General features: G+C 42.2%; 2 protein-coding genes across 3 annotated transcripts; both read left to right on the plus strand.

The window, feature by feature from the left end:
* Positions 1–7,914: 7,914 nt before the first annotated feature.
* LOC106592435 (b(0,+)-type amino acid transporter 1) lies at positions 7,915–40,366 on the plus strand. 2 transcript variants are annotated; one of them, XM_045689780.1, is made up of 11 exons: positions 7,917–8,087; positions 11,647–11,794; positions 14,602–14,844; positions 15,369–15,494; positions 18,318–18,417; positions 18,733–18,777; positions 28,006–28,129; positions 28,301–28,404; positions 28,653–28,749; positions 39,536–39,655; positions 40,175–40,366. In XM_045689780.1, the coding sequence occupies exons 2-11, from the start codon at positions 11,686–11,688 to the stop codon at positions 40,355–40,357; spliced, it is 1,251 nt and encodes a 416-aa protein (XP_045545736.1). In that variant the 5' UTR covers positions 7,917–8,087; positions 11,647–11,685; the 3' UTR covers positions 40,358–40,366. The 2 variants fall into 2 exon arrangements, with proteins under 2 accessions (XP_045545737.1, XP_045545736.1); XM_045689781.1 differs by lacking the exons at positions 39,536–39,655; positions 40,175–40,366 and adding an exon at positions 30,123–30,443 and having other exon boundaries at positions 7,915–8,087.
* A 3,554-nt stretch (positions 40,367–43,920) lies between these two features.
* LOC106594384 (acyl-coenzyme A diphosphatase NUDT19-like) lies at positions 43,921–50,134 on the plus strand. The gene is made up of 3 exons (XM_045689782.1): positions 43,921–44,834; positions 45,275–45,482; positions 49,290–50,134. Exons 1-3 carry the CDS (start codon positions 44,040–44,042, stop codon positions 49,502–49,504), a joined length of 1,218 nt encoding a protein of 405 aa, XP_045545738.1. The 5' UTR covers positions 43,921–44,039; the 3' UTR covers positions 49,505–50,134.
* The last annotated feature ends 21,955 nt before the right edge of the window (positions 50,135–72,089 follow it).

Consider the following 72,089-nt stretch of genomic DNA (forward strand, 5'->3'; position numbering starts at 1 on the left):
CGGGGTCCATCTAGATCCAGAGGGCGACAATCTAGAACCAATAGACCTGGCAGGGTCTCTGCCAGGGACGGCCAAGACCCAGGATCCAACCCAGCAGCAAGTCAGAGCAGATGTGCAAGTCGTAGATGGTACCCCCATGTATGATAGGACGATGCCTAATAGTGTCCCCCACTCCATCATGAAAAAGTGTTTGGGGTACAGAGTCTCAAACATAAGGGTTGATGTGGTGGAACAGTTGTTGGTCCCCACCCGGAACCGGAGAACAGTACTGGGCCTAGCTCATGGGCATATTCTGGGGGGGACACCTTGGTATCGATAAAACCCGAGACTGGATTGTGAGGAGGTTTTACTGCCTAGGAATTCAGGCTAAGGTGGCTCGACATTGTGGAGAGTGCCCCGAGTGCCAGTTAACAGCTCCCCGACCAGCTGTTAGAAGCCTGTTAGTGCCACTCCCCATAATCAAAATGCCATTTGAGAGGATAGCGAAGGATATAGTGGGTCCGCTACCCAAATCCGCAATAGGGCACCAATACATTCTGGTCATCCTAAATTATGCCACTCGCTACCCGGAACGCATTCCCCTGCGGACGATGGCTTCCAAAAATATTGCCAAGGAATTAGTGCTCCTGGGATTCCAAAGGAGAGCCTTACTGACCAGGGGACCCCGTTTATGTCCCACCTTATGGCGGACCTTTGTAAGATGTGGCAGGTGAAACAGTTGAGGACATCGGTTTACCATCCGCAGACGGACGGAATAATTGAGAGATTCAACCTCACCCTGAAGTCAATGCTCATGAAGGTAATTGGTAAGGATGGAATGAACTGGGATTGCATGTTGCCGTATCTGATGTTTGCCATTAGACAGGTTCCCCAAGCCTCGCTGGGGTTTTCACCCTTTGAGCTGGTATATGGGAGGCACCCACGGGGAATCTTAGACATCGCCCGAGAAACCTGGGAGCACCAATCCACCTCTTATACTACTGTTATAGAGCACATCACGGCAGTGCAAGACAGGATAGCCACAGTCACGCCCATCGTCAGCGAGCACATGAGGCAAGCACAAGAGCACCACCGGCACACTTATAACCAGTAGGCTACCCTGAGGGAATTTAAACCGGGAGATAAGCTGTTAGTGCTGGTCCCCACATCAGAGTGTAAACTACTAGCCACATGGAAAGGACCGTATCAAGTGCTGGAGAGAATAGAAGTTCATTATCGGATCTGACAACCAGGTCGTCGGCCCCCGGAACAGATCTATCATATTAACCAGTTAAAAGCATGGCGAAAGAGAGAAACACATTGTCACGTACCACATACCCACTCAGGAGGCAGCCGAAGGTCATGTTTCACCTACTCTGTCCCCAGCACAAGTACAGGAAGTAAAGACCCTGGTTCATAAAAACAAAGATGTGTTTCAGGGATACCAGGCCGAACTGAGGTTACGGCTCATGACATTGTTTCCCTACCAGGGAGAAAATTAAGCATGAGGCCGTATCGGGTACCCGAGGCTCGACGAGCCCGCGATTAGAGCAGAGAAAAATGTTGACAGATGGAGTGGTTGAAGAGTCACATAGGGAGTGGTCTAGCCCAATTGTGATGGTCTCCAAGCCTGATGGGTCTTTGCGGTTATGAAATGATTTTCAGAAGGTAAATTAAATCTCCAAGTGTGATACCTACCCCATGCCCCGAGTAGATGAACTGCTGGAGAAAACTGGTAACGCTCGTTACATTACGACCCTGGACCTAGCCAAAGGTTACTGGCAAATTCCCCTGACCCCCAGAGCCAAAGAAAAGACAGCCTTTGCAACCCCTGACGGTTTGTTTCATTACACCGTCATGCCATTCGGCTTACGCAGGGACCCACCTTTCAACGGCTAATGGACCAAGTCCTAAAACCGCACAGAACTTATGCTCAGATGATGTGGGGATCTACAGCCCAGATTGGGAATCTCACTTACCCCAGGGTACAGGCAGCGCTAGACGGCCTTAGAAAGGCAGAGCTCACGGCGAACCCTGCCAAGTGTTACGTGGGGTTAGAGGAAACCAAGTATCTGGGATACACCGTGGGAATAGGGTTAATCAAATCCCAACTGAAGAAGGTTGAGGCAATTAGAGGATGGCCGAGACCAGTAAATAAGAAGCAGGTTCGAGCCTTCCTAGGGTTGACCGGTTACGACCGGAAGTTCATCCCAAATTATGCCACAGTGGCTGCCCCACTCACTGACATGACTAGAGCCAGAGGGCCACACATGGTAAAATGCGATGAAAGGGACACCAAAGCATTTATAACATTACAGGAGGCTCTCTGCTGTAATCCAGTGCTGGTAATACCAGACTTTGAGCGAGAGTTCGTTGTTCAGACGGATGCCTCAGAGGTCGGCTTGGGAGCCGTGCTCTCCCAAGAGGTTGAAGGGGTGGAACTCTCCATCCTGTTTAAGAAACTGGAACCACGGGACGCCAACTACTCAGTCGTTGAGAAAGATTCGCTGGCGGTAAAGTGGGCTCTAGAAAGCATGAAATACTACCTGCTAGGGCGCCACCTCACCTTCATCAGTGACCAAGCCCCACTCACCTGGACGCATAGGGCAAAAGAGAAGAACGCTTGGGTGATGCGGTGGTTTTTGAGTCTCCAACCGTTTTACTTTGATGAAATGGGAAATGTGGATGGGTTATCACGCCTGCATAACTATTTTTCTGCCATAGCCCGACCTCGGGGGTCGAAGCTAGGGGGGAGATGTGTGGCAAAAGAAGGGGGCCGAGTGATAAATGGTAGATATGTGAGGGCAGAACTAATAAACGGGCTCTGCCCTATCACTAAAACGCCCCCCCCCCTGACCAGAACTACAGATCACAAAATGGCCGACCACCAAAAACTCCAATCTCCAGAAGCAAGGGGAACGCTCAGAAGGTGGGGCTGACCCACAGATAAGGGGTCAAGACAAATCAGGAAGAGAGAGAGGAAGGGGCTGGGGGATCTGTGAACCATAGAGGAAGTGACAATATATATCGGTTGGATTTACCGTGTATGACCTGGACTGTTTGGACTTACCTATTGGCATTTGGACCTGGAAGCGCTTCGTGTACCGAACCCTGCTAACATTGACCACGCCTGCGGCCTGTGCAGACCAGGACAGAGAAACCAACATGCAGGTACTGTCCTGTTTGAAAGAACTCTCATTCTGGGGTGGTTTTGGTGACTGTCTCCCGTTTAATTTGTCACAATATATTGAACATTTTATTTAGCCAGGGAGTCATGCTGAGACCACAGTCTCTTTTCCAGATTAACCCTGCCTGAACACGTCACTAAACAATTACACTAAATGATCAAAAGTATGTGGGACACCTGCTCCTCCAACATTTCATTACAAAATCATCAGCATTTAATATAGAGTTGGTCCCCCACTTTGCTGCTATAACAGCCTCCACTCTTCTGGGAAGGCTTTCCACTAGATGTTGGTACATTGCTGCGGGGACTTTCTTCCATTCAGCCACATGAGCATTAGTGAGGTTGAGCGATTAGGCCTGGTTCGCAGTCGGCGTTCCAATTCATTTTTACACACTTCAGCACTGGGCGGTGCCATTCAGTGAGCTTGTGTGGACTACCACTGCATGGCTGAGCCATTATTCCTCCTAGACATTTTCACTTCACAGTAACAGCACATGCAGTTGACCGGGGGCAGTTCTAGCAGGGCAGAAATTTGACGAACTGACTTGTTGGAAAGGTGGCATCCTGAAACGGTGCCACGTTGAAAGTCGCTGAGTTTTTCAGTTCTGGCCATTCTACTGCCAATGTTTGTCTATGGAGATTGTATGGCTGTGTGCCCAATTTTTATACACCTGTCAGCAATGGGTGTGGCTGAAAAAGCTGAATCCACTAATTTGAAGGGGCGTCCACATACTTTTAGCAATAGTGTATCATGAAGAAAAGCTATGTAGGGAATAGGGTGCCATTTGGGATGTCCCTGGTCTTAAGTAGTGCGCTATATAGAGAATAGGGTGCCATTTGGCTCTGGTCAACAGTAGTGCACTATATAGGGAACAGGGTGCCATTTGACTCTGGTCAACAGTAGTGCCCTATATAGAGAATAGGGAGCCATTTTGGGATGCAGCCTGTGAGTTGTTTTCCAGAGCATACCTCATCAGAACCGGACTTATGTGATTTGAGTGATATGTGGTTAAATAGGAATGTTCATATTTCCCTTTCAAGGCGATTTTATACGCATCTCGATTTGTTAGAGGAACAAATCGATGTGATTCGGTTAGTCTCGATACGATGAACAACATTTTTGTTGTTGTTGTTGCATGTACACACATTTTCCATTTTAACATGAATATCTGCTGCTGATTTGGAACTCATGAGCTGGGCCTCTCCTCTGAGCTGGGCCTCTCCTCTGAGCTGGGCCTCTCCTCTGAGCTGGGGCATCTCCTCTGAGCTGGGGCCTCTCCTCTGAGCTGGGGCCTCTCCTCTGAGCTGGGGCCCTCCTCTGAGCTGGGGCCCTCCTCTGAGCTGGGGCCCTCCTCTGAGCTGTATCTGTTTGAGATCGCTTCTCTAAATTGAGTAGTGTGTGTGTGTGTGTGTGTGTGTGTGTGTGTGTGTGGGCACCTAAGCTGAGCCATTGTACAGACATCTACCACCCCACTATCAGATTAGGGGTGGGGGCAATTTGTCCCCCCCAACTCTTAATCTGAAATCACCATTAGCTTTTGGTAACAATTGCCAAAACAAATTTATCGGTTGTCACTCAACTAATAAAGCCAAAAATGTGACAATGGGAAAGCAATTTAACAAGCATCTGAAGGTTGAAGGTGCCACACACAGCCTGTTAGAATATGGATAGGTCTACCTGCTGCCTCTCATTGGCTAGAACAGCTGTCTCCCACACTGTTCACACAGCTGTTATCTGACCGTCATATCCAGGTACAGAACAGTTTGATAGGAGAGGCCACATCACATCAGTCACTACAGATAACAGGTATTTTAGGAATAAAACCATATTTTTATTTGACCTTTTATTTAACTAGGCAGGTCAGTTAAGAACAAATTCTTATTTTACAATGACGGCCTAGGAACAGTGGGTTAAACTGCCTTGTTCAGGGGGCAGAACGACGGATTTGTACCTCGTCAGCTCGGGGATTCGAACTTCCAACCTTTCGATTACTAGTCCAACGCTCTAACCACTAGGCTACCCTGCCGCCTCTACACTCTAACCACTAGGCTACCCTGCCACCTCTACACTCTAACCACTAGGCTACCCTGCAGACCCCACATTCTGACCACTAGTCTACCCTTCCGCCTCTACACTCTAACCACTAGTCTACCCTGCCGCCCCTCCACTCTAACCACCAGGCTACCCTGCCGCTGCTCCACTCTAACCGCCAGGCTACCCTGCCGCCTCTACACTCTAACCGCTAGGCTACCCTGCCGCCTCTACACTCTAACCGCTAGGCTACCCTGCCGCCTCTACACTCTAACCGCTAGGCTACCCTGCCGCCCCATATGAGTCGAAGGGATTTGTAACATTGGAATCGGTTTTTATGAACGATGCTTAATTTGGATCAGTTTGGACTCCCGCTGACAGATGCACTGGGAACTGAAACATTTTGAACCAGGAATGAATTTTATCCTGTAAATCTTTTAATTATATCACTTAAATCATAGGGATGTAATCTGCTGAGAGACGGACGGACGGACATACAGACAGACAAGAGGACGAGTGACTCATTGACACACACTCAGTACTGTATTTACTGTGGCAGAGTCATGAATAGCACCCTATTCCCTATGTAGTGCACTAATGTTGACCTGGTTCCATAGGGCCCTGGTCAAAAGTAGTGCACTGTGTAGTGAATAGGGTTCCATTTAGTACGCAGGACTGTGTTTACTGGCGCCAGCCTGCCTGTTGCTAACCCACAGCCACATAATCAATATACTAAAACAGGATGACTTAATGAGTCTGAACACTGTTCAGGATACAGACCCTCAGTCTTTAGACCAGGGCCCATAGGGAATAGGGTCTGTTAGGATACAGACCCTCAGTCTTTAGACCAGGGCCCATAGGGAATACGGTGTCTGTTAGGATACAGACCCTCAGTCTTTAGACCAGGGCCCATAGGGAATAGGGTGTCTGTTAGGATACAGACCCTCAGTCTTTAGACCAGGGCCCATAGGGGATAGGGTGCCTGTTAGGATACAGACCCTCAGTCTTTAGACCAGGGCCCATAGGGGAATAGGGTGTCTGTTGGGATACAGACTCTCAGTTGTGGCTACGGTTACCAGGACAGATAGTAGGGTGACATCAGACAGTCAGATAGAGAGACAGACAGATGGTAGGGTGACATCCTGATCCTCTCAACCAGCTTCATGAGGTAGTCACCTGGAATGCATTTCAATTAACAGGTGTGCCTTGTTAAAAGTTAATTTGTGTAATTTCTTTCCTTAATGCGTTTGAGCCAATCGGTTGTGTTATGACAAGGTAGGGGTGGTATACAGAAGATAGCCCTGTTTGGTAAAAGACCAAGTCCATATTATGGCAAGAACAGCTCAAATAAGCAAAGAGAAACAACAGTCCATCACTACTTTAAGACATGAAGGTCAGTCAATCCGGAACATTTCAAGAACTTTTCAAGTTTCTTCAAGTGCAGTCGCAAAAACCATCAAGCGCTATGATGAAACTGGCTCTCATGAGGACCGCCACAGGAAAGGAAGACCCAGAGTTACCTCTGCTGCAGAGGATAAGTTCATTAGAGTAACCAGCCTCAGAAATTGATGTCCATATAAATGCTTCACAGAGTTCAAATAACAGACACATCTCAACATCAACTGTTCAGAGGAGACTTTGTGAATCAGGCCTTCATGGTCGAATTGCTGCGAAGAGACCACTACTAAAGGACACCAATAATAAGAAGAGACTTGCTTGGGCCAAGAAACACGAGCAATGGACATTAGACTGGTGGAAATCTGTCCTTTGGTCTGATGAGTCAAAATGTGCGATTTGTTTCCACCGCCATGTCTTTGTGAGACGCAGAGTAGGTGAACGGATGATCTCCACATGTGTGGTTCCCACCGTGAAGCATGGAGGTGTGATGGTGTGGGGTGCTTTGCTGGTGACACTGTCAGTGATTTATTTAGAATTCAAGGCACATTTAACCAGCATGTCTACCACAGCATTCTGCAGCAATACGCCATCCCATCTGGTTTGTGCTTATTGGTGTTTTTCAACAGGACGATGACCCAATACACCTCCAGGCTGTGTAAGGGCTATTTCACCAAGAAGAAGAGTGATGGAGTGCTGCATCAGATGACCTGGCCTCCACAATCACCCGACCTCAACCCAATTGAGTGAAGGAAAAGCCGCCAACAAGTGCTCAGCATATGTGGGAATTCCTTCAAAACTGTTGGAAAAACATTCTAAGTGAAGCTGGTTGAGAGAATGCCCAGAATGTGCATAGCTGTCAAGGCAAAGAATCTCAAATATAAAATATACTTTGACTTGTTTAACACTTTTTTGTTGTTGTTGTTGGTTACTACATGATTCCATATGTGTTATTTTATAGTTTTGATGTTTTCACTATTATTCTAAATTGTAGAAAATGGTAAAAAAAAAAAAATAATTGAATAAGTTGCTGTGTCCAAACTTTTGACTGGTACTGTACATCACACTACATAAAGAGAGACCTGAGACAGCAGCACAACATGGCAGCAGCACAACATGGCAGCAGCACAACATGGCAGCAGCACAACATGGCAGCAGCACAACATGGTACAAACATAGTTGGGCACAGACAACAGCACAAAGGGCAAGAAGGTAGAGACAACAATACATCACGTGAAGCAGCCATAACTGTCAGGAAGAGTGTCTATGATTGAGTCTTTGAATGAAGATGAGTTGATGAGAACTGAGTCTGTCCTTTTTACATTGTCCTCTTACGTGTGTGTGTGTGAGCAGGGTGACATGGACGAGGGCAGTGTGAGGAAGAGGAAGGACATGTTTAATGGAGGCCCCGCCCCCGGCCCAACCTCCAATATGTCTGCCTCCCACTCCAAGCCTGCTTAGGAGGACGTGAAGGCTACCGTGCTACAGAAGGATGTGAGTAATGTAGAGGACAGTATGTGTGTTAGGCTGTCTGTCTCTCTCTCTCTCCCTGTGTGTGTGTGTGTAATGCCGAGCGACTCTCGGAGGATGCTGCATAACTGGTAAATAGCCTCCTTCAGATATGTCAGTCAGTCAGGTGGCTTGCTGCCGGCAGAGACTTCTAGTGCAGTAACGTTGAAGGGTTCTGGCCGGTATTACAGAGCCAGCTAGAAGGATGAAGGAAGAAGCTAACGTTAAACAGAGTCTACCTCAGCAGCAGCAAAAACATACGTTACTAAAAAGTACCCGAATGTCATACAAAGTAAAGATAACTTCCATACATAATGGCTCAAGTAAAAGTCACCACAGTAAAATACTACTTGAATAAAAGTCTAAAAGTATTTAGTTTTAAATGTACTTAAGTATCAAAAGTAAATGTAACTGCTAAAATATACTTAAGGATCAAAAGTCAAAGTATAAATAATTCCATATTTTATATATGAAACTTTTACAAATGAGAGTGCATCATTTTTTGTTGTTGTAATATATATTTTTTATGCGGATAGCCAGGGGCACACGCCAACACTCAGACATTATTTACAAACTAAATATTTGTGTTTAGTGAGTCCGCCAGATCAGAGGCAGTAGGGATGACCAGGGATGTTCTCTGTTTAGTGAGTCCTCCAGATCAGAGGCAGTAGGGATGACCAGGGATGTTCTCCTGATAAGTGTGTGAATTTGACCATTTTCCTGTCCTGCTAAGCATTCAAAATGTAACGAGTACTTTTGGGTGTCAGGGAAAATGTGCGGAGTAAAAAGTACATTATTTCCTTTAGGAATGTAGTGAAGTAAAAGTAGTCAAAAATTACAGATACCCCCAAAAAAACACTGAATTAAAAATACTTTAAAGTACTACTTAAGTACTTTAAATCAATGACTATACATAAAGTAGTCTACTGAGACAGACAGTGATGTGGTGCTCAGTGGGGAGGCTGAGGGAGACTAATATAGAAGGAAGCAGAGGAGAGAGAGGTTAGAACATTGTGGAGGCTGAGGGAGACATTAATGTAGGAGGAAAAGAGGAGACCGAGAGAGGAAGTAGAGAGGTTAGTACAGTGGGGAGGCTGAGGGAGACAGAGCGAGAGGTTAGTACAGTGGTTCCCAAACTTGGGGTCGGGCCCCATGTGGTGTCCCCTGGGAGAATCTGTACTAATCTCATCAAACAAGTTAGGGGAAAGAATTATGCTTATGTTTCAATATGAACATCTCACCAGGACCCATCTTCCCTATAGACCTACATTAAAATGCAACCACTGTATCTGGGACCTTTACCACATCAGATAATAATAACCAGACTAGATCAGTCTGGGACCTTTTCCACATAATAATAATAATAATAATAATAATAATAATAATAATAATAATAATAATAATAATAATAATAATAATAATAAACCAGACTAGATCATTCTGGGACCTTTACCACATCAGATAATAATAAACCAGACTAGATCAATCTGGACCACAGTCACACACTTGTTTTAATATCCCTGAACGACAAACAAAATCTAAATGTTTTTTCCCAAGACATGACGGAGAACAAAATAAATAAAGTCAAGTTGTTTAGAGACAGTTTTTTTCCCCCCAGAGTCCCACAGTGGTTTGTAAACCAGGCTTTAGTGACATTTAACACGGTAGAGAAAAAGCCCACGTCTTTAAAAATATACACGGCGTCTGTGCAGAGGTGTTGCTGTGAATTTATCGGGGGTTATATTTGAAGAGCAACACAGTGACATCACTTCCTGCTCAAGCAACGTCTAGCAAAGATCAAGAGAGCACGATGTCCTGTTTTTTGTTTTTATAATATCACATGTCCATCTTTTTAGGTTTTTCAAACTAAAGTATAAACACCACTGATTACCAGCTGTGTTGACCAGTGTAAGGAAGTGACTACGACAGATTGATGAGGAAATTGTTTTTTTTATTTAATCCATTTTTAAAATAAGGATGTAACCTAACAAAATGTCAAAAGTCAAAGGGGTCTGAACACTTTCCGAATGCACTGTATATAACTAATAGGCTATGTGAATGAACCTACAGCAGCCATAATGGCTGGGGGTTATTGTATAACTAACAGGCTGTGTGTTTATAGATGGACTGAGGTAATAATGGCTGGGGGTTATTGTATAACTAACAGGCTGTGTGTTTATAGATGGACTGAGGTAATAATGGCTGGGGGTTATTGTATAACTAACAGGCTGTGTGTTTTGTAGATGGACTGAGGTGATGAACCTACAGCAGTCAAGGTGATGATGGCTGGGGGGCATTTTGGCTTGTTTTGCTGTTCTCCAAATAGCATTTTTTGAGATTTTTTAAATTGTATAGAAATGCAGTAAATGAGCTTCAACATTGTAATTTATTTTTTATGTGGTTACCCCTTTAATGTGTGTGTCAGAGAGAGAGAGAGAATAGGATCTCCAGTGGCTCTCACGATCATTAATGTAATACGCCAGCCCGCCCGCCCAGAGCAGAAAGCTTTTACTACAGTGTCAGCCGGTATCAAACTCTATTCCCCCCCCCCCCTGTATTAACCCTGCTGTAGTCTGTTCCACACTCACTGAACTCACTGATCCCAGTATGTCCCAAACGATACCCTTATCCCTGTATAGAAAATAGGGTGCCATTTCATAAGTCTCACTGGCTCTCGCCGTCAAAATTATTCCTCTCAGAACAGCAATCTGGGTTCTTTACCAAAAAAACAGAGCACAGGGTTACTGAGTGACTCTGGCACCAGTAGCTGACTGACTGAGGAATGTTAGGAAGCTGTTTATGGGTCGGTACAGCTCAATAGAACTACTGCTTCATTCTGTAGTTCACACCGTGAGGCTCTCAGGAAACCAGGGTCGGTACCTCTCAATAGAACTACTGCTTCATTGTGTAGTTTACACCGTGAGGCTCTCAGGAACCCAGGGTCGGTACCTCTTAATAGAACTATTGAATTTTCCAGTGATTATGTAGATTAATTGTCACATTTTCCCCTTTTTTGTCGCTTGTGTGTGTCATTTTGACTCTACAGATGATTCTGTAAAAAAATAAGACCCCTTAGCCCTTTGGGGATCTGTGCTTGTCTTACAAACCCCGCTCTAGCTCCTTCCCCGTTAACCACACAGACAAATGGTTGGTATCTACGGACGCAGAAGAAACACACCATGTTTAAAAGGGGTTAAAAGTCCTAAATTACGCCGACTCATTGAGTTAACTACTCACTCACACACACACACACTACACTGTGTTTTATAAACATTATCATAGGCCAGTCACTCATTGGGTTAACTACTCACTAACTCACACTACGCTGTGTTTATAAACAGGCCAGTCACTCATTGATTAAAACAATAATACAAAATGCAATAATGGAAATAAACAGACTACATAACCTTAACGTAGACAGGGGTATTACATGTCAAAACAAAACGTTCACATTAAGAGACGTGGATGAGTGGTAAAACATTCACATTAAGAGACGTGGATGAGTGGTAAAACATTCACAACCACTTCCTGTCTCTCTCTGCAGGTGGGCCTTTTGAGTGGGATTTGTCTGATCGTAGGAACAATGATCGGCTCCGGCATCTTCATCTCCCCTAAGGCAGTGCTGCTGGAAACGGGAGCCGTAGGACCATGTCTGTGTGTCTGGGCCGCCTGCGGGGTGCTGGCTACACTGGGTGAGGACACAGACAGACAGACAGACATTACCTGACCTGTCCTGGGTAATCTCTAACCAGACACTAGTGGTGGGAAAGAATGATAGGAATCTCCTAAATCAGGAGTGACCAAAGTGCTGAGGTCCCGTGTGAGAAGGGCGACGTGTGAGAAGGGCCCCGTGTGAGAAGGGCTGGAGATGCATCCCAGATGGCACCCTAATCCTATGGGCCTGGTCCTACTACCCCATAGGGCTCTGGTCTAATGTAGTGCACTATAAAGGGAATAGGGTTCCATTTGGGAGGCATACTGACTGTGAGAAGGATTGTGTCAGTGTGTTCAATCCCCCCACACCAGTAAACAGGAACATGGACATAGATGTACCTAACATGAACCCTGCTGATTTATTAAGAGGCTAGGAGGGAATTCCTCTCCCAGTCTGGGTCAGCTAATCTCAGCATCCAGAAACAAATTTCTGACCAGCTACTGGTTAACGTCTGTCACTAGTGCAGGGCTGTTATACCCAATTCCCAGACCGCAGTGTCTACGGGTTTTCACTCTTTCTCTGCGCCAAAAATGGCGCCGGAACGGAAGGCAGATGTTTTACGTGCCCCAAACCGATAGCTTTTTTTGTTTGTTTATCTGCGTTGTTTGTAACTTATTTTTGTACATAATGTTGCCGCTACTGTCTCTTATGACCGAAAATAACTTCTGGACATCAGGACTGAGATTACTCACCACGGACTGGCAGAATCCTTTTTCTTCTTTCACGAATCTGACGAGGCGGAGGATATACGGCTCCCTCGGGAACAGGCCCCGACCCCGGTGATCTGCGTGAAGAGGAGGCGGAGAAAGAGAGGCCGGAGGGTGGGCTGCCTTCTGAGGAGTAGGAGGCGATCGAATAAACCCCCACTTCCCTCAATTCTGCTCGCAAACATGCAATCTTTGGACAATAAAATAGACGAGTTATTGGGAAGATTAAACTACCAACGGGACATTAAAAACTGTAACATCTTATGCTTCACGGAGTCGTGGCTGAACGACAATAATATCAACATACAGCTGGCTGGTTATACGATGTACCCGGCAGGATAAAACAGCGGCGTCTGGTAAGACAAGGGGCGGCGGACTATGCATTTTTGCAAACGACAGCTGGTGCACGATATCTAAGGAAGTCTCCAGCCATTGCTCACCTGAGGTAGAGTTTCTCATGATAAGCTGCAGACTACATTACCTACCGAGAGAGTTTAAGTCTATATTCTTTGTAGCTGTTTACATACCACCACAGTCAGAGGCTGGCACCAAGACAGCATTGAATGATCTGTATTCTGCCATAAGTAAACAAGAAAATGCTCACCCAGAGGCGGTGCTCCTAGTACCCAGGGACTTTAATGCAGGGAAACTTAAACAGATTTTAACTAATTTCTATCAACATGTTAAATGTGCAATTAGCTTCATCAATAAGTACATTGATGACGTCATCCCCACAGTGACAGTACGTACATACCCCCACCAGAAACCAAGAATTATAGGCAGCATCCGCACTGAGCTAAAGGCTAGAGCTGCCGCTTTCAAGGAGCGGGACTCTAACCCGGAAGCTTATAAGAAACCCTCCAACGAACCATCAAACCGTCAATACAGGACTAAGATCGAGTCTGATGTTCGTCTGATGTGGCAGGGCCTGCAGACCATTACAGACTACAAAGGGAAGCACAGCTGAGATCCTCAACACAAGGGTGCCTCAGGGGTGCGTGCTCAGTTCTTCCTGTAGTCCCTGTTCACTCATGACTGCATGGCCAGGCACAACTCCAACACCATCATTAAATTTTCCGATGACACAACAGTGGTAGGCCTGATCACCTACAACAACGAGACAGCCTATAGGGAGGAGGTCAGAGACCTGGCCGTGTGGTGCCAGGACAACAACCTCTCCCTCAACGTGATCAAGGAGATGGAGATGATTGTGGACTACAGGAAAAAGAGGACCGAGCACGCCCCCATTCTCATCTACGGGGCTGCAGTTGATCAGGTCAAGAGGCTTCTAAACAGCTTTTACCCCCAAGCCATAAGAATCCTGAACATCTAGTCAAATGGCTACCCAGACTATTTGCATTGCCCCCCCCCCCTTTCCACTCTACTGCAACTCTCTGTTGGCATCTATGCATAGTCACTTTAATAACATGTACATACTACCTCAACTAACCGGTGCCCCGGCACATTGACTCTGTACCAGCACCCCCGGTATATATTGTTATTTTTTTACTGCTCCTCTTTAATTACTTGTTGCTTTTATCTCTTATTCTTATCCATATTTTTTTAAACTGCACTGTCGGTGAGGGGCTTGTAAGTAAGGATTTCACTGTAAGGTCTACACCTGTTGTATTCAGCGCATGCGACTAATAACATTTGATTGATCAATTAAGATCTAGACAACCAGGTAAGTTCCTAATGAATCAATTAAGACCTAGACTACCAGGTGAGATCTTAACTAATCAATTAAGACCTAGACAACCAGGTGAGTTTCTAACTGGTCAATTTTCTTGGTCTTAATTGACTAGTTAGGAACTCACCTGGTTGTCTAGGTCTTAATTGACTAGTTAGGAACTCACCTGGTTGTCTAGGTCTTAATTGACTAGTTAGGAACTCACCTGGTTGTCTAGAGCTTAATTGACTAGTTAGGAACTCACCTGGTTGTCTAGGTCTTAATTGATTCGTTAGGAACTTACCTGGTTGTCTTGGTCTTAATTGGACAAATTGAAAGGAAATCCCCTGAAGCAGCAGTAGAACTAGTGTCAACTGTCTGTCTCTGAGCCTGTCTGTCTGCCTGCAGGGGCGCTGTGCTACGCGGAGCTGGGCACCATGATCACTAAGTCTGGAGGGGAATACCCGTACTTAATGGAAGCCTTTGGGTCAGTGATTGCCTACCTCTACTCATGGAGCACCATCATGGTCCTAAAGCCCTCCTCCTTTGCCATCATCGCCCTAAGCTTTGCAGAGTACGCCTCCACGCCGTTCTACCCAGGATGCACTCCTCCCATTGTGGTCACCAAGTGCCTGGCTGCAGCGTGCATACGTGAGTGTGAATACTTCTAGAATTATGAAAAATCCTAGTAGAAAACAATTGGCATGCACTTCCTGAATGGACTGAATTAAAACCATGGCTCTTTCTAAATTGTCTTTCCTTGCATCCAATCATATTGGAGAAGAAGATCCAAGGTCCCTCCCCTCTGACCTTCTCCAATACCTTTTGAGAAGAGAGGATGCCTGGGATCGAGTAAAGATTAATTTAAAGACTTGACCTCCACCGTCCTCTTCCTGCTTGTGTTCTCCTCTTCCCCTTTTCTCCTCCTCCTTCTCTTCCTCCCGCCTCCTGCTCCCGCCTCCTGCTCCTCTAGTATCCTAGATACAATCAACTGTTGTTCTTCAGTTGAGCAAGGCTCTTAACCCCTGAACTGCTCACCAGGCACTACACTAGCAGTACACTAGTAGCTGCTCATTGTTCCAGCCTCGTGCGTGTGTGCGTATCGGAGGGGTTGACTACAGCGGAAGACCAAATTCTGTCTCGTATGGATTAATAATACATTCCTCCTTCTTCAGTTCTGATAGTGTTGGTGAACTGTCTCAGTGTGAAGCTAGCCAGCTATGTCCAGAACTTCTTCACTGCAGCCAAGCTTCTCATCATCCTGGTCATCGTAGTGGCAGGAATCGTCCTCTTGGCACAAGGTTGGTACTTTACACATTCTGTCTGTCTGCCAAATGGCACCCTATTCCCTTTATAGTATAGTCGTGGCCAAAAGATGTGAGAATGACATAAATATTAATTTTCACAAAGTTTGCTGCTTCAGTGTCTTTAGATATTTTTGTCAGATGTTACTATGGAATACTGAAGTATAATTACAAGCATTTCATAAGTGTCAAAGGCTTTTATTGACAATTACATGAAGTTGATGCAAAGAGTCAATATTTGCAGTGTTGACACTTCTTTTTTCAAGACCTCTGCAATCCGCCCTGGCATGCTGTCAATTAACTTCTGGGCCACATCCTGACTGATGGCAGCCCATTCTTGCATAATAAATGCTTGGAGTTTGTCAGAATTTGTGGGTTTTTGTTTGTCCACCCGCCTCTTGAGGATTGACCACAAGTTCTCAATGGGATTAAGGTCTGGGGAGTTTCCTGGCAATGGACCAAAAATATTGATGTTTTGTTCCCCGAGCCACTTAGTTATCACTTTTGTGTTAGGTGCTCCATCATGCTGGAAAAGGCATTGTTCGTCACCAAACTATTCCTGGATGGTTGGGAGAAGTTGCTCTCGGAGGATGTGTTGGTGCCATTCATTATTCATGGCTGTGTTCTTTGGCAAAATTATGAGTGAGCCCACTCCCTTGGCTGAGAAGCAACCCCACACATGAATGGTCTCAGGATGCTTTACTGTTGGCATGACACAGGACTGATGGTAGCGCTCACCTAGTCTTCTCCGGACAAGCTTTTTTCCGGATGCCCCAAACAATCGGAAAGGGGATTCATCAGAGAAAATGACTTTACCCCAGTCCTCAGCAGTCCAATCCCTGTACCTTTTGCAGAATATCAGTCTGTCCCTGATGTTTTTCCTGGAGAGAAGTGGTTTCTTTGCCGCCCTTCTTGACACCAGGCCATCCTCAGTCTTCGCCTCACTGTGCGTGCAGATGCACTCACACCTGCCTGCTGCCATTCCTGAGCAAGCTCTATACTGGTGGTGCCCCGATCCCGCAGCTGAATCAACTTTAGGAGACGGTCCTGGCGCTTGCTGGACTTTTTTGGGTGCCCTGAAGCCTTCTTCACAACAATTGAACCGCTCTCCTTGAAGTTCTTGATGATCCGATAAATGGTTGATTTAGGTGCAATCTTACTGGCAGCAATATCCTTGCCCGTGAAGCCCTTTTTGTGCAAAGCATTGATGACGGCACGTGTTTCCTTGCAGGCAACCATGGATGACAGAGGATGAACAATGATTCCAAGCACCACTCTCCTTTTGAAGCTTCCAGGCTGTTTTTCAAACTCAATCAGCATGACAGAGTGATCTCCAGCCTTTTCCTCATCAACACTCACACCTGTGTTAATAAGAGAATCGCTGACATGATGTCAGCTGGTCCTTTTGTGGCAGGGCTGAAATGCAATGGAAATGTTTTTTGGGGATTCAGTTAATTTGCATGGTAAAGACGGACTTCATCTGATCACTCTTCATAACATTCTGGAGTATATGAAAATTGCCAAATTTGTAAAAATTAATATTTGTGTCATTCTCAAAACCTTTGGCCACGACTTTACACTTCTTTAGACCAGAGCCCTATGGCTCCCTATTCCCTATATAGTGCACTACTTTAGACCAGAGCCCAATGGCACCCAATTCCCTGTATAAGGCACTACTTTAGACCAGAGCCCTATGGCACCTCATTCCATACATAGAGCACTACTTTAGACCAGAGCCCTATGGCCTGCATCAAAAGTAGAACACTATATAGCGAATAGTGTAGACCACTAAATAGGGAATAGGGTAGAACACTATAGAACAGGCTACTGGTCTGTAGACAGGAAACCGGTCCCACCGGGCTACTGGTCTGTAGACAGGAAACCGGTCCCACCGGGCTACTGGTCTGTAGACAGGAGACCGGTCCCACCGGGCTACTGGTCTGTAGACAGGAGACCGGTCCCACCGGGCTACTGGTCTGTAGACAGGAGACCGGTCCCACAGGGCTACTGGTCTGTAGACAGGAGACCGGTCCCACCGGGCTACTGGTCTGTAGACAGAAGACTGGTTCCACCAGGTTAAATATAGAAGTGCTACTTTATAAAAACTAAAACATTACATGTGTATAATCCTCTGTTCATACAGTGCCTTCAGAAAGTATTCAAACCCCTTGACTTATTCCACGTTTTCTTGTTACAGCCTAAATTCAAAATTGATTTAAAAAAATGTTTCACATCTACACACTAACCCATAATGACAACGTGAAAACAACATGTTTTTAGACATTTTTGCAAATTTATTGAAAATCTAAAAAAAGACACACATTGTCTAATTTCCATCAGTATTCTCTCCCCTGAGTCAATACATTTTAGAATCAACTTTGGCATCAATTAAAGCTGTGAGTCTTAATGGGTAAGTCTGTAAAAGCTATGCACACATGGATTGTACAATAGAGCCCTAAGGAGCCCTAAGGATCCCTCAGAGGCCCTCAAAGCCCTATACATTCCCCAGAGCCCTATATAGGTCCCCCAGAGCAGAATGGATCCTCCAGAGCCATCAGAGCACTACAGAGCCCTGTAGATCCCCCAGAGCCCAACGGATCCCCCAGAGCCCTATGGATCCTGGTCAAAAGTAGGGCACTTCTGTATAGAATAGGGTACCATTTGAGATGAAATCTTTGCCATTTATTCCAGTACCCACCCTGTATTATCATGCGGAAGTTTCAAATATCACTCTATACCGTAGTACTTTTGGGTACACCCTATGGGCCCTGGTCAGAAGTATGAATATTAAAATGTATATACTGTCACGTTTGTGTCCAGGAAACACTGAGAATCTGTCCAACCCATTTGAAGGAGCCTCAACCTCCTTTGGATCCATTGGACTGGCGTTTTACAACGGGCTCTGGGCCTACGATGGGTGGTAAGACTACACCTGCATCCCAAATGGCACCCTACTTCCTATATAGGTCACTACTTTTGTGCTCTAGTCAGGGGGGCCAATAGCGCTCTAGTCAGGGTGGCCCGTAGCGCTCTGGTCGGGGGGGGGGCCGTGGCGCTCTGGTCGGGGGGGGCCCGTGGCGCTCTGGTCGGGGGGGGCCCGTGGCTTTCTAGTCTAAAGTAGTCCACTAAGTAGGGGATCAGGTACCATTGGGGATGCATCCTATCTCTCTGTTCTTATCACTTCCTCAATAAAACCTGTTTAAACGTGGTTCTGTAAACACGTGTTGTCTCTCAGGAATCAGCTGAACTTTATAACAGAGGAGCTGGAAAACCCATACAGGTGAGTGTCCATACAACGATTTTTAGGGTGCGTCCAAAATGGCGCCCTCTTCCCTGATGGGCCCTGGTCAACCGTAGTGCACTATGTAAGGAACAGGGTGCCATTTGGGACGCAGCCTTACTGAGCCTGGATTTCCACTGTCATTCATCCTGTCCAAAGTGGCTACCAGTGCAGTGAGTGCCTCATATACTGCTCACTAGTAGCAGTGCGTGGGTAATATCACTGAGGAAGCCAAGCGTGGGTAATATCACTGAGGAAGCCAAGCGTGGGTAATATCACTGAGGAAGCCAAGCGTGGGTAATATCACTGAGGAAGCCAAGCGTGGGTAATATCACTGAGGAAGCCAAGCGTGGGTAATATCACTGAGGAAGCCGTGCGCGCGTGGGTAGTGTCACTGAGGAAGCCGTGCGCGCGTGGGTAGTGTCACTGAGGAAGCCGTGCGCGCGTGGGTAGTGTCACTGAGGAAGCCGTGCGCGCGTGGGTAGTGTCACTGAGGAAGCCGTGCGCGCGTGGGTAGTGTCACTGAGGAAGCCGTGCGCGCGTGGGTAGTGTCACTGAGGAAGCCGTGCGCGCGTGGGTAGTGTCACTGAGGAAGCCAATCCAGTTAAAAAGCCATATTACAACCTGTGTGATAATTGCGTTGTTTGCTCTATAACCCATTAGTTTATACACCGCCGTGATATACAGTAAGGCCCGTGACAACAAAAAGACAAGTCACACAGTGGAGGAATACATTTCGTATGAACCACAAGTCCACAATTAAAGCAAATATTTCACGTAACAAACAGTTACATGACCTTCAGCACGTTCAAGCAAGTTAATGTTTCCGAACAGTTTACTAAACTAGTGATTTTAGGAACCACAGAGTTACAGCAAGTCAACACAAAGACAACAGGAGCACTGCCTGCACTATTCCTGTACCATTTAAACATCATCAAATCACCTGGGCTATAATCAGCTTAGTCTAACAAACCTAACCAGAACATAAACAACTTAGTCCAATCAACATAGATAAATATCATGTGGCTGTCCATGGTACTGATGGGTGTGTGTGTGTGTGTGTGTGTTGACTCACCCTATTTGTAGACTACCGTAATTTCCGGACTATTAAGCGCACCTGAATATAAGCCGCACCCACTGAATTAAAAAAAATGTATTATTTTGAACATAAATTAGCCGCACATGTCTATAAGCCGCAGGTGCCTACCGGTACATTGAAACAAATTAACTTTACACAGGCTTTAATGAAACACGGCTTGTAACAAAAATAAATAGGCTTTAACGAAACACGGCTTGTAACAAAAAATAAATAATTTGCAGTAAGCTTTAGTTGTCTTTTTGCACTGAGTCAATTCCTCACGCTGCTGTTTCCAACATCTTATCATTAACTCATTAAGACCAAGCTCCCGTGCAGCAGCTCTATTTCCTTTTCCAACAGCAAGATCAATCGCCTTCAACTTGAAAGCTGCATCATATGCATTTCTCCGTGTCTTTGCCATGATGAGGGTGACAAAATGACTACCGTAATCTGAATGATGGGAAGTTTGAGAGCGCTCGATTTAATCTAAACAATAAACAAAAAAGTTGTTTGACCTTAACCCGTTCGGCAATTTCATTGGTCTAATGAAAGCTTCATGCCGCCAAAAAACTGAGCACGTCACAGAATGTGTTTTTTTTTTTTTTTTTTTTTTTGAAAGCGTGAAAAATCCATATATTAAGCCGCGGGGTTCAAAGCGTGGGAAAAAAGTTGCGGCTTATAGTCCGGAATTTACGGTAGTTGAACACCAGTACCATCCTCCTCTCTTTCATGTTCACAACATGGTCTACGACTCTGTCAGAGAGAAGTACACCCTTTTAGTTTTTGTGGTTACCTGGCTAAAATACATACTAGACTAGCTTCCTCGCTGGGCAACAATGAACCAGCTAAGTTATTTAGCTAGTTAACGTGAGCCTACTATATCTAGGCTACATATTGAACATCAATCGTCTCAGGCCAGTGGCACAACGTGTGAATTTATGGCTAGATCAGAATCGCTGTTATAATCATTGGCCTGTACAGAGAATTAAGGAAAAACCACAAGTCCAAATCTCCGTGTCCATGGCTTATAGGAAGGGCCAATTTAGCTAGCTAGCTACTGCATCAACACAAGCAGACCAGAAACAGACAAGTTCTTTCTGACAATGATGACGTTTTTGCCTAGGATGTGATTTGATTGGTGTGAAGCCAAATCCAAAGTGGCTTCCCTTGTGGGGTGGTTTTGCTGCACCAGAACTGTCCACAGTTGAGCTCATCTCAATCCTGATTGGCTAATTATTTTAATTTTTTTTAAATATCAAGTGAGGTCAAATGCTCGCTGGCGTCTGTCAATCAGTCATGAGTCTGGAGACTCATATCTCCCTCACTAGCTTTAAGCACCAGCTGTCAGAGCAGCTCACAGATCACTGCACCTGTACATAGCCCATCTGTAAACAGCCCATGTATCTACCTCATCCCCAAACTGTATTTATTTATTTATCTTGCTCCTTTGCACCCCAGTATCTCTACTTGCACATTCATCTTCTGCACATCTACCATTCCAGTCTTTAATTGCTATATTGTAATTACTTCGCCACCATGGCCTATTTATTGCCTTTAATCCCTTATCTTACCTCATTTGCACTCACTGTATATAGACTTTTTGTTTTATTTTTTTCTACTGTATTATTGACTATGTTTTGTTTATTCCATGTGTAACTCTGTGTTGTTGTATGTGTTGAATCGCTATGCTTTATCTTGGCCGGGTCGCAGTTGCAAATGAGAACTTGTTCTCAACTAGCCGACCTGGTTAAATAAAGGTGAAGTAAAATCATATGCTGCGGCGGCAACATGTCATACTCATTTTGGCCAGACAGCATCAGATACATCTGCTACACATACTGAGACAGAGGGGCTCTGTTTCCCTCGCTAATTTGATTTCTCAGATGAGATCATTTTCCTTTAATTCTCAAGTGGTTAGATCTATGAAAACAGAGACAAAAGATACATTGTTTAATAATTGTATTTGTTTTATTGGTCTGATTTTCGGGGAAGCCTGGCTTCTCTTGGCATTCACGCGCCATGAATACGCGCCACTGCCTTTACTGGTAGGACGACAACGAGATTTCTCAACTCTCTGTCTCTGTCTCCATCTGTGTGCTACATGATCCTCTAACACTGGTGTCTGTGTGCTATGTGCTGGTTGTAGTCTCTATCTCACACTAACTCTCTCTCTATCTCTCTCTAACAGAAACCTTCCCCTGGCCATTATCATTGGTATTCCCTTGGTGTCTGTTGTGTCTTTGGGCACCATTAAACTGAAGACATGTTTATCAAATAACTCCCTGTAATGAATTATTATTACGCGATTAAACTGATTAGTCGTTTAACTGTAATTAACCTGTTAGGGCTAGGGGGCAGTATTGACACGGCTGGATAAAAAACATACCCGATTTAATCTGGTTACCACTCCTACCCAGTAACTAGAATATGCATATACTTATTACATATGGATAGAAAACACCCTAAATTTTCTAAAACTGTTTGAATGGTGTCTGTGAGTATAACAGAACTCAAATGGCAGGTCAAAACCTGAGAGATTCCTTTACAGGAAGTGGCCTGTCTGACCATTTCTTGAACTTCTTTTCCATCTCTATCATTTACTAAGGATCTCTGCTCTAACGTGACACTTCCCACGTCGTCCATAGGCGCTCAGAGCCCGGGAAAAAACAGAATGTCGTCATTCCAGCCCCAGGCTGAAACACATTATCGCCTTTCTCAAGTGGCCCATCAAGAGACACTGGGCTTATGCGCGTGACCCCGACCGCCCCCGCCTTTGGGATTTTTTCCTCTGTTTGCCGAAAAGGAGATTCCCTGTCGGAATATTATCGCTTTTCTACGAGAAAAATGTCGTAAAAATTGATTTTAAACAGCGGTTGACATGCTTCGAAGTACGGTAATGGAATATTTAGAATTTTATTGTCACGAATTGCGCCATGCGCGCGACACTTCTTTACTATTTCGGATAGTGTCTGGAACGCACGAACAAAACGCCGCTATTCGGATATAACGATGGATTATTTTGGACCAAACCAACATTTGTTATTGAAGTAGCAGTCCTGGGTGTGCATTCTGACGAAGACAACAAAAGGTAATCAAACTTTTATAATAGTAAATATGATTATGGTGAGTGATAAACTTGCCGGGTGTCTAAATAGCGAGCCCGTGATGCCTGGGCTATGTACTTAGAATATTGCAAAATGTGCTTTCACCAAAAAGCTATTTTAAAATCGGACATATCGAGTGCATAGAGGAGGTCTGTATCTATAATTCTTAAAATAATTGTTATGCTTTTTGTGAACGTTTATCGTGAGTAATTTAGTAAAATGTTAGCGAATTCCCCGGAAGTTTGCGGGGGTATGCTAGTTCTGAACGTCACATGCTAATGTAAAAAGCTGGTTTTTGATATAAATATGAACTTGATTGAACAAAACATGCATGTATTGTATAACATAATGTCCTAGGGTTGTCATCTGATGAAGATCATCAAAGGTGAGTGCTGCATTTAGCTGTCTTCTGGGTTTTGGTGACATTATATGCTGGCTTGAAAAATGGGTGTCTGATTATTTCTGGCTTGGTACTCTGCTGACATAATCTAATGTTTTGCTTTCGTTGTAAAGCCTTTTTGAAATCGGACAGTGTGGTTAGATTAACGAGAGTCTTGTCTTTAAATGGCTGTAAAATAGTCATATGTTTGAGAAATTGAAGTAATAGGATTTTTAAGGTTTTGAAAATCGCGCCACAGGCTGGCAGTGGCTGTTACGCAAGCGTCCCACCTAGCCCATAGAGGTTAACTAGAAGATCGGGGCACCAAGGAAAATATTCAGATTACAAAGTTATAATTTTCCTAATATAACTTTCCTATATTATAACATTATATATTATAGTATCTGACCGATTATCTTCTGGTTTAAATGGTGTATTTTACCTCGCGTCCAGTCTCATTCCAAACGTCGTAAATTGTTATCTGCACGAACCCAGTCTTCACTAAGTCATCCATACATCAATTGTCTTAAAATCATTTATTTACTAAACTAAGTAATTCACAGAAAGCATACAAACAGTGGTTATCGTTACAAAGAAATGGTGGAGGAATGTTCCCTAGTGGGCTAAACCGGCATGGCGACTTGTTAAACAAACAAGGGGGTTGGGGGCAGCGGAGAAGGCACAACAGAGTTGATAAATATTAACATGCTAAGCCTTTGCACATGAACGCTCACTCATTCGGGAACAATTGCAATCAATATATATTTACATTTTTTTACATTTACATTTTAGTAATTTAGCAGACGCTCTTATCCAGAGCGACTTACAGTAGTGAGTGCATACATTTCATACAGTACTGGTCCCCCGTGGGAATTGAACCCACAACCCTGGCATTGCCAACACCATGCTCTACCAACTGAGCCACACGCTCAGTGTGTCATCGGGATCCTTGTTGGAGAGTTTTTGTCCTGTTGGAGAGTTTATGTCCGCGTTCTCTTTCTCTCGGTTAGAATGGATCTTTCAAAACGACATTCGTTCATGTCGTTATAGAATGTATGTTTCGTCAGTTTCGCGTTCAATGATACCGAATTTCTAGCTGCAGACTAGCAATTAATATCAAAGACTTGTTATTATTCTGTCGGTATCGATAGTCTAAAAGTTTAACCACGTGGTATGGTTAAAGTTCAGTCGAGGAATGCATGGTCAAACCTTGGCTCTCTCTTCTGAGATAAGCTGGTCTAAAGAAAGTAATTCTGGGTGGGGGTTTTATACTGAACATAGAAAAGGCTGTCACATGACGCCTTGTCCTGTCTGTGTCCCTGGGGGCGTGCCGATGACTGAGTTAACCTCTCTGGGCTAGGTGGGACGCTTGCGTCCCACCTACTCAACAGCCAGTGTAATCCCGTGGCGCGATATTCAAATACCTCAAATGCAAAAACTTCAATTTTTCAAACATATGACTATTTTACACCATTTTAAAGACAAGACTCTCCTTTATCTAACCACACTGTCCGATTTCAAAAAGGCTTCACAGCGAAAGCAAAACATTAGATTATGTCAGCAGAGTACCCAGCCAGAAATAATCAGACACCCATTTTTCAAGCTAGCATATAATGTCACAATCCAAACCACAGCTAAATGCAGCACTAACCTTTGATCTTCATCAGATGACAACCCTAGGACATTATGTTATACAATACATGCATGTATTGTTCAATCAAGTTCATATTTATATCAAAAACCAGCTTTTTACATTAGCATGTGACTAGCATGTGACTAGCATTCCCACCGAACACTGCCGGTGAATTTAGTAAATTACTCACGATAAACGTTCACAAAAAACATAACAATTATTTTAAAAATTATAGATACAGAACTCCTCTATGCACTCGATGTCCGATTTTAAAATAGCTTTTCGGTGAAAGCACATTTTGCAATATTCTAAGTACATAGCCCGGCATCACAGGGCTAGCTATTTAGACACCCAGCAAGTTTAGCACTCACCAAAGTCAGATTTACTATAAGAAAAATGTTATTACCTTTGCTGTTCTTCGTCAGAATGCACTCCCAGGCCTTCTACTTCAATAAGAAATGTTGGTTTGGTCCCAAATAATCCATTGTTATATCCAAATAGCGGCGTTTTGTTCGTGCGTTCAAGACACTATCCGAAGGGTGACGCGCCCGACGTGTTTCGTGACAAAAAAAATTGAAATATTCCATTACCGTACTTCAAAGCATGTCAGCCGCTTTTTAAAATCAATTTTTATGCGATTTTTCTCGTAAAAAAGCGACAATATTCTGACCGGGAAACCCTGTTTTCGTTCAAAGACGAAAAAATAAAAACATGGAGTCGTCTCCTGCACGCGCCCCCAGTCTCATTGTTCTCAGATCGACCACTATCCAAATGCGCTACTGTTTTTCAGCCATGACCTGCAAAGTCATCACTCAATGTTCTGGCGCCCTCTGAGAGCCTATGGGAGCCGTAGGAAGTGTCACGTTACAGCAGAGATCCTCAGTTTTCAATAAAGAGAGTGTAGAAGGCCAAGAAATGGTCAGAGGGCACTTCCTGTAAGGAATCTTCTCAGGTTTTTGCCTGCCATATGAGTTCTGTTATACTCACAGATACCATTCAAACAGTTTTAGAAACTTTAGTGTGTTTTCTATCCTAAACAATTATATGCATATTCTAGTTTCTGGGCAGTAGTAATAACCAGATTAAATCGGGTACGTTTTTTATCCGGCCGTGCAAATACTGCCCCCTACCCTAGAGAGGTTAACCTCTATGGGACCGGCGGGACGAATTCGTCCCACCTACGTAACAGCCACTGCCAGCCTGTGGCGCGATTTTCAAAACCTTAAAAATCCTATTACTTCAATTTCTCAAACATATGACTATTTTACAGCCATTTAAAGATAAGACTCTCGTTAATCTAACCACACTGTCCGATTTCAAAAAGGCTTTACAACGAAAGCAAAACATTAGATTATGTCAGCAGAGTACCAAGCCAGAAATAATCAGACACCCATTTTTCAAGCCAGCATATAATGTCACCAAAACCCAGAAGACAGCTAAATGCAGCACTCACCTTTGATGATCTTCATCAGATGACAACCCTAGGACATTATGTTATACAATACATGCATGTTTTGTTCAATCAAGTTCATATTTATATCAAAAACCAGCTTTTTACATTAGCATGTGACGTTCAGAACTAGCATACCCCCGCAAACTTCCGGGGAATTCGCTAACATTTTACTAAATTACTCACGATAAACGTTCACAAAAAGCATAACAATTATTTTAAGAATTATAGATACAGACCTCCTCTATGCACTCGATATGTCCGATTTTAAAATAGCTTTTTGGTGAAAGCACATTTTGCAATATTCTAAGTACATAGCCCAGGCATCACGGGCTCGCTTATTTAGACACCCGGCAAGTTTAGCACTCACCATAATCATATTTACTATTATAAAAATGTCATTACCTTTTGTTGTCTTCGTCAGAATACACACCCAGGACAGCTACTTCAATAACAAATGTTGGTTTGGTCCAAAATAATCCATCGTTATATCCGAATAGCGGCGTTTTGTTCGTGCGTTCCAGACACTATCCGAAATAGTAAAGAAGTGTCGCGTGCTTGGCGCAATTCCTGACAATAAAATTCAAAGTATTCCATTACCGTACGTCGAAGCATGTCAACCGCTGTTTAAAATCAATTTTTACGTCATTTTTCTCGTAGAAAAGTGATAATATTCCGACAGGGAATCTCCTTTTCGGCAAACAGAGGAAAAAATCCCAAAGGCGGGGGCGGTCGGGGTCACGCGCATAAGCTAGTGTCTCTTGATGGGCCACTTGAGAAAGGCGATAATGTGTTTCAGCCTGGGGCTGGAATGACGACATTCTGTTTTTTCCCGGGCTCTGAGAGCCTATGGAAGACGTGGGAAGTGTCACGTTAGAGCAGAGATCCTTAGTAAATGATAGAGATGGAAAACAAGTTCAACAAATGGTCAGACAGGCCACTTCCTGTAAAGGAATCTCTCAGGTTTTGACCTGCCATTTGAGTTCTGTTATACTCACAGACACCATTCAAACAGTTTTAGAAAATTTAGGGTGTTTTCTATCCATATGTAATAAGTATATGCATATTCTAGTTACTGAGTAGGAGTGGTAACCAGATTAAATCGGGTATGTTTTTTATCCAGCCGTGTCAATGCTGCCCCCTAGCCCTAACAGGTTAAATCATTTTATACAAACATTAGATGTAAGTCACATCGCTGAGGCTAGTATATAAACCTTAGTATGGTAATATGGCCATATTGTCTCTAATGAGCCTCACAAAATTGTACCACGTGGACCAGTTCGTAGCTGGATTCTTCACCGATCTTTTATACCTTCTCCGGAACATAAATGTCGTTTGGTTCTCCAATTCTGTGAGGTGGAAGAATCCTTTCTTCTCTCCATGAAACCACTCTGTCTCTTTATACTGGGGCCATGAGGCAGGACATTACATTTGGAATTTACGACCGCCTTCACACAGCCTTGTGTCAGAAGTATAGAGGTCGGGGGATGGTGCATAGAAAACCCAGAGGGCAACGTCATGACACTGTGTACTATGTGTTGGTTGTAGTCTCTCTCTCACACTAACACTCTCTCTCTCTAACAGAAACCTTCCCCTGGCCATTATCATTGGTATTCCCTTGGTGTCTGTGTGCTATGTGCTGGTCAACATTGCCTACTTCAGCGCCATGACCCCTACAGAACTACTGCAGTCTCCCGCTGTCGCTGTGGTAAGAGGGTCATCATGGAGACAGAGAGGGACGGAGACAGAGGAAGCCATTGGTTTGGCTCATATCATATCTCCCTTAGCAAGAACAAGATGCATTCTTTTCAACAACAAACAATTACATTTTATTTATTTTCTCCCCATCTCCTGGGAGGGACTTGTTTGTGACCCTTAGACTTTTGGTGACAGAGTGCTGTACCCCCTGTCGTGGGTAGTCCCTGTGTTTGTCGTCTTCTCCACTTTCGGAGCGGCCAATGGGAGCTGCTTCACTGCCGGCAGGTAAATGGACAACTTCAGGAAGACATTTTTGTTTTTGCTAATAAAATTGAATCAAGCAAATGTATTTTATAAAGCCCTTTTTATATCAGCAGTTGTCACAAATTGTTTAACAGATCTAATCTGCTTTTCTAAAATAACAGAGCACAAGCAGAGGTTAAAAATGGTGAAAAGAAAGCAAACAAAATTCAGGTTCAACATATTGCCAATATTATGTTAAACTAACATGTTTGTGCTCTATCCCACCTCAGGTTGACCTATGTGGCAGGAAGAGAGGGTCACATGGTAAAGATCTTGTCCTATATCAGTCTGAAGCGTTACACTCCTTCCCCTGCCATCATCTTCAATGTAAGTCAGAGATACAGTGCCTTGCAAAAGTATTCATCCCACTTGGTGTTTTTTTCCTATTTTGTTGCATTACGACCTGTAATTTAAATGGATTTTTATTTGTATTTCATGTAATGGACATAAACACAAAATATTCCAGTTTGGTGAAGTGAAATTAAATAACTTCTTTCAAAAAATTAAAAAAATTAAAAACAGATAACTGGTGTGTGCATATGTATTCACCCTCTTTACTATGAAGCCCCTAAATAAGATCTGGTGCAACCAGTTACCTTCAGAAGTCACATAATTAGTTAAATAAAGTCCACCTGTGTGCAATCTTAGTGTCACAAGATCTCAGTGTGTGTGTATATATATATATATATATATATATATATATATATATATATATATATATATATATATATATATTTTAACCTGTTCTGAAAGGCCATGGAGTCTGCAACACCACTAAGCAAGGGGCACCACCAAGCAAGGGGCACCATGAAGACCAAGGAGCTCTCCAAACAGGTAAGGGATAAAGTTGTGGAGAAGTACAGATCAGGGTTGGGTTATAAAAAAATATCCTAAACTTGAACATCCCACAGAGCACCATTAAATCCATTATTAAAAAATGGAAAGAATATGGCACCACAACCAACCAGCCAAGAGAGGGCCGCTCACCAAAACTCACAGACCAGGCAAGGAGGGCATTAATCAGAGAGGCAACAGAATTGAAGGAATGATGCATGGCGCTAAATACAGGGAAATTCTTGAGGGAATCCTTTTTCAGTCTTTCAGAGATTTGAGACTGGGATGAAGGTTCACCTTCCAACAGGACAATGACCCAAAGCATACTGCTAAAGCAATACTTGAGTGTTTTAAGGGGAAACATTTAAATGTCTTGGAATGTCCTAGTCAAAGGCCAGACCTCAATCCAATTGAGAATCTTTGGTATGGCTTAAAGATTGCTGTACACTGCCAGAACCCATCCAACTTGAAGGAGCTGGAGAAGTTTTGCCTTTGAAGAATGGTCAAAAATCCCAGTGGCTAGATGTGCCAAGCTTATAGAGACATACCCCAAGAGACTTGCAGCTGTAATTCCTGCAAAAGGTGGCTCTATAAAGTATTGACTTTGGGGGGGGTGAAAAGTTATGCACACAAGTTTTCAGTTTTTTTGTCTTATTTCTTGTTTGTTTCACAAAAATAAATATTTTGCATCTTCAAAGTGGTGGGCATGTTGTGTAAATCAAATGATACAAACCCCACAAATATTGATTTTAATTCCAGGTTGTAAGGCAAAAATAAATTGAAAAATGCCAATGGGGGTGAATACTCACAAGCCACTTTATTACATGATGTCTCTATGTTGATCTCCTCACCTCAACTCTACCCAGCTCATTGCACTCCAACTCAACTCTACTCAGCTCATTGCACTCCAACTCAACTCTACCCAGCTCATTGCACTCCAACTCAACTCTACCCAGCTCATTGCACTCCAACTCAACTCTACCCAGCTCATCGCACTCCAACTCAACTCAGTCTACTCTAATAGCCCAATATGACCATGACATGACTGAATGTTGAGTCCTGTGTGTGTTAATAAGGATATTATAGTTTTATGTTTTTAGATTAGTTTTTATTTCTATTAGTTTAAAGATTTGTATGTGAAATTCAGCTTAGTTTGTTCGTTTTCAGATCCACCCCAGCTAGCATTTTGGTTCCTTGGAAGTTGTCAGAACATATGTTTTTGGTTTCCCCATTTATTCTGGGAACGAAGCCGTGCATTTCTTGACAAGTAAAACTGAATGTTTTTCAAGGTTCTGAGAACGGAGGTGAAAATTATACCTGTTCTGGGAACGTACATTTTTAGGTTGAAGGGAGGTTCTGAGAATGTTTTACTCTGGTTCCAGGGAGGTTCTGAGAATGTTTTATTATGGTGCCCTGAAAGTTTTCCTAGGAAGATTTATTAACACTGAGAGCGGCCTCCCGAGCTCTCAGCTGTTTCAGGCACTGCATAGCAGTGCTTGAGGCGTTACTACAGACCTGGGTTCGATCCCAGGCTGTGTTACAGCTGGCCGTCACCGGAAGTCCCATGAGGCGGCGCACAATTGGCCCAGCATCGACCGGGTTATGGGAGGGTTTGGCAGGCCGGGATTATCCTTCTCCCATCGCGCTCTAGCGACTCCTTGTGGCGGGCCGGGCACCTTCAAGCTGACTTCAGTCGCCAGCTGGACAGTGTTTCCTCCGACACCTTGGCTTCCGGGTTAAGCGAGCAGTGTGGCAAGAAGCAGTGCGGGTTGGCAGGGTCGTGTTTCAGTTAACATGATTTTTTTAATGACTACATCATCATCCACATACTGGGTGTATTGTATGTAAGGGAAAACCCCCCTAATTTGGACAAAATAACATGGGAACATATTGGCATAGCACGAATCATACACACGATTGTAAATACCACCGAAAGCGGTCCATCTCCGGGCCAATCATATGGCAATTTTCCGATGGCAATTGCCAATTGTAACACCCCAAATTTCATGTATGTTAGGTCCCTCAGTCGAGCAGTGAATTTCAAACACAGATTCACCCACAAAGCCCTGGGAGGTTTTGCAATGCCTCGCAAAGAAGGACCCCTATTGGTAGATGGGTAAAAAAGCAGACATTGACATCCCTTTGAGCATGGTGAAGTTATTAATTACACTTTGGATGGTGTATCAATACACACAGTCACTACAAAGATACAGGCGTCCTTCCTAACTCAGTTGCCGGAGAGGAATGAAACCGCTCAAGGATTTCACAAGGAGGCCAATGGTGACTTTAAAACAGTTAGAGTTTAACAACAACATTTCAGTTACTCTACAATACTAACCTAAATTACATTGAAAACAAGGAAGCCTGTACAGAAAAAATAATCCTAAACATGCATCCTGTTTGCAATAAGGCACTAAAGTAAAACTCCCAAAAATGTGGCTAAGAACTGAACTTTATGTCCTGAATACAAAGCGTTATGTTTGGGGCAAATCGAAAACATAACATGACTGAGCACCACTCTTTATATTTTCAAGCATGGTGGTGGCTGCATCATGTTAACTTCTTCGGGATCGGTTACCCTTCCACGGGACGGTTGAGCTAACGTAGGCTAATACAATTAGCATGAGGTTGTAAGTAACAAGAGAATTTCCCAGGACAACTTTTGAACAGAAATGCAACGGTTCATTTGATCAGTCTAAGACTTTGCACATACACTGCTGCCATCTAGTGGCCAAAATCTAAATTGCAGCTGGGCTGGAATAATACATGATGGCCTTTCTCTTGCATTCCAAAGATGATGGTACAAAAAAATACAAAAGAACGGGTATTTTTTTCTTTGTATTATCTTTTACCAGATCTATTGTGTTATATTCTCCTACATTCCTTTCACATTTCCATAAACTTTCAAGTGTTTCCTTTCAAATGGTACCAAGAATATGCATATCCTTGCTTCTAGGCCTGAGTTACAGGCAGTTAGATTTGGGTATGTAATTATAGACAAAAGTTTAAAAAAAATAATAATTAAAAAGGGGCGGACCCTTAAGAGTTTGTTAACAAGAAGACTTTGAATGTTCCTGAGTGGCAAAGTTAGTTTTGACTTAAATCGTGTTGAAAATCTCTGTACCTCGGTTGGTAGAGCATGGTGCTTGTAATGCCAAGATAATAGGTTTAATTCCCAGGACAACACACATTAAAATGTCTGCATGAATGACTAAGTCGCTTGGAATAAAAGTGTCTGCTGAATGGCATATTATATATTATAGCAATGATCAACAACCAACTTGACAGAGCTTGCAGAATTTAAAAAAGAATAATGTGCCTGTAACCTGACCCATCACTTTATACATTACTGCCCCCCAGTGGCCTAACCTGTAACCTGACCCATCACTTTATACATTACTGCCCCACAGTGGCCTAACCTATGACCTGACCCATCACTTTATACATTACTGTCCATTGCATGCATACAGGCCTTTTCGTGGCTTTCTTTTGCAAATGACTATGAATCAACAGACTTATTTCCTAAAACTTGTCAATACTAAATGTCATATTAAGGCAGAGATTCCCAAACTCGGTCCTCGGGATCCCAAGGGGTGCACATTTTGGGTTTTTGCCACACCCGTTGCTGACAGGTGTATACAATCCAGCACACAGCCATGAAATCTCCATAGACAAACATTGGCAGTAGAATGGCCTTACTGAAGAGCTCAGGGACTTTCAACCTGACACCGTCATAGGATGCCACTTTTCCAACAGGTCAGTTTGTCTAATTTCTGCCCTGCTAGAGCTGCCCCGGTCAACTGTAAGTGCTGTTATTGTGAAGTGGAAATGTCTAGGAGCAACAATGTCTCAGCCGCGAAGTAGTAGGCCACACAAGCTAACAGAACGGGACCACCGAGTGCTGAAGCGCATTGTGAGTAAAAATCATCTATCCTCAATTGCAACACTCCACTACTGAGTTACAAACTGCCCCTGGAAGCAACGTCAGCACCATAAGTGTATTTCTGAAAGCTTAATGAAATGGGTTTCCATGGCCGAGCAGCCGCACACAAGCCTTAGATCACCATACGCAATGCCAAGCATCGGGTGGAGGGGTGTAAAGCTCACCGCCATTGGACTCTGGAGCAGTGGAAATGAGTTCTCTAGAGTGATGAATCACGCATCGCCAATCACGCATCGCCATCTGGCAGCCAGACAGACGATACTGGTGACATATTATTTTGTAGCTCACACGGTGCGGGTTCTACAGGCGATTTCATTAAGATTTTGTTGTCCGGATCTTCTCGTGTAGAAAAAGTCTGCTTTTAGTTTCAGAGGAACCATGTAAGATATATAATAGATGGAGGTTCTGAGGAATGTTGTTTTTTACCAAACCCGCTTTGGTCCAGATGCAAGCGCAGTTTGGCGGGTCATGACTCGACCTTCGCCTCTCCCGAGCCCATTGGGGAGTTGCAGCGATGAGACAAAATCGTAATATCACGAAATTGGGGGGAAAAAATTGGTAAATTACGAAAAAATACACATGGAAAAAAAAAACTTGCAAAGAGGGACTATCCGTACCAAACTTTAGACATTATTCTTCCACCCCTGGATGATAATAGAGAGAAATATGGTGTCTCCTATTGTCCTGGAAGAGGTGGTCCCTTAAACAATGTAATATGGTGTCTCCTATTGCCCTGGAAGAGGTGGTCTCCAGTGATATATCCCTTAAACAATGTAATATGATGTCTCCTATTGTCCTGGAAGAGGTGGTCCCTTAACTTGTTATGGATAGGGGGCAGTATTTTCACGGCCGGATAAAAAACGTACCCGATTTAATCTGATTATTACTCCTGCCCAGAAACTAGAATATGCATATAATTATTAGCTTTGGATAGAAAACACTCCAAAGTTTCTAAAACTGTTTGAATGGTGTCTGTGAGTATAACAGAACTCATTTGGCAGGCCAAAACCTGAGAAGATTCCAAACAGGAAGCGCCCTCTCTGACCATTTCTTGGCCTTCTTGATCATCTCTATCCAAAACAGGGGATCTCTGCTGTAACGTGACATTTTCTAACGCTCCCATAGGCTCTCAGAAGGCGCCAGAACGTTGAATGATGACTTTGCAGGCCATGGCTGAAAAACAGTAGCGCATTTGGTAAGTGGTCGATCTGAGAACAATGAGACTGGTGCACGAGACGACTCCATGTTTACATTTTCAGTCTTTGAACGAAAACAACGACTCCCGGTCGGAATATTATCACTTTTTTTACGAGAAAAATCGCATAAAAATTGATTTTAAACAGCGTTTGACATGCTTCGAAGTACGGTAATGGAATATTTTGAAATTTTTGGTTACGAAACGCGCCGGGCGCGTCACCCTTCGTTACCCTTCGGATAGTGTCTTGAACGCACAACAAAACGCCACTATTTGGATATAACTATTGCTTATTTGGAACCAAACCAACATTTGTTATTGAATTAGAAGTCCTGGGAGTGCATTCTGACGAAGAACAGCAAAGGTAATCCAATTTTTCTTATAGTAAATCTGAGTTTGGTGAGTACCAAACTTGGTGGGTGTCAAAATAGCTAGCCCGTGATGGCCGGGCTATCTACTCAGAATATTGCAAAATGTGCTTTCACCGAAAAGCTATTTTAAAATTGGACATAGCGAGTGCATAGAGGAGTTCAGTATCTATAATTCTTAAAATAATTATGTTTTTTGTGAACGTTTATCGTGAGTAATTTAGTAAATTCACCGGAAGTTTGCTAGTTCTGAACGTCACATGCTAATGTAAAAAGCTGGTTTTTGATATAAATATGAACTTGATTGAACAAAACATGCATGTATTGTATAACATAATGTCCTAGGGGTGTCATCTGATGAAGATCATCAAAGGTTAGTGCTGCATTTAGCTGTGGTTTGGATTTATGTGACATTATATGCTAGCTTGAAAAATGGGTGTCTGATTATTTCTGGCTGGGTACTCTGCTGACATAATCTAATGTTTTGCTTTCATTGTAAAGCCTTTTTGAAATCGGACAGTGTGGTTAGATAAAGGAGAGTCTTGTCTTTAAAATGCTGTGAAATAGTCATATGTTTGAAAAATTGAAGTTTTTGCATTTTTGAGGAATTTGTAATTCGCGCCACCTTTATCATTGGATATTGGAGCAGGTGTTCCGCTAGCGGAACGTCTAGATGTAAGAGGTTTGGGTCAAACGTTTCAGGTAACCTTCCACAAGCTTCCCACAATAAGTTGGGTGAATTTTGGCCCATTCTTCCTGACAGAGTTGGTGTAACTGAGTCAGGTTTGTAGGCCTCCTTGCTCGCACACACTTTTTCAGTTCTACCCACAAATGTTCTATAGGATTGAGGTCAGGGCTTTGTGATGGCCACTCCAATACCTTGACTTTGTTGTCCTTAACCTCTATGGGCTAGGTGGGACGCTAGCGTGCCACCCGTGGTGCACTCCATCAACAGCAGGTGCATTTCAAGAGCGGCAAATTTGAATCCAAATAAATGTCAAAATTCAAATTTTTCAAAAATACAACTATTTTACACCATTTGAAAGATAAACATCTCCTTAATCTAACCACGTTTTACGATTTCAAAAAGGTTTTACGGCGAAAGCATAAATTTAGAGTATGTTAGGACAGTACATTTACAAGAGTTGTGTGTAATGTTTTGTCAAGTCAAAGACAGGGTCACCAAAACCATAAAACCAGCTAAAATGATGCACTAACCTTTTACAATCTCCATCAGATGACACTCCTAGGACATTATGTTAGACAATGCATGCATTTTTAGTTCTATCAAGTTCATATTTATATCCAAAAACAGCGTTTTACTATGGCATTGATGTTGAGGAAATCGTTTCCCTCCAACAACCGGCAGTCAAGTCAGCGTCACAAATTAAATAATTAAAATTAGAAAACATTGGTAAAATATTATATTGTCATTTAAAGAATTATAGATTTACATCTCTTGAACGCAATCAACTTGCCAGATTTAAAAATAACCTTACTGGGAAATCACACTTTGCAATAATCTGAGCACTGCGCCCAGAAAAATACGCGTTGCGATACAGACTAGACGTCATGTTGGGGAGATCTAAAATCGAAAATACTATGTAAATAATCCATTACCTTTGATTCTCTTCATCAGATGTCACTTCCAGGTATCACAGGTCCATAACGAATGTAGTTTTGTTCAAAAAAGCTCATCATTTATGTCCAAAAATCTCCGTCTTGTTAGCACATGATCTAAGCCAGCCGGACTTCTCGTCATGAACGAGGGGAAAAAATATATTTACGTTCGTTCAAACATGTCAAACGTTGTATAGCATAAATCATTAGGGCCTTTTTTAACCAGAACATGAATAATATTCAAGGTGGACGAATGCATACTCTTTTTTATAACGTATTGGAACGAGGGTACCCAACATGAACTCGCGCGCCAGGTGTCTAATGGGACATCATCGTTCCATGGCTCTTGTTCGGTCAGATCTCCCTCCAGAAGGCTCAAAACACTTTGTAAAGGCTGGTGACATCTAGTGGAAGCAATAGGAAGTGCCAAAATATTCCTCAGCCCCTGTGTTTTTCAATGGGATAGGTTTAAAGTCAATACAACACATCAGGTATCCACTTCCTGTCAGAAAATGTCTCAGGGTTTTGCCTGCCAAATGAGTTCTGTTATACTCACAGACACCATTCAAACAGTTTTAGAAACTTTAGAGTGTTTTCTATCCATATATAATAAGTATATGCATATTCTAGTTACTGGGTAGGATTAGTAACCAGATTAAATCGGGTACATTTTTTTATCCAGACGTGCAAATGCTGCCCCCTAGCCCTAACAGGTTAAGCCACTCTGCCACAACTTTGGAAGTATGCTTGGGGTCATTGTCCATTTGGAAGACCCATTTGCGACCCAAGCTTTAACTTCCTGAATGATGTCTTGAGATTTTGCTTCAATATATCCACATAATTTTCCTCCCTCATGATGCCATCTATTTTGTGAAGTGCACCAGTCCCTCCTGCAGCAAAGCACCCCCACAACATGATGCTGCCACCCCCGTGCGTCACGGTTGGGATGATGTTCTTCAGCTTGCAAGCCTCCCCTTTATTCCTCCATACATAACGATGGTCATTATGGCCAAACAGTTCTATTTTTGTTTCATCAGACCAGAGGACATTTCTCCAAAAAGTACGATCTTTGTCCCCATGTGCAGCTGCAAACCGTAGTCTGGCTTTTATATGGCAGTTTGTGAGCAGTGGCTTCTTCCTTGCTGAGCGTCCTTTCAGGTTATGTTGATATAGGACTCCTTTTACTGTGGATATAGATACTTTTGTACCTGTTTCCTCCAGCATCTTCACAAGGTCCTTTGCGGTTGTTCTGGGATTGATTTGCACTTTTCGCACCAAAGTACGTTCATCTCAACAGAACTCGTCTCCTTCCTGAGCGGTATGACGGCTGCGTGGTCCCATGGTGTTTATACTTGCATAGTATTGTTTGTCCAGATGAACGTGATACCTTCAGGCGTTTGGAAATTGCTTCCAAGGATGAACCAGACTTGTGGAAGTCTACAATTATTTTTATTTTTTTTAGGTCTTGGCTGATTTTCTTTTGATTTTCCCATGATGTCAAGCAAAGAGGCACTGAGTTTGAAGGTAGACCTTGAAATACATCCACAGGTACACCTCCAATTGACTCAAATGATGTCAATTAGCCTATCAGAAGCCTCTAAAGCCATGACATCATTTTCTGGAACTTTCCAAGCTGTTTAATCTTAGGGCTCAAATCCCGTTTAATGGATTGACAACAGCCAGTGAAAGTGCAGGGCGCCAAATTCAAATAACAAAAATATCATAATTAAAATTCCTCAAGCATACAAGTATTATACACCATTTTAAAGATAAACTTCTTGTTAATCCAATCACCGTGTCCGATTTCAAAAAGGTTTTACAGCGAAAGCACACCATACGATTGTTAGGACAGCGCCTTGTCACAAAAAAAACAGCAATTTTCCAGCCAAAGAGAGGAGTCACAAAAAACAGAAATAGAGAACGTTAATCACTAACCTTTGATCTTCATCAGATGGCACTCATAGGACTTCATGTTACACAATACATGTATGTTTTGTTCAATAAAGTTCATATTTATATCCAAAAATCTCAGTTTACATTGGCTCGTTTACTTTGGGCTCCTCATTCATCCGGATGTGAAAATACTGCCCCCTTTCCCAAACAGGTTTTAACAAGAAATTTGTGGAGTGGTTAAAAAACTAGTTTTAATGACTCCAACCTAAGTGTATGTAAACTTCCGACTTCAACTGTATATCCCTTAAATAATGTAATATGGTGTCTCCTATTGCCCTGGAAGAGGTGGTCTCCACTGATAGACCATCTCTCAGTAAATGTACACTACGCTTTGGTCCTATTATTGCTCAAGCAGTATCTATTTGGTGGAAAATGTAACTGGGAATCAAAATGGCATACCCATACTCCTATATTTCACAATAATGCCTTGCGATCTGGAGGGTGGTCCAAATGTAGAGTCTGTACCCTTAGAGATGCCAATCTGGACCCTTAGAGATGCCAATCTGGACCCTTAGAGATATTGTGGACCGTAATGTTTTGAGAACATTCCAAGCTCTGAAAGACCCATTACCAGGCTCAAAGACACATATACATTACCAGGCAAATCCTTTTTTCTGTATTTACATCTTAGGTCAGCCATGCTGGCCTCTGGAGTCCCTTGGGAAATACAACTACCGAACCATCCTATGATGGGATTTATAAATACATTTCCTGGGCTCCTGAAAGGACTGATCTTTATATATGAACAACTCTTGGAAAGCTCATATTCTGAGCATTAAAAAGTATGGTCCACAGATCTAAATGAATCTGAACAGCCTTTTAACTGGAACAGAATATGGAAAAATATGACCTTGACATCCTGTAATCCAAACTATCAAGTTATACATTTTTTAAGTTCATTCACAGGAAACATTTTAAGATGAAATTGGCTCCAACTGTTCACTGAAACCTGTAGGAAACTGAAATTCCCATAGAAGAACGTTGTTTTTTAATGTTCTCTGAACTATTTGAGAACATTTCCAATGTCAGACCAGTCGGAGAACATTGCTAGAATATTACCAGAAATGAAATGTAACTATGTTTGTACTTTTAGGGAAAGTTCTGTTTAAAGTAATGAAATACCAAGAAATAACGTTTTTTTTCTTGTCAAGTTCCTTAAATGTGCTGCTTCAGTTTACCCTGTTGTTGTGGTGGTTGTAGGGTATTCTGGCCGTATTCTACATTATCCCAGCAGACATCAACACCCTGATCAACGGTCTCACAGCTCTCGCTCTCATCGTCATGCGCTTCACCAGGAAGGAACTCAAGAGGCCCGTCAAGGTAAGACTAGACTCACATTGTCATACATCCAAGTCCTGTATATTAATTTTTGTATTTAACCTTTTATTTAACTGGGCAAGTCAGTTAAGAACAAATTCTTATTTTCAATGACGGCCTAGGAACAGTGGGTTAACTGCCTTGTTCAGGGGCAGAATGAATTTTTTTTTACCTTGTCAGCTCGGGGATTCTATCTAGCAACCTTTCAGTTACTGGCCCAAAGCTCTAACCAGTAGGCTACCTGCAGCCCCTCATCTCTTGGCTATTGGAAGAACATAGTTATAACTATCAGGTTGAACTCATGGATGGTCAGTCCTAACATCCATAGCTCTGTCTATACATTTTAGAGTGGTTACATTTCTCCAGCCACATCCCTCAGCTGGTTACCACAACAAATGGGGTGGTAACCGCTTTGATGTTTTTCTGAATCCTAGATTCCCTTAACCTGTTTTTAGAGCAATACTGTCCGAGATCCCTCCTGTGAGACTGACAGGTGGTTATGTCCTGGTTGTCCCCCAACAGTGTCCCATGCCCATAGCAGTGCTGGTGGTGATAGTGTCCTGCTACCTGGTCCTAGCACCTATCATAGACAAGCCAGAGCTGGAGTATCTGTACTGTACCATCTTCATCCTCAGCGGTCTGCTGCTCTACTTCCCCTTCGTACACCGCAAGTTCAGCTGGACACGCAGGGTCATGAGTGAGTAACGACCCACTGCTCAGAGTTGTTGACGCTTGAGGGTTGGAGAGAGACTTTATCCCAAAATGGGCCCCCTATTCCCTTTGTAGTGCACTAGAAGACAACACTGCCTTTATCCCAAAATGGCCCCCTATTCCCTGTGTAGTGCACTAGAAGACAACACTGTGTGTGTCCCAAATGACCCCCTATTCCCTTTGTAGTGCACTAGAAGACAACACTGTCTGTGTCCCAATAGTCCCCTATTCCCTGTGTATTGCACTAGAAGACAACACTGACTGTGTCCCAAATAGTCCCCTATTCCCTGTGTAGTGCACTACCCTATGGGCCCTGGTGAAAGGTAGTGCACTATAATATAGGGGATAGGGTGCCCTTTGGGAAGCAAACACTATTATCTTCTGCAACTTGGGTCATTTTTATGAATCAAAATGTTTTATTCCTCAGTGAGGGGTACTGGAGTTCTTCCCCTTTAGATAATTCCAGTCATTGTGGAGTTCAACTCAGAAGGTCACAGAGCCTATAGATCATGCTGTGATTGGGTTGATGTCCCCTTTAGTAACCTTTTTTTTATTAAAGTTATGTATTATTAACCTTTAATTAGCCTGATTGGTCCAATCTGAACTTTAACCTTTCACCTCCCCTGCAGGATCAATCACCATGTACCTCCAGCTGCTGATGGAGGTCGTTCCTCCTGAGAAAAACAAATAGAGGAAGATAATAAACAGCCTAAACTGGCTGATGTGGACAAATGTATTTTTGTGCATCCCAAATGGTACCCTATTCCCTGTGGTGCACTACCCCATATGCCCTAGTCAAAAGCAGTGCACTACATAGGGAATAGGGTGCCATTTCAGACGCAGATTTAGAAAACACAGACTGTCTCATAATGAAGGTACTGTCACATAATGTTCTGTACTGTCTCATAATGAAGGTACTGTACTGTGTCATAATGAAGGTACTGTCTCATAATGAAGGTACTGTACTGTCTCATAATGAAGGTACTGTCTCATAATGAAGGTACTGTACTGTCTCATAATGAAGGTACTGTACTGTCTCATAATGAAGGTACTGTCTCATTATTTTGTATAATTTTTTTACATTTTATTTCACCTTTATTTAACCAGGTAGGCAAGTTGAATAATAAGAATAATAAGTTGAGAACAAGTTCTCATTTACAACTGCGACCTAATAATAATAATAATAATAATGAAGGTACTGTCTCATAATGACGGTAATGCCTCATAATGAAGGTACTGTCTCATAATGAAGATGATGCCCCATAATGAAGGTACTGTACTGTCACATAATGAAGGTACTGTACTGTCTCATAATGAAGGTAATGTACTGTCTCATAATGAAGATAATGTACTGTCTCATAATGAAGAAAATGTACTGTCTGATATTGAAGGTACTGTACTGTCTCATAATGAAGGTACTGTCTCATAATGAAGGTACTGTACTGTCACATAATGAAGGTACTGTCTCATAATGAAGGTACTGCCACATAATGTTCTGTACTGTCTCATAATGAAGGTACTGTACTGTCACATAATGAAGGTACTATACTGTCACATAATGAAGGTTCTGTACTCTCTCATAATGAAGGTAATGTACTGTCTCATAATGAAAGTAATGTCTCATAATGTTCTGTACTGTCTCATAATGAAGGTAATGTCTCATAATGTTCTGTACTGTCTCATAATGAAGGTAATGTCTCATAATGTTCTGTACTGTCACATAATGAAGGTACTGTGTCATAATGCTGGAAAAATGCTAGAATCCTGTCTGTTTCTCTCCCATGAGACTATTGCCAATATAGATGGTCTATATAATGCCCCTCTGTGTTTAAACTCTGCTTAGGAGGACATATTTGCTTTTAGGACACTGCCATAATATATATTGAAGACAGAGGCTCTGCTTGGCAGGTTGGCAGCAGCTGATAATGAAGGTAGTGTATCATAATGAGACAGAGGCTCTGCTTGGCAGGTTGGTAGCAGCTGATAATGAAGGTAGTGTATCACCCTGTCGTTCTCCACTAACATCAAGGCGGTGACCCGATCCTGTAGGTTCATGCTCTACAACATTCGCAGAGTACGACCCTGCCTCACACAGGAAGCGGCGCAGGTCCTAATCCAGGCACTTGTCATCTCCCGTCTGGATTACTGCAACTCGCTGTTGGCTGGGCTCCCTGCCTGTGCCATTAAACCCCTACAACTCATCCAGAACGCCGCAGCCCGTCTGGTGTTCAACCTTCCCAAGTTCTCTCACGTCACCCCGCTCCTCCGCTCTCTCCACTGGCTTCCAGTTGAAGCTCGCATCCGCTACAAGACCATGGTGATTGCCTACGGAGCTGTGAAGGGAACGGCACCTCCATACCTTCAGGCTCTGATCAGGCCCTACACCCAAACAAGGGCACTGCGTTCATCCACCACTGGCCTGCTGGCCCCCCTACCTCTGAGGAAGCACAGTTCCCGCTCAGCCCAGTCAAAACTGTTCGCTGCTCTGGCACCCCAATGGTGGAACAAGCTCCCTCACGACGCCAGGACAGCGGAGTCAATCACCACCTTCCGGAGACACCTGAAACCCCACCTCTTTAAGGAATACCTAGGATAGGATAAAGTAATCCTTCTAACCCCCCCCATTAAAAGATTTAGATGCACTATTGTAAAGTGGTTGTTCCACTGGATATCATAAGGTGAATGCACCATTTTGTAAGTCGCTCTGGATAAGAGCGTCTGCTAAATGACTTAAATGTAATGTAAATGTAATAATGAGACAGAGGCTCTGCTTGGCAGGTTGGCAGCAGCTGATAATGAAGGTAGTGTATCATAATGACACAGCGGCTCTGCTTGGCAGGTTGGCAGCAGCCGTCTACACGGTCTGGATCCCAAACTAATTGACTGGATACAGGAGGTCAACGCCTGCGTCTCAAATCACACCCTATGCCCTAGGGAACGGGGCGCCATTTGAGACGCTGACAATATGCTGTTCTTGTACATGACTAGAGAGAACATAATAGACCAAAATGATGTCATTATTTTTTACTTGTCCTCGACATTGTTTAAAATCCCTCATGTTTGCGCTGTTCAAGCACTTCTATATTATCTATGGTTTTAATAGTTATTTGACAAGTTAAAAGACATATTTGTCCCTTGTTGTCTTCTATCTCGTCCACCAGCGGCCAGTTGAACCTGGGGACACGGGTAATCTTATACTGCCTGCTGTGTGATGTCACTCTAAACTGAATGTAGATTTTATACTACTGAATTCAACATTTCAAAACCCCTTCTCATCTTGGACTTGAAAAGTAGATAGTGAGTTGTTGTGTTTGTGAATAAAATGGCTTTCCCTTCAATTGTAATTCAATCCCACAAATCAATTCATTTTTGTCCTGTTATAAAAAGTTGACAGTATCTGTTTACTAACCACAAACATCAATCACTTTCCTGAACTTTAACCTTCACCCCCAGTTTAATCACCATCATGAACTGCATTGATAGAGGCTATGGTGAGATCAGTCATCCACATCCAGTAGGTGGCGTAGTAACACAACACACCGGAAACACGGTTCTTCTTCTACGCCCTTGACCTTCCTGCTCGTATGACGACACATCAAAACAATAACGTTTGACAATTTGCTGATGTGGACTTTTTGTTTCAGAATAACATGATTGGAAATGAGAGAATAAAAGGATGAATACGGCTCTGAGACACTGGAAGGAAGCCGCGACGGTCATACTAGCTGCTGGTACGAGACATAAACTCACTGTAGATAGTTTGACAAGGTGTGTCGATAAAGGCACCTCTACACCTGCGATCAGTGGACATCCCAACTTGCCTGACAGGTTCGACTTCGACTATGAAGTGTTGTTGTTGAAACGAAGCGGTACGAGTGGTTTCATGCCGAATGCTTATGTCTTTCCCGGCGGTATGGTGGATCCGTCAGATTTCTCAAGTCAATGGCTTGATCTTTTTAAATCTTTTCGGAGCTCACTGAATTTTGGACTGGGATTTGTGAAACAGCCTCCGGAGACGAGACCTCCTATCTTCTCCACGGACAGAAAGAAACTGGGTTCTCCCGTTCCAGGAGACGTCGCATTGAGAATCTGTGCAGTGAGGGAAACGTTTGAGGAGTCAGGTGTACTTCTAGTCGTGTCAAAAGAGGAAGAGAGTATTTTACTGAATAACAACATCGAGAACAACAGATACAGTCAGTCTGAATTAACCAGAATAACCGATCTCTGTGACAAGAGTGAATTGGCTAAATGGAGAGTGTTGGTAAACGAGAACCCCTGTAACTTCATCAGGATGTGTAGGGAGCTGGAGTGTCTACCTAACATCTGGGCTCTGCATGAATGGGGTAACTGGCTGACCCCTACTGGTGTGTACGGGAAACAGAGGAGGTACGACACGGCCTTCTACATCTGCTGCTTGCAGGAAACACCATCTCACACCCTACAAGACCAGAAGGAAATTGTGCACTTTAAGGTGATACCATAGCTTAGTAAGGTGAAAGTGTATTTTATTGTGGTGTTTCAAAGTGTTAAGCGACTCTGTATTCATTCATGATGTATTCATCAGTTCATAATATTGTTGTAAACTGATCATTTTATCTTAGTTGAACATAAACCCCCTCTTCATCTCTCTCTCTCCCTCCTCCCCTCTCCCTCCTCCCCTCTCCTCTCTCCCCTCCCCTCTCTCTCTCTCTCTCTCCTCCCCTCTCCCTCTCTCTCCTCCCCTCTCCCTCCTCTCCTCCTCTCTCTCTCTCTCTCTCTCCCTCTCCTCCCCTCTCCCTCTCTCTCCTCCTCGCTCTCTCCCTCCCCCCTCTCTCTCCTCCCCTCTCCCCCTCCCCCCTCTCTCTCCTCCCTCTCCCCCTCCCCCTCTCTCTCCCTCTCTCCTCATCTCCCTCTCTCCCTCTCCTCTCTCAGTGGTCCACCCCCTCAGAGATCCTCCACAGCTACCAGGCCAGAGAGATGTGGATAGCCCCTCCACAGTTCTATGATCTCAGCCGTATGTGCCGGTTCCCCTCCCTGCAGGACCTCCACAGCTTCTCCAGACAGAGAGCTTCAGAGGGCTGTGAACAGTGGCTCCCTGTCCGCATGGTGTCAGACAGCTGCTACATATCACTCCTCCCAGGTTAGGGTCTACATGAAGGGTCTGATTACTACATATCCCTCCTCCCAGGTTAGGGTCTACATGAAGGGTCTGATTACTACATATCCCTCCTCCCAGGTTAGGGTTTACATGAAGGGTCTGATTACTACATATCCCTCCTCCCAGGTTAGGGTCTACATGAAGGGTCTGATTACTACATATCACTCCTCCCAGGTTAGGGTCTACATGAAGGGTCTGATTACTACATATCCCTCCTCCCAGGTTAGGGTCTACATGAAGGGTCTGATTACTACATATCACTCCTCCCAGGTTTACATTTACTTAACCTCTATGGGCTAGGTGGGACGCAAGCGTCCCACCCGTGGTGCACTCCATCAACAGCAGGTGCATTTCAAGAGCGGCAAATTTGAATCCAAATAAATGTCAAAATTCAAATTTTTCAAACATACAACTATTTTACACCCTTTGAAAGATAAACATCTCCTTAATCTAACCACGTTTTACGATTTCAAAAAGGTTTTACGGCGAAAGCATAAATTTAGAGTATGTTAGGACAGTACATTTACAAGAGTTGTGTGTAATGTTTTGTCAATTCAAAGACAGGGTCACCAAAACCATAAAACCAGCTAAAATGATGCACTAACCTTTTACAATCTCCATCAGATGACACTCCTAGGACATTATGTTAGACAATGCATGCATTTTTAGTTCTATCAAGTTCATATTTATATCCAAAAACAGCGTTTTACTATGGCATTGATGTTGAGGAAATTGTTTCCCTCCAATAACCGGCAGTCAAGTCAGCATCACAAATTAAATAATTAAAATTAGAAAACATTGGTAAAATATTATATTGTCATTTAAAGAATTATAGATTTACATCTCTTGAATGCAATCAACTTGCCAGATTTAAAAATAACCTTACTGGGAAATCACACTTTGCAATAATCTGAGCACTGCGCCCAGAAAAATACGCGTTGCGATACAGACCAGCCGTCATGTTGGGGAGATCTAAAATCGAAAATACTATGTAAATAATCCATTACCTTTGATTCTCTTCATCAGATGTCACTTCCAGGTATCACAGGTCCATAACGAATGTAGTTTTGTTCAAAAAAGCTCATCATTTATGTCCAAAAATCTCCGTCTTGTTAGCACATGATCTAAGCCCGCCGGACTTCACTTCATGAACGAGGGGAAAAAATATATTTACGTTCGTTCAAACATGTCAAACGTTGTATAGCATAAATCATTAGGGCCTTTTTTAACCAGAAAATGAATAATATTCAAGGTGGACGAATGCATTCTCTTTTATAACGTATTGGAACGAGGGTACCCAACATGAACTCGCGCCAGGTGTCTAATGGGCCATCATCGTTCCATGGCTCTTGTTCGGTCAGATCTCCCTCCAGAAGACTCAAAACACTTTGTAAAGGCTGGTGACATCTAGTGGAAGCAATAGGAAGTGCCAAAATATTCCTCAGCCCCTGTGTTTTTCAATGGCATAGGTTTAAAGGTAATACAACACATCAGGTATCCACTTCCTGTCAGAAAATGTCTCAGGGTTTTGCCTGCCAAATGAGTTCTGTTATACTCACAGACACCATTCAAACAGTTTTAGAAAATTTAGGGTGTTTTCTATCCATATATAATAAGTATATGCATATTCTAGTTACTGGGTAGGATTAGTAACCAGATTAAATCGGGTACGTTTTTTTATCCAGCCGTGCAAATACTGCCCCCTAGCCCCAACAGGTTAATTCAGAGCGTTGTCAGATTGTCCATTCGTGAATTCAGGGCCTTCTGCTCTCTGAGCGTTCAGAGCGCACACTGGACACTCTGGCCGAGGAGTAGGGTTGATCCGAGCGTTCTGACCTCACAGCAGTCAAGCACCCAAGCTAACTGGCTATGCTAACTGGCTATGCTAACTGGCTATGCTAACTGGCTATGCTAACTGGCTATGCTAACTGGCTATGCTAACTGGCTATCTTCGGCTAGCTTGCTAGCATCTTCCAGACACAAATGAGAGAACACACCACTCTGACCATTTTACTGGCCCAAGCACAGCTGGTTAGGCTGTTTTCATGTTATCCAGAGTGTTGGTGACTGCAACTGTGCTGCTAGCAACAAATTAATTACGATTTTCTTGCCAACGTTTACTGACACCGGCCATATTCAACGGGTGTTGAGCGTTCGTAAATTCGTCAGTTATTCTGGCTCTGGCACACTCAGACGAGAACGCTCTGAAAACGGAGTAGATAGCCAGAGTGAATTTTACAAACCCGTACTAAAACGGATGTACCAATAAACGTTCATTCTAGGAAATGAATGCTCAGTTTGTCGCACTCGCATTACGGTTCCACGTATCGCTAGCAGCATTTTAGTCAAATAAAGATTGTTATACTAGCTGTTTAGTCTATGTTTTATAAAATGACAACTCGTTCTCATTCTTAGAAAAATAAGGTAGGCCATTTACATTCAACATGTGAACAGGCTAACGTGCTGTTAAAACAGTTGGAGACGGACAGTGTGCTGTGTTCATAACAATTCAACTGTTTTGCCTTGTTAGCTGAGTTCAGAACTTGTGAAATTATACCTTACATTTACATTTTAGTCATTTAGCAGACACGCTTATCCTTACAGTAGTGAATGCATACATTTCATTCGTTTTTTTATTTGACTTATTTATTTGTGCGGGCCCCCGTGGGAATCGAACCCACAACCCTGGCGTTGCAAACACCATGCTCTACCAACTGAGCCACAGGGAACACCTTGATCCAAGTTGGCTAAACTTGGACTATAAAAGATTAGCTGGCTACTCACTAGCACGTGGGCCTGAGAGATTGTTGATGAGACCAGTGTTATGTTCTATAACACCTGCTACATTATTAGTGAATGTGCGTTATTCATGGTTCTGGTTAAATGTCTTAGTAAAAGGGTGTTTTTTTATTTTTATAGTCAAACCTGAAAGAGATCAGTGATAATTGGGGGGAAAAAAGCAGGTACAACTATTTTAATAAACAAATTAAATTATTAGTGGTTCTGATGGTTGTGGAAGGAATATATTCAGCCTCCATATAATATCACAAACTCTGAATTCATTATGTTATTGATGACTGTTTGCGGTGTATTTGATCTTTTTTAATTGTACAACAAAGCTTATTTCGAGAAAACGTTTTAAAATAAGGAGATGTATAATGAATTGCCCATATGTCCATTTGTTTGAAAAGAAATGAAGATATGAGTTTCAGGCCATTGTTTTTTGTTTCTTTGTAAGGTACCCTTGAAAGGGCTAAAAATAGGCCATATTAATTAATATTAATATATATATTTATATCTTCTGAAATAAGGTTCATGAACTCCATAACTTGCTAACATCAGATAACGTACAGTAAATATATTAGCCATTTCTGAGACAGACTTAGATAATTAATTTGATGATATAGCAGTAGCAGTACAAGGATATAACATTTTTATGCAGTGCCCTTTATTCACGTCGCCCCGCGCCCTTTATTCACGTCGCCCAGCGCCCTTTATTCACGTCGCTTCGTGCTCTTTTGACTTCATGGAGGGTGATTTGGGCTACCAGCAAGCCGGCTTCCTCAGTTGAGAGAAAAGGAGATCTTTAGATTTTTTAATAGTTTTTTTTGTTTGTTATATTATTCTCCCGATGAATTTAGGTGGTTTTCTTCTCATGTGAAGTCAATCTGATTTGATACGTTTACTGCCGGATGATCGTTTTACTGTTTAGTGTGTGTGTGTGTGTGTGTGTGTGTGTGTGTGTGTGTGTGTGTGTGTGTGTGTGTGTGTGTCTCCTCCTCTTACCAGGTGACGAGCTCTACCCAGAGGAAGGGTCGTGTCAGATGGATGTGACCCTGAACACAGACCAGAGCCTTGATGAGATACATCAGGGCTGCTCAGCACTGCACCGTATCGTAGCCTTGGACCCCTACACCGCTGCTGCCGTCGTCACCATCACACCCAAATACAACCACCTGCTGCCCTTCACACGGTCCATCCTGAGAACCAGCAGTCAGCTCTGAGAGATGGGTTGACACTCAAATGGAAACCCTATTTACAATTACTTTTCAGCAGAGATACACAAATATCTGGTCAACATTAGTGCACTACATAGGGAACAGGGTTCCATAGGGCTCTGGTCTAAAGTAGTGCACTATATATGGGGAATAGGGTTCCATAGGGCTCTGGTCTAAAGTAGTGCACTATATATAGGGAATAGGATGCCATAGGGCTCTGGTCTAAAGTAGTGCACTATATATAGGGAATAGGATGCCATAGGGCTCTGGTCTAAAGTAGTGCACTATATAGGGAATAGGGTGCCATAGAGCTCTGGTCTAAAGTAGTGCACTACATAGGGAATAGGGTTCCATAGGGCTCTGGTCTAAAGTAGTGCACTATATAGGGAATAGGGTGCCATTTGTGACTCAACCCATGTATTGTACTGTACAGGCCTGCTGCTAAGGTCTCACTGCTGGTTTCCCTACTACTACCTGCCAAAGGGTTCCCGAGTGGCGCAGCGGCCTAAGGCAGTTCATCTCAGTGTTAGAGGCGTCACTACAGACCCTGGTTCGATTCCAGGCTGTATTAACTGACTAGCCTAGATTAAACAAAGATTAAATAAATAAATGTATTACATTCTGGGACAATGGAAATTGATCTTGTTTTCAGATACTTCTCAATGTATTATTTTTGTAAATAATTGTACAGATTTATTTCATCAGTGGGGTTTTGTATGAAACATTCTTTAGAACTATCACACCATTATACACTGAGTCTACAAAACATTAAGAACACCTGCTCTTTCCATGACAGACTGACCAGGTAAGTCCAGGTGAAGCTATGATCCCTTATTGATGTCACCTGTTAACCTCTCTGGGCTAGGTTGCACCAAATCGTCCCACCTACGTAACAGCCAGTTGAATCCTGTGGCGCGATTTTCAAATACCTTAGAAATGCTATTACTTCAATTTCTCAAACATATGACTATTTTACAGCTATTTAAAGACAAGACTCTCGTTAATCTAACCACACTGTCCGATTTCAAAAAGGCTTTACAACGAAAGCAAAACATTAGATTATGTCAGCAGAGTACCAAGCCAGAAATAATCAGACACCCATTTTTCAAGCTAGCATATAATGTCACATAAACCCAAACCACAGCTAAATGCAGCACTAACCTTTGATGATCTTCATCAGATGACAACCATAGGACATTATGTTATACAATACATGCATGTTTTGTTCAATCAAGTTCATATTTATATCAAAAAACAGCTTTTTACATTAGCATGTGACGTTCAGAACTAGCATACCCCCCGCAAACTTCCGGGGAATTTACTAACAATTTACTAAATTACTCACGATAAACGTTCACAAAAAGCATAACAATTATTTTAAAAATTATAGATACAGAACTCCTCTATGCACTCGATGTCCGATTTTAAAATAGCTTTTTGGTGAAAGCACATTTTGCAATATTCTAAGTACATAGCCCAGCCATCACGGGCTAGCTATTTAGACACCCAGCAAGTTTAGCCTTCACCAAAGTCAGATTTACTATAACAAAAATGTTATTACCTTTGGTGTTCTTCGTCAGAATGCACTCCCAGGACTTCTACTTCAATAACAAATGTTGGTTTGGTCCCAAATAATCCATCGTTATATCCAAATAGCGGCGTTTTGTTCGTGCGTTGTAGACACTATCCGAAATGGTAAATCAGGGTTACGAGCATGGCGCAATTCGTGACAAAAAAATTCTAAATATTCCATTACCGTACTTCGAAGCATGTCAACCACTGTTTAAAATCAATTTTTATGCCATTTATCTCGTAAAAAAGCGATAACATTCCGACCGGGAATCTGCATTTCGGTAAATAGAGGGAAAAAAAGAAAGACGGGGGCGACCAGTGCACGCGCCTAAGCCCACTGTCCCCTGATCGGCCACTTGACAAAGGCGATAATGTGTTTCAGCCTGGGGCTGGAATGACAACATTCAGCTTTTTCCCGGGCTCTGAGAGCCTATGGGAGCCGTGGGAAGTGTCACGTTACCGCAGAGATCCTTTGTTTTGGAAAGAGATGTCAAAGAAAGCCAATAAATGGTCAGACAGGCCACTTCCTGTAAAGGAATCTCTCAGGTTTTTGCCTGCCATATGAGTTCTGTTATACTCACAGACACCATTCAAGCAGTTTTAGAAACTTTAGCGTGTTTTCTATCCATATCTAATAAGTATATGCATATTCTAGTTACTGGGTAGGAGTAGTAACCAGATTAAATCGGGTACGTTTTTTATCCGGCTGTGTAAATACTGCCCCCTAGCCCTAAGAGGTTAAATCCACTTCAATCAGTGTCGATGAAGGGGAGGAGACAGGTTAAAGAAGGATTTTCAAGCCTTGAGACAATTGAGACATGAATTCTGTATGTGTGCCATTCAGAGGGCAAGACAAAATATTTAATGCCTTTGAACAGGGTATTGAAGTTTGTGCCAGTGTCAAGAACTGCAAAGCTGCTGGGTTTTTCACACTCAACAGTTTCCTGTGTGTATCAAGAATTGCCCACCACCCAAAGGACATCCAGCCAACTTGACATAACTGTGGGAAGCATTGGAGATTACATGGCCCAGCATCCCTGTGGAACGCTTTTGACACAATTCCAGTTCCTGCCCGACGCGTCGAAGCCCTTCCAGACGCGCCGAGGCCCTTCCCGACGCGCGGAGGCCCTTCCAGACGCGCTGAGGCCCTTCCAGACGCGCTGAGGCCCTTCCGACGCGTTGAGGCTGTTCTGAGGGAAAAAGGGGGTGGTGTAACTATATTAGGAAGGTGTTCTTAATGTTTTGTCACTCAGTATGTCTAGCTAAAAAATTCAGTATTTGAGTTGTACAATTAAAATATATCAGCCAATTGATTCAGAAATACTGTGGATCATGGAGACCCAAGCTGCACGACCACCAGGTAGTCATGACAACAAGAGACACATCTCAATAGGTGGTCCAGCTAGTCATGACAACAAGAGACACATCTCAATAGGTGTTAGGTAGTCATGACAACAAGAGACATCTCAATAGGTGTTCCAGGTAGTCATGACAACAAGAGACATCTCAATAGGTGTTCCAGGTAGTCATGACAACAATGAGACACATCTCAATAGGTGTTCCAGGTAGTCATGACAACAATGAGACACATCTCAATAGGTGTTCCAAGGTAGTCATGACAACAAGAGACACATCTCAATAGGTGTTCCAGGTAGTCACGACAACAAGAGACATCTCAATAGGTGTTCCAGGTAGTCATGACAACAAGAGACATCTCAATAGGTGTTCCAGGTAGTCATGACAACAAGAGACACATCTCAATAGGTGTTCCAGGTAGTGATGACAATGAGACACATCTCAATAGGTGTTCCAGGTAGTCATGACAACAAGAGACACATCTCAATAGGTGGACAGGCAGGGAGAGTTCACCCTCCACCTCTCACCTACTTAGTTTAGACTGTCATTTAAGGTAAATAGACCCTGTCAGTCAATAGACCCTGTCTAGGGAGGATCATTGTATTGTTGAAGACTAGTCTAGGGAGGATCATTGTATTGTATTGTTGTAGACTAGTCTAGGGAGGATCATTGTATTGTTGTAGACTAGTCTAGGGAGGATCATTGTATTGTTGTAGACTAGGGAGGATCATTGTATTGTTGTAGACTAGTCTAGAGAGGATCATTGTATTGTATTGTTGTAGACTAGTCTAGGGAGGATCATTGTATTGTTGTAGACTAGTCTAGGGAGGATCATTGTATTGTTGTAGACTAGTCTAGGGAGGATCATTGTATTGTTGTAGACTAGTCTAAGGAGGATCATTGTATTGTTGTAGACTAGTCTAGGGAGGATCATTGTATTGTTGTAGACTAGTCTAGGGAGGATCATTGTATTGTTGTAGACTAGTCTAGGGAGGATCATTGTATTGTTGTAGACTAGTCTCGGGAGGATCATTGTATTGTATTGTCGTAGACTAGTCTAGGGAGGATCATTGTATTGTTGTAGACTAGTCTAGGGAGGATCATTGTATTGTTGTAGACTAGTCTCGGGAGGATCATTGTATTGTATTGTCGTAGACTAGTCTAGGGAGGATCATTGTATTGTTGTAGACTAGTCTAGGGAGGATCATTGTATTGTATTGTTGTAGTCTAGTCTAGGGAGGTAACTGTCTACAGATGGAAGAGACTGGTCTAAGCACCTGGTCCAAACCAGGTAACTGTCTGCAGCTGGAGGAGACTGGTCTAAGCACCTGGTCCAAACCAGGTACCTGCCTGCAGCTGGAGGAGACTGGTCTAAGCAAATCAAATCAAATGTATTTATATAGCCCTTCTTACATCAGCTGATATCACAAAGTGCTGTACAGAAACCCAGCCTAAAACCCCAAACAGCAAGCAATGCAGGTGTAGAAGCACGGTGGCTAGGAAAAACTCCCTAGAAAGGCCAAAACCTAGGAAGAAACCTAGAGAGGAACCAGGCTATGAGGGGTGGCCAGTCCTCTTCTGGCTGTGCCGGGTGGAGATTATAACAGCACATGGCCTAGATGTTCAAATGTTCATAAATGACCAGCATTGTCAAATAATAATAATCGTAGTAGTTGTCGAGGGTGCAACAAGTCAGTAACACAAGAGTAAGTGTCAGTTGGCTTTTTCATAGCCGATCTTTGAGAGTATCTCTACCGCTCCTGCTGTCTCTAGAGAGTTGAAAACAGCAGGTCTGGGACAGGTAGCATGTCCGGTGAATAGGTCAGGGTTCCAGCAGGTCTGGGACAACAGGTCTGGGACAGGTAGCACGTCCGGTGAACAGGTCAGGGTTCCATAGCTGCAGGCAGAACAGTTGGAACTGGAGCAGCAGCACGGCCAGGTGAACTGGGGACAGCAAGGAGTCATCAAGCCAGGTAGTCCTGAGGCATTGTCCTAGGGCTCAGGTCCTCCGAGAGAGAGAAAGAAAGAAAGAGAGAATTAGAGAGCATATTTAAATTCACACAGGACACCGGAAAAGACAAGAGAAATACTCCAGATGTGACAGACTGACCCTAGCCCCCCGACACATACTGCAGCATAAATACTGGATGCTGAGACAGGAGCGGTCAGGAGACACTGTGGCCCCATCCGATGAAACCCCCGGGCAGGGCCAAACAGGTAGGATATAACCCGACCCACTTTGCCAAAGCACAGCCTCCACACCACTGGAGGGATATCTCCAACCACCAACATACCATCCCGGGACAAGGCCGAGTATAGCCCACAAAGATCTCCGCCACGGCACAGCCCAAGGCGGGGCGCCAACCCAGACAGGAAGACCACGTCAGTGACTCAACCCACTCAAGTGACGCACCCCTCCCAGGGACGGCATGGAAGAACACCAGCAAGCCAGTGACTCAGCCACCGTAATAGGGGTAGAGGCAGAGAATCCCAGTGGAAAGAGGGGAAACCGGCCAGGCAGAGACAGCAAGGGCGTTTTGTTGCTCCAGCCTTTCCGTTCACCTTCACACCCCTGGGCCAGACTACACTTAATCATAGGACCTACTGAAGAGATATGTCTTCAGTAAAGACTTAAAGGTTGAGACTGAGTCTGTGTCTCTCACATGGGTAGGCAGACTATTCCATAAAAATGGAGCTCTATAGGAGAAAGCCCTGCCTCCAGCTGTTTGCTTAGAAATTCTAGGAACAATTAGGAGGCCCGCATCTTGTGACCGTAGCGTACGTGTAGGTATGTACGGCAGGACCAAATCGGAAAGATAGGTAGGAGCAAGCCCATGTCATGCTTTGTAGGTTAGCAGTAAAACCTTGAAATCAGCCCTTGCCTTAACAGGAAGCCAGTGTAGGGAGGCTAGCACTGGAGTAATATGATAAAATTTTTTGGTTCTAATCAGGATTCTAGCAGCCGTATTTAGCACGAACTGAAGTTTATTTAGTGCTTTATCCAGGTAGCCGGAAAGTAGAGCATTGCAGTAGTCCAACTTAGAAGTAACAAAGGCATGGATACATTTTTCTGCGTCATTTTTGGACAGAAAGTTTGACTTTTGCAATGTTACGTAGATGGAAAAAAGCTGTCCTTGAAACAGTCTTGATATGTTCTTCAAAAGAGAGATCAGGGTTCAGAGTAACGCCGAGGTCCTTCACAGTTTTATTTGAGACGACTGTACAACCATCCAGATTAATTGTCAGATTCAACAGAAGATCTCTTTGTTTCTTGGGACCTAGAACAAGCATCTCTGTTTTGTCCGAGTTTAAGAGTAGAAAGTTTGCAGCCATCCACTTCCTTATGTCTGAGACACAGGCTTCTAGCGAGGGCAATTTTGGGGCTTCACCATGTTTCATTGAAATGTACAGCTGTGTGTCATCTGCATAGCAGTGAAATTTAACATTATATTTTTGAATGACATCCCCAAGAGGTAAAATATATAGTGAAAACAATAGTGGTCCTAAAACGGAACCTTGAGGAACACCGAAATTTACAGATGATTTGTCAGAGGACAAACCATTCACAGAGACAAACTGATATCTTTCTGACAGATAAGACCTAAACCAGGCCAGAACTTGTCCATGTAGACCAATTTGGGTTTCCAATCTCTCCAAAAGCATGTGGTGATCGATGGTATCAAAAGCAGCACTAAGATCTAGGAGCACGAGGACAGACGCAGAACCTCGGTCTGACGTCATTAAAAGGTCATTTACCACCTTCACAAGTGCAGTCTCAGTGCTATGATGGGGTCTAAAACCAGACTGAAGCGTTTCGTGTACATTGTTTGTCTTCAGGAAGGCAGTGAGTTGCTGCGCAACAGCTTTTTCAAAAATTTTTGACAGGAATGGAAGATTCGATATAGGCCGATAGTTTTTTATAATTTCTGGGTCAAGATTTGGCTTTTTCAAGAGAGGCTTTATTACTGCCACTTTTAGTGAGTTTGGTACACATCCGGTGGATAGAGAGCCGTTTATTATGTTCAACATAGGAGGGCCAAGCACAGAAAGCAGCTCTTTCAGTAGTTTAGTTGGAATAGGGTCCAGTATGCAGCTTGAAGGTTTAGAGGCCGTGATTATTTTCATCATTGTGTCAAGAGATATAGTACTAAAACACTTTAGTGTCTCCCTTGATCCTAGGTCCTGGCAGGGTTGTGCAGACTCAGGACAATGGAGCATTGGAGGAATACGCAGATTTAAAGAGGAGTCCGTAATTTGCTTTCTAATGATCATGATCTTTTCCTCAAAGAAGTTCATGAATTCATCACTGCTGAAGTGAGAGCCATCCTCTCCTGGGGAATGCTGCTTTTTAGTTAACTTTGCGACAGTTTCAAAAATAAATTTCGGATAGCACCGGGTCCAAACCATGTAACTGCCTGCATCTGGTTGGCTTCTTATGTCAGCATCACCGTTGCCAGGCTGCATGCAACCAATCAGAGTTTAGTTGGCCAAGGTTATGGAGTGGAGAGAGTTTAACAGACAGACCACCTCAGCATCGGAGTGGGTTAGATATCAGAGTGTTGCTGTTTATTAACAGACAGACCACCTCAGCATCGGAGTGGGTTAGATATCAGAGTGTTGCTGTTTATTAACAGACAGACCACCTCAGCATCGGAGTGGGTTAAATATCAGAGTGTTGCTGTTTAACAGACAGACCACCTCAGCATCGGAGTGGGTTAGATATCAGAGTGTTGCTGCAGAAACTTCGACATTTTGAAGCCACAGGGGTTTTGACAAGATAGAGTACAGTTTATGGCAGATTTGACCTTTCGGAGCAGGGTAGGAGAATGAACGTAGCAGGTTAGGAGAATGAACGCAGCAGGTTAGGAGAATAAACGCAGCAGGTTAGGAGAATGAACGCAGCAGGTTAGGAGAATGAACGCAGCAGGTTAGGAGAATTAACGTAGCAGGTTAGGAGAATTCACGCAGCAGGTTAGGAGAATTCACGCAGCAGGTTAGGAGAATTCACGCAGCAGGTTAGGAGAATGAACGCAGCAGGTTAGGAGAATTCACGCAGCAGGTTAGGAGAATTCGCGCAGCAGGTTAGGAGAATTCACGCAGCAGGTTAGGAGAATTCACGCAGCAGGTTAGGAGAATGAACGCAGCAGGTTAAGAGAATGAACGCAGCAGGTTAAGAGAATTCACGCAGCAGGTTAGGAGAATGAACGCAGCAGGTTAGGAGAATTCATGCAGCAGGTTAGGAGAATTCACGCAGCAGGTTAGGAGAATGAACGCAGCAGGTTAGGAGAATGAACGCAGCAGGTTAGGAGAATGAACGCAGCAGGTTAGGAGAATGAACGCAACAGGTTAGGAGAATGAACGCAGCAGGTTAGGAGAATGAACTCAGCAGGTTAGGAGAATGAACGCAGCAGGTTAGGAGAATTAGGTTAATGTTAGGAAAAGGGTTAGCTAAAATGCAAACATTTTCCACTTTTGATGTGACGTTGACATAAACCCACAGGGGGTTTTCCGCACCTGCTTTGATCTGAAATTTGATTGGTCAACAGTCCACCTTTTCTGTTGTGAGATTTGATTGAACGGTGAGTGTTTGGAGAACTAATCTGAGATTCGCCTCGCACATTCGCACCGAGAAGCAATCTTAGAACAACAGAAACTAGAAAAAAAAGTTTTTGAAGCAAATTTTATTTAAAAAAAATATGGATTTCTACACCCAAAGAAAACAGACAAATGCAGACAAAACCAGTCAAAACCAGTCCTTGTCATTGGAAACAGTGTTTAAGTCCCAAATGGCAACCTATTCCATACAGGCTCTGGTCAAAAGTAATGCACTATATATGGGAATAGGGTCCCATTTGGGACGCAGGAGACCGTATTCCTCTTCAACCTTTTCCTTCTGTCTAATTGCAATCCCGTGTGAAGCTTCCACTCTCATAACATCCTGAGAGCACCCGTCTGTGTGACCTGAAGAACCAACAGGACAGTCTGCATAACAATGGGGACCAGAGTAACAGCCGTTCAGCGAGACAGGAAACTGTCCTGACATTATGCTAATCAGTTCATCCATAAAGAGAGACGTGTGTTTTTCTTCTACATGAGGACGTTGCATAGCCTAATGTAATGTACGACACCGATCATATGGTGTGATTGTTGAATGACACGCGTTCCGTCGTACGCCACCTTCCGGAGACACCTGAAACCCCACCTCTTTAAGGAATACCTGGGATAGGATAAAGTAATCCTTCTAACCCCCCCCCCAAAAAAAAAATTAGATAGATGTACTATTGTAAAGTGGTTGTTCCACTAGATATCATAAGGTGAATGCACCAATTTGTAAGTCGCTCTGGATAAGAGCGTCTGCTAAATGACGTAAATGTAAATGTAAGGCCGTAGTGGAGGTCTATATGTTGGACAAATTATTAAACGTGTTGTTCTTGTGTCCAAGTGCCATTTACTATCTCATTTATTATTCATGCGGTAATCATAATTTATCCTCATTATTCATCCGGTAATCATAATTTATCATCATTATTCATATGGTAATCATAATTTTTCATCATTATTCATATGGCAATCATAATTTATCATCATTATTCATACGGTAATCATAATTCATCATCATTATTCATACGGCAATCATAATTTATCATCATTATTCATCAACTATCTAGTGATGTCAGAACAGCAGGTAATGATACAACAGGACTATCTATCTAGTGATACAACAGGACTATCTATCTAGTGTTGCAACAGGACTATCTATCTAGTGATACAACAGGACTATCTATCGAGTGATGAAACAGGACTATCTACATAGTGATACAACAGGACTATCTATCTAGTGATACAACAGGACTATCTATCTAGTTATACAACAGGACTATCTTTCTAGTGATACAACAGGACTATCTATCTAGTGATACAACAGGACTATCTATCTAGTGATACAACAGGACTATCTATCTAGTGATGCAACAGGACTATCTATCTAGTGATACAACAGGACTATCTATCTAGTGATGCAAGAGGACTATCTATCTAGTGATACAACAGGACTATCTATCTAGTGATACAACAGGACTATTTATCTAGTGATACAACAGGACTATCTTTCTAGTGATACAACAGGACTATCTAGTGATACAACAGGACTATCTTACTAGTGATACAACAGGACTATCAATCTAAAGATAGAACAGGACTATCTATCGAGTGATACAACAGGACTATCTATCTAGTGATACAACAGGACTATCTATCGAGTGATGCAACAGGACTATCTACATAGTGATACAACAGGACTATCAATCTAAAGATACAACAGGACTATCTATCGAGTGATACAACAGGACTATCTATCGAGTGATACAACAGGACTATCTACCTAGTGATACAACAGGACTATCTATCTAGTGATACAACAGGACTATCTATCTAGTGATGCAACAGGACTATCTATCTAGTGATACAACAGGACTATCTATCTAGTGATGCAAGAGGACTATCTATCTAGTGATACAACAGGACTATCTATCGAGTGATGCAACAGGACTATCTACATAGTGATACAACAGGACTATCTATCTAGTGATACAACAGGACTATCTATCTAGTTATACAACAGGACTATCTTTCTAGTGATACAACAGGACTATCTATCTAGTGATACAACAGGACTATCTATCTAGTGATACAACAGGACTATCTGTCATGATGATGCAAAAGGACTATCTATCTAGTGATACAACAGGACTATCTATCTAGTGATACAACAGGACTATCTATCTAGTGATACAACAGGACTATCTACCTAGTGATGCAACAGGACTATCTATCTAGTGATACAACAGGACTATCTATCTAGTGATACAACAGGACTATCTGTCATGATGATGCAAAAGGACTATCTATCTAGTGATACAACAGGACTATCTAGTGATACAACAGGACTATCTAGTGATACAACAGGACTATCTGTCATGATGATGCAAAAGGACTATCTATCTAGTGATACAACAGGACTATCTATCTAGTGATACAACAGGACTATCTATCTAGCGATACAACAGGACTATCTTTCTAGCGATACAACAGGACTATCTATCTAGTGATACAACAGGACTATCTACCTAGTGATACAACAGGACTATCTATCTAGTGATACAACAGGACTATCTACCTAGTGATGCAACAGGACTATTTATCTAGCGATACAACAGGACTAACTATCTAGCGATACAACAGGACGATCTGTCCAGCGATACAACAGGACTATCTAGTGATACAACAGGGCTATCTATCTAGTGATACAACAGGACTGTCTATCTAGTGATACAACAGGACTATCTATCTAGTGATACAACAGGACTATCTGTCATGATGATGCAAAAGGACTATCTATCTAGTGATACAACAGGGCTATCTATCTAGTGATACAACAGGACTATCTACCTAGTGATGCAACAGGACTATTTATCTAGCGATACAACAGGACTATCTATCTAGCGATACAACAGGACTATCTAGTGATACAACAGGACTATCTAGCGATACAACAGGACTATCTATCTAGCGATACAACAGGACTATCTATCTAGCGATACAACAGGACTATCTAGTGATACAACAGGACTATCTAGCGATACAACAGGACTATCTATCTAGCGATACAACAGGACTATCTATCTAGCGATACAACAGGACTATCTGTCTAGCGATACAACAGGACTATATTTCTAGCGATACAACATGACTATCTATCTAGTGATACAACAGGACTATCTACCTTGTGATGCAACAGGACTATTTATCTAGCGATACAACAGGACTATCTATCTAGCGATACAACAGGACTATCTATCTAGCGATACAACAGGACTATCTAGTGATACAACAGGACTATCTAACTAGTGATACAACAGGACTATCTAACTAGTGATACAACAGGACTATCTATCGAGTGATACAACAGGACTGTCTATCTAGTGATACAACAGGACTATCTATCTAGTGATGCAACAGGACTATCTTTCTAGTGATACAACAGGACTATCTATCTAGTGATACAACAAGACTATCTAGTGATACAACAGGACTATCTATCTAGTGATACAACAGGACTATCTAGTGATACAACAGGACTATCTACCTAGTGATACAACAGGACTATCTTTCTAGTGATACAACAGGACTATCTATCTAGTGATACAACAGGACTATCTACCTAGTGATGCAACAGGACTATCTTTCTAGTGATACAACAGGACTATCTATCTAGTGATACAACAAGACTATCTAGTGATACAACAGGACTATCTATCTAGTGATACAACAGGACTATCTAGTGATACAACAGGACTATCTACCTAGTGATACAACAGGACTATCAATCTAAAGATACAACAGGACTATCTATCGAGTGATACAACAGGACTATCTATCTAGTGATACAACAGGACTATCTATCGAGTGATGCAACAGGACTATCTACATAGTGATACAACAGGACTATCTATCTAGTGATACAACAGGACTATCTAGTGATACAACAGGACTATCAATCTAAAGATACAACAGGACTATCTATCGAGTGATACAACAGGACTATTTATCTAGTGATACAACAGGACTATCTATCTAGTGATACAACAGGACTATCTATCTAGTGATGCAACAGGACTATCTATCTAGTGATACAACAGGACTATCTATCTAGTGATGCAAGAGGACTATCTATCTAGTGATACAACAGGACTATCTATCGAGTGATGCAACAGGACTATCTACATAGTGATACAACAGGACTATCTATCTAGTGATACAACAGGACTATCTAGTGATACAACAGGACTATCTATCTAGTGATACAACAGGACTATCTATCTAGTTATACAACAGGACTATCTTTCTAGTGATACAACAATACTATCTATCTAGTGATACAACAGGACTATCTATCTAGTGATACAACAGGACTATCTGTCATGATGATGCAAAAGGACTATCTATCTAGTGATACAACAGGACTATCTATCTAGTGATACAACAGGACTATCTATCTAGTGATACAACAGGACTATCTACCTAGTGATGCAACAGGACTATCTATCTAGTGATACAACAGGACTATCTATCTAGTGATACAACAGGACTATCTGTCATGATGATGCAAAAGGACTATCTATCTAGTGATACAACAGGGCTATCTATCTAGTGATACAACAGGACTATCTATCTAGTGATGCAACAGGACTATCTATCTAGTGATACAACAGGACTATCTATCTAGTTATACAACAGGACTATCTTTCTAGTGATACAACAGGACTATCTATCTAGTGATACAACAGGACTATCTATCTAGTGATACAACAGGACTATCTGTCATGATGATGCAAAAGGACTATCTATCTAGTGATACAACAGGACTATCTACCTAGTGATGCAACAGGACTATTTATCTAGCGATACAACAGGACTATCTATCTAGCGATACAACAGGACTATCTAGTGATACAACAGGACTATCTAGCGATACAACAGGACTATCTATCTAGCGATACAACAGGACTATCTATCTAGCGATACAACAGGACTATCTAGTGATACAACAGGACTATCTAGCGATACAACAGGACTATCTATCTAGCGATACAACAGGACTATCTATCTAGCGATACAACAGGACTATCTGTCTAGCGATACAACAGGACTATATTTCTAGCGATACAACAGGACTATATATCTAGTGATACAACAGGACTATCTATCTAGTGATACAACAGGACTATCTACCTAGTGATGCAACAGGACTATTTATCTAGCGATACAACAGGACTATCTATCTAGCGATACAACAGGACTATCTATCTAGCGATACAACAGGACTATCTATCTAGCGATACAACAGGACTATCTATCTAGCGATACAACAGGACTATCTATCTAGCGATACAACAGGACTATCTAGTGATACAACAGGACTATCTAACTAGTGATACAACAGGACTATCTAACTAGTGATACAACAGGACTATCTATCGAGTGATACAACAGGACTGTCTATCTAGTGATACAACAGGACTATCTATCTAGTGATGCAACAGGACTATCTTTCTAGTGATACAACAGGACTATCTATCTAGTGATACAACAAGACTATCTAGTGATACAACAGGACTATCTATCTAGTGATACAACAGGACTATCTAGTGATACAACAGGACTATCTACCTAGTGATACAACAGGACTATCTTTCTAGTGATACAACAGGACTATCTATCTAGTGATACAACAGGACTATCTACCTAGTGATGCAACAGGACTATCTTTCTAGTGATACAACAGGACTATCTATCTAGTGATACAACAAGACTATCTAGTGATACAACAGGACTATCTATCTAGTGATACAACAGGACTATCTAGTGATACAACAGGACTATCTACCTAGTGATACAACAGGACTATCAATCTAAAGATACAACAGGACTATCTATCGAGTGATACAACAGGACTATCTATCTAGTGATACAACAGGACTATCTATCGAGTGATGCAACAGGACTATCTACATAGTGATACAACAGGACTATCTATCTAGTGATACAACAGGACTATCTAGTGATACAACAGGACTATCAATCTAAAGATACAACAGGACTATCTATCGAGTGATACAACAGGACTATTTATCTAGTGATACAACAGGACTATCTATCTAGTGATACAACAGGACTATCTATCTAGTGATGCAACAGGACTATCTATCTAGTGATACAACAGGACTATCTATCTAGTGATGCAAGAGGACTATCTATCTAGTGATACAACAGGACTATCTATCGAGTGATGCAACAGGACTATCTACATAGTGATACAACAGGACTATCTATCTAGTGATACAACAGGACTATCTAGTGATACAACAGGACTATCTATCTAGTGATACAACAGGACTATCTATCTAGTTATACAACAGGACTATCTTTCTAGTGATACAACAGGACTATCTATCTAGTGATACAACAGGACTATCTATCTAGTGATACAACAGGACTATCTGTCATGATGATGCAAAAGGACTATCTATCTAGTGATACAACAGGACTATCTATCTAGTGATACAACAGGACTATCTATCTAGTGATACAACAGGACTATCTACCTAGTGATGCAACAGGACTATCTATCTAGTGATACAACAGGACTATCTATCTAGTGATACAACAGGACTATCTGTCATGATGATGCAAAAGGACTATCTATCTAGTGATACAACAGGGCTATCTATCTAGTGATACAACAGGACTATCTATCTAGTGATGCAACAGGACTATCTATCTAGTGATACAACAGGACTATCTATCTAGTTATACAACAGGACTATCTTTCTAGTGATACAACAGGACTATCTATCTAGTGATACAACAGGACTATCTATCTAGTGATACAACAGGACTATCTGTCATGATGATGCAAAAGGACTATCTATCTAGTGATACAACAGGACTATCTACCTAGTGATGCAACAGGACTATTTATCTAGCGATACAACAGGACTATCTATCTAGCGATACAACAGGACTATCTAGTGATACAACAGGACTATCTAGCGATACAACAGGACTATCTATCTAGCGATACAACAGGACTATCTATCTAGCGATACAACAGGACTATCTAGTGATACAACAGGACTATCTAGCGATACAACAGGACTATCTATCTAGCGATACAACAGGACTATCTATCTAGCGATACAACAGGACTATCTGTCTAGCGATACAACAGGACTATATTTCTAGCGATACAACAGGACTATATATCTAGTGATACAACAGGACTATCTATCTAGTGATACAACAGGACTATCTACCTAGTGATGCAACAGGACTATTTATCTAGCGATACAACAGGACTATCTATCTAGCGATACAACAGGACTATCTATCTAGCGATACAACAGGACTATCTATCTAGCGATACAACAGGACTATCTGTCTAGCGATACAACAGGACTATATTTCTAGCGATACAACAGGACTATATATCTAGTGATACAACAGGACTATATATCTAGTGATACAACAGGACTATCTACCTAGTGATGCAACAGGACTATTTATCTAGCGATACAACAGGACTATCTATCTAGTGATACAACAGGACTATCTATCGAGTGATGCAACAGGACTATCTACATAGTGATACAACAGGACTATCTATCTAGTGATACAACAGGACTATCTATCTAGTTATACAACAGGACTATCTTTCTAGTGATACAACAGGACTATCTATCTAGTGATACAACAGGACTATCTATCTAGTGATACAACAGGACTATCTGTCATGATGATGCAAAAGGACTATCTATCTAGTGATACAACAGGACTATCTATCTAGTGATACAACAGGACTATCTATCTAGCGATACAACAGGGCTATCTGTCTAGCGATACAACAGGACTATATTTCTAGCGATACAACAGGACTATATATCTAGTGATACAACAGGACTATCTATCTAGTGATACAACAGGACTATCTACCTAGTGATGCAACAGGACTATTTATCTAGCGATACAACAGGACTATCTATCTAGTGATACAACAGGACTATCTATCGAGTGATGCAACAGGACTATCTACATAGTGATACAACAGGACTATCTATCTAGTGATACAACAGGACTATATATCTAGTTATACAACAGGACTATCTTTCTAGTGATACAACAGGACTATCTATCTAGTGATACAACAGGACTATCTATCTAGTGATACAACAGGACTATCTGTCATGATGATGCAAAAGGACTATCTATCTAGTGATACAACAGGACTATCTATCTAGTGATACAACAGGACTATCTATCTAGCGATACAACAGGACTATCTGTCTAGTGATACAACAGGACTATATTTCTAGCGATACAACAGGACTATCTATCTAGTGATACAACAGGACTATCTACCTAGTGATGCAACAGGACTATCTATCTAGTGATACAACAGGACTATCTATCTAGCGATACAACAGGACTATCTATCTAGCGATACAACAGGACTATCTAGTGATACAACAGGACTATCTAACTAGTGATACAACAGGACTATCTAACTAGTGATACAACAGGACTATCTATCGAGTGATACAACAGGACTGTCTATCTAGTGATACAACAGGACTATCTATCTAGTGATGCAACAGGACTATCTATCTAGTGATACAACAGGACTATCTATCTAGTGATACAACAAGACTATCTAGTGATACAACAGGACTATCTATCTAGTGATACAACAGGACTATCTAGTGATACAACAGGACTATCTACCTAGTGATACAACAGGACTATCTTTCTAGTGATACAACAGGACTATCTATCTAGTGATACAACAGGACTATCTACCTAGTGATGCAACAGGACTATCTTTCTAGTGATACAACAGGACTATCTATCTAGTGATACAACAGGACTATCTAGTGATACAACAGGACTATCTATCTAGTGATACAACAGGACTATCTAGTGATACAACAGGACTATCTACCTAGTGATACAACAGGACTATCTATCTAAAGATACAACAGGACTATCTATCGAGTGATACAACAGGACTATCTATCTAGTGATACAACAGGACTATCTATCGAGTGATGCAACAGGACTATCTACATAGTGATACAACAGGACTATCTATCTAGTGATACAACAGGACTATCTAGTGATACAACAGGACTATCAATCTAAAGATACAACAGGACTATCTATCGAGTGATACAACAGGACTATCTATCTAGTGATACAACAGGACTATCTATCTAGTGATACAACAGGACTATCTATCTAGTGATGCAACAGGACTATCTATCTAGTGATACAACAGGACTATCTATCTAGTGATGCAAGAGGACTATCTATCTAGTGATACAACAGGACTATCTATCGAGTGATGCAACAGGACTATCTACATAGTGATACAACAGGACTATCTATCTAGTGATACAACAGGACTATCTAGTGATACAACAGGACTATCTATCTAGTGATACAACAGGACTATCTATCTAGTGATGCAACAGGACTATCTATCTAGTGATACAACAGGACTATCTATCTAGTGATACAACAGGACTATCTGTCATGATGATGCAAAAGGACTATCTATCTAGTGATACAACAGGGCTATCTATCTAGTGATACAACAGGACTATCTATCTAGTGATACAACAGGACTATCTATCTAGTGATACAACAGGACTATCTATCTAGTTATACAACAGGACTATCTTTCTAGTGATACAACAGGACTATCTATCTAGTGATACAACAGGACTATCTATCTAGTGATACAACAGGACTATCTGTCATGATGATGCAAAAGGACTATCTATCTAGTGATACAACAGGACTATCTACCTAGTGATGCAACAGGACTATTTATCTAGCGATACAACAGGACTATCTATCTAGCGATACAACAGGACTATCTAGTGATACAACAGGACTATCTAGCGATACAACAGGACTATCTATCTAGCGATACAACAGGACTATCTATCTAGTGATACAACAGGACTATCTAGTGATACAACAGGACTATCTAGCGATACAACAGGACTATCTATCTAGCGATACAACAGGACTATCTATCTAGCGATACAACAGGACTATCTGTCTAGCGATACAACAGGACTATATTTCTAGCGATACAACAGGACTATATATCTAGTGATACAACAGGACTATCTATCTAGTGATACAACAGGACTATCTACCTAGTGATGCAACAGGACTATTTATCTAGCGATACAACAGGACTATCTATCTAGCGATACAACAGGACTATCTATCTAGCGATACAACAGGACTATCTATCTAGCGATACAACAGGACTATCTGTCTAGCGATACAACAGGACTATATTTCTAGCGATACAACAGGACTATATATCTAGTGATACAACAGGACTATCTATCTAGTGATACAACAGGACTATCTACCTAGTGATGCAACAGGACTATTTATCTAGCGATACAACAGGACTATCTATCTAGTGATACAACAGGACTATCTATCGAGTGATGCAACAGGACTATCTACATAGTGATACAACAGGACTATCTATCTAGTGATACAACAGGACTATCTATCTAGTTATACAACAGGACTATCTTTCTAGTGATACAACAGGACTATCTATCTAGTGATACAACAGGACTATCTATCTAGTGATACAACAGGACTATCTATCTAGCGATACAACAGGGCTATCTGTCTAGCGATACAACAGGACTATATTTCTAGCGATACAACATGACTATCTATCTAGTGATACAACAGGACTATCTACCTAGTGATGCAACAGGACTATTTATCTAGCGATACAACAGGACTATCTATCTAGCGATACAACAGGACTATCTATCTAGCGATACAACAGGACTATCTAGTGATACAACAGGACTATCTAACTAGTGATACAACAGGACTATCTAACTAGTGATACAACAGGACTATCTATCGAGTGATACAACAGGACTGTCTATCTAGTGATACAACAGGACTATCTATCTAGTGATGCAACAGGACTATCTTTCTAGTGATACAACAGGACTATCTATCTAGTGATACAACAAGACTATCTAGTGATACAACAGGACTATCTATCTAGTGATACAACAGGACTATCTAGTGATACAACAGGACTATCTACCTAGTGATACAACAGGACTATCTTTCTAGTGATACAACAAGACTATCTAGTGATACAACAGGACTATCTATCTAGTGATACAACAGGACTATCTAGTGATACAACAGGACTATCTACCTAGTGATACAACAGGACTATCAATCTAAAGATACAACAGGACTATCTATCGAGTGATACAACAGGACTATCTATCTAGTGATACAACAGGACTATCTATCGAGTGATGCAACAGGACTATCTACATAGTGATACAACAGGACTATCTATCTAGTGATACAACAGGAGTATCTAGTGATACAACAGGACTATCAATCTAAAGATACAACAGGACTATCTATCGAGTGATACAACAGGACTATTTATCTAGTGATACAACAGGACTATCTATCTAGTGATACAACAGGACTATCTATCTAGTGATGCAACAGGACTATCTATCTAGTGATACAACAGGACTATCTATCTAGTGATGCAAGAGGACTATCTATCTAGTGATACAACAGGACTATCTATCGAGTGATGCAACAGGACTATCTACATAGTGATACAACAGGACTATCTATCTAGTGATACAACAGGACTATCTAGTGATACAACAGGACTATCTATCTAGTGATACAACAGGACTATCTATCTAGTGATACAACAGGACTATCTTTCTAGTGATACAACAGGACTATCTATCTAGTGATACAACAGGACTATCTATCTAGTGATACAACAGGACTATCTGTCATGATGATGCAAAAGGACTATCTATCTAGTGATACAACAGGACTATCTATCTAGTGATACAACAGGACTATCTATCTAGTGATACAACAGGACTATCTACCTAGTGATGCAACAGGACTATCTATCTAGTGATACAACAGGACTATCTATCTAGTGATACAACAGGACTATCTGTCATGATGATGCAAAGGGACTATCTATCTAGTGACACAACAGGGCTATCTATCTAGTGATACAACAGGACTATCTATCTAGTGATGCAACAGGACTATCTATCTAGTGATACAACAGGACTATCTATCTAGTGATACAACAGGACTATCTTTCTAGTGATACAACAGGACTATCTATCTAGTGATACAACAGGACTATCTATCTAGTGATACAACAGGACTATCTGTCATGATGATGCAAAAGGACTATCTATCTAGTGATACAACAGGACTATCTATCTAGTGATACAACAGGACTATCTAGTGATACAACAGGACTATCTAGCGATACAACAGGACTATCTATCTAGCAATACAACAGGACTATCTATCTAGCGATACAACAGGACTATCTGTCTAGCGATACAACAGGACTATATTTCTAGCGATACAACAGGACTATATATCTAGTGATACAACAGGACTATCTATCTAGTGATACAACAGGACTATCTACCTAGTGATGCAACAGGACTATTTATCTAGCGATACAACAGGACTATCTATCTAGCGATACAACAGGACTATCTATCTAGCGATACAACAGGACTATCTATCTAGCGATACAACAGGACTATCTAGTGATACAACAGGACTATCTAGTGATACAACAGGACTATCTATCTATTGATACAACAGGACTATCTATCGAGTGATACAACAGGACTGTCTATCTAGTGATACAACAGGACTATCTATCTAGTGATGCAACAAGACTATCTAGTGATACAACAGGACTATCTATCTAGTGATACAACAGGACTATCTAGTGATTCAACAGGACTATCTACCTAGTGATACAACAGGACTATCTATCTAGTGATACAACAGGACTATCTATCTAGTGATGCAAGAGGACTATCTATCTAGTGATACAACAGGACTATCTATCGAGTGATGCAACAGGACTATCTAGTGATACAACAGGACTATCTATCTAGTGATACAACAGGACTATCTATCGAGTGATACAAAAGGACTGTATATCTAGTGATACAACAGGACTATCTATCTAGTGATGCAACAGGACTATCTTTCTAGTGATACAACAGGACTATCTATCTAGTGATACAACAGGACTATCTAGTGATACAACAGGACTATCTACCTAGTGATACAACAGGACTATCTATCGAGTGATACAACAGGACTATCTATCTAGTGATACAACAGGACTATCTATCTAGTTATACAACAGGACTGTCTTTCTAGTGATACAACAGGACTATCTATCTAGTGATACAACAGGACTATCTATCTAGTGATACAACAGGACTATCTATCTAGTGATACAACAGGACTATCTACCTAGTGATGCAACAGGACTATCTATCTAGTGATACAACAGGACTATCTATCTAGTGATACAACAGGACTATCTGTCATGATGATGCAAAAGGACTATCTATCTAGTGATACAACAGGGCTATCTATCTAGTGATACAACAGGACTATCTATCTAGTGATGCAACAGGACTATCTATCTAGTGATACAACAGGACTATCTATCTAGTTATACAACAGGACTATCTTTCTAGTGATACAACAGGACTATCTATCTAGTGATACAACAGGACTATCTATCTAGTGATACAACAGGACTATCTGTCATGATGATGCAAAAGGACTATCTATCTAGTGATACAACAGGACTATCTACCTAGTGATGCAACAGGACTATTTATCTAGCGATACAACAGGACTATCTATCTAGCGATACAACAGGACTATCTAGTGATACAACAGGACTATCTAGCGATACAACAGGACTATCTATCTAGCGATACAACAGGACTATCTATCTAGCGATACAACAGGACTATCTAGTGATACAACAGGACTATCTAGCGATACAACAGGACTATCTATCTAGCGATACAACAGGACTATCTATCTAGCGATACAACAGGACTATCTGTCTAGCGATACAACAGGACTATATTTCTAGCGATACAACAGGACTATATATCTAGTGATACAACAGGACTATCTA

This window comes from Salmo salar, chromosome ssa11 (assembly GCF_905237065.1).
Source record: "Salmo salar chromosome ssa11, Ssal_v3.1, whole genome shotgun sequence".
In the NCBI taxonomy this organism is placed as follows: domain Eukaryota; kingdom Metazoa; phylum Chordata; class Actinopteri; order Salmoniformes; family Salmonidae; genus Salmo; species Salmo salar.

Coding starts and splice junctions, on each gene's coding strand:
- LOC106594384 (XM_045689782.1), top strand. CDS start 44,040: ATGAATACGGCTCTGAGACACTGGAAGGAAGCCGCGACGGTCATACTA. Junction 44,835..45,274: donor AGGAAATTGTGCACTTTAAG/GTGATACCATAG, acceptor CTCCTCTCTCAG/TGGTCCACCCCCTCAGAGAT. Junction 45,483..49,289: donor CTACATATCACTCCTCCCAG/GTTAGGGTCTAC, acceptor TCCTCTTACCAG/GTGACGAGCTCTACCCAGAG.
- LOC106592435 (XM_045689780.1), top strand. CDS start 11,686: ATGATCGGCTCCGGCATCTTCATCTCCCCTAAGGCAGTGCTGCTGGAA. Junction 28,130..28,300: donor AGTCTCCCGCTGTCGCTGTG/GTAAGAGGGTCA, acceptor TGTGACCCTTAG/ACTTTTGGTGACAGAGTGCT. Junction 39,656..40,174: donor AACTCAAGAGGCCCGTCAAG/GTAAGACTAGAC, acceptor GTCCCCCAACAG/TGTCCCATGCCCATAGCAGT.